The 72,089-nt window shown below is 36.9% G+C and overlaps 1 protein-coding gene across 1 annotated transcript; it reads right to left on the reverse strand.

Moving 5' to 3' along the window:
* Positions 1-15,976: 15,976 nt before the first annotated feature.
* Positions 15,977-42,121, reverse strand: LOC149769612 (uncharacterized). Its single transcript, XM_089949815.1, has 4 exons — positions 41,884-42,121; positions 29,789-30,034; positions 16,412-16,559; positions 15,977-16,067 (listed from the first exon to the last, which is right to left on the reverse strand). The coding sequence occupies exons 1-4, from the start codon at positions 42,119-42,121 to the stop codon at positions 15,977-15,979; spliced, it is 723 nt and encodes a 240-aa protein (XP_089805941.1).
* Between the last annotated feature and the right edge of the window lie 29,968 nt (positions 42,122-72,089).

Here is a 72,089-nt window from a genome sequence, read left to right on the forward strand (position 1 = left end):
GAATGATTCTCACGTTTCACGTACTCACAAGGTTCACTATTCACAAAATACGAAAACAACTGAGCAATAACACTTAGATCAGGTTTCTAGGTCAAGGACGATATTTACAATTTAGTTCTTTAAAGCATGACATTATTAAAATGATCATGATCTCTCCTCAAAGATTCAAGATACCCTCTGATGATGTTGGGATTGTTAGGATGTAGGGTAAAAAAATAACAGTTTGTAATTGCAAATGTGGAAATCATTTTATTCTTAAAATAGCTGAATATGTGAATTATTTACATTAAAGAAATTCTTTAAATTGTATACTCATTATTCCCACTATGAAAACAAAGTCATATGGACAGCGTTCTTTTGCATACCAGGGCCCATCAACGTGGGATGAATTGCCCACTGAACTTGGACACAAAGACACAGTGATCACATTCAAGAGGGCTCTCAAAACTCACTTATTTCAACTGCAAGAACAAACTTAAAGACCAATAATGTTTCCTACCTTAAATATTGTCAGCATGTTTAATGTTTTCTAATCTCATGGTGTTTGTTTTTGTAATCATATCATTATATGTTTTACAAAGTCCTCATTATTATTATTATTATTAAAGGAGATATTTTTAAATGATCAGGAGGGTTTGGCTGGGGTAATTGGTGGGCATTTTTTTAATACATCAGCTGAACTAAAATTGCAGCAAATTAAGTGTGCTGTGTGAGTATGGCTTTTAACTTATGTTGGATCAGTCTCACTTATTCGTAAGGATTACTTGATCAAGTAAAAATAACGATTGTACATGACTTGCTGTGTGAAAACATTCACTAGAGAACCCAGACTGACAGTCAGAGTATTATCCAACCTTTCCATGAAAAGAAAAGCTTAAAGACATGTTTCAGAGGCAGCCATTTTGGATTTCAGTATGATGCTGCTCAAGAATTATTAAGTACTTCTGAAAGAGAAACAGATATAGTACAATGGAGCGACTGTTGGTAAATGTTACTTTGATATACTGTGACTGAAATTTCATCATATGCGGCATTAAGAAAACAATGCGGTGTCTTTACAGACAGCTGACCATTATACCTGCTTCCACGTGTTCAAGAAGTTAATTTTAACTAGTCTAAGCTCACTAACTTATGCAGGTATTAAAAAAGGGAAAATTAGTTGTACCAGACCAGGCAATAAAAGCGTTGGAAATTGCAATAATTTAATTGTAAGTGACCATGCAGAGATAGCAGTGGTTTGAGGATGTACATCTGAAGGCCAAGCTGTGTCTTTCAAGACCAAATTACAAGCATTAATCATGCACCAAAAAAAGTGAACTGAAATTTGCCAGGTATGTAAAGCCTTCTTCTAAGAACAAGGATTACCAATGAGTAAATGCTGCAAATTCTTTTTCTTTACAAATCGAACCAGTGCAACTATGAAACTATAGAGCAGAACCAAATGCAAATGAACCTAACGTGTGACGAATGTTGAACTCAGATCCCAATTATTTTCCGTCTTTGTTATACATGAACGTTCAATATTGTACATTTGTTGATATAACTAATAGATCTTTGTGTCCTTCTGCACATTCTAACATATAGTGCATGAAATGCTGAAAGTGTCATCATGGGTTGACTGGTACCTTTTAATGCATTATTTATATAGTGACACAGCAGAAATAATAAAAAAGTGCTTAATTGCCATGAGACTACTACAGTGGCCTGGTGGTTAGAGCGTCCACCTTGGATGCGGGAGGTCGTGGGTTCGATCCCCAGCTAAGTTATACCAAAGACTTATGAAAATGGTACTAACAGCTGCCTCGCTTGGTGCTCAGTATTAAGAGGTTAGTGTTAGGACTGGTCGGCCTGATGTCAGGATAATGCAAATGGGTGGGACATCATGTGGCATGATGCCCCATTGCTAGACATCACTATAAACTGCCACACTGCGGATATTGTAACGATATGACTGAAAAATTGCTAAAGCTATGTTAAAAATCCAAATCACACACACACACACACACACACAAACTTCATTGCCATGCATTTAGTTTATATAGCACTTTCTTCATGGCAGAACATGCAATTATAAAAACCTATACAGTTTTCTGAAGTATTCTGCGTTATTATCAACAGTTTGTAACATTTAAAAAAAAGTCAGCCATTAAATATCTTCATGACTTTGGTCAACCTGGAGGAGAGTTAGTTGTGGCCTGAGACTGGGTATATAAAATAAAAACGTATTCGGACAACTGGTCAGACTTGTATGTATCTCATGCACATGTGTAACCATTGCTCTGACTGGATGCATGCTTAAATGTTTTTATTCATGATGTCATAATGTTTACCCATACGTCATACATCATACTTTAAATAGAAAGGAATGATAAATAACACGTTTCAAGAACCTTTGAAAAGCAGTCTCTCAGAATTCTTTCAAGTTGTTTTTAACAAATTATTTATGTTTCATAATCACTGACGATTGACTGATCTCGGTGGTCGAGGACGTGATTTTTTGTTCGTTTCTTCCACTGGAGGCATCGAGATTCGCTTTTGGTTCTTTGTGGTGTCCCTGATGGCATTCTCAACATTGGGAGGTCTTTCTGTGACTGGAGTCGACATTTTTACCTTATTCTTTGGTTCATATTGAACATTTCTGTAATAATCAGCTCTTCCAACACCTGACTTTTTAGTCTTACCTTCAGCTCTTTCGTAAGTCTGATCATTGGGAGGACTCTCCTTCTGGTGATACTCAGCCCTTTCGAACGGTTGGTCTTTGGGCGGGTCTGCTTTGCTGTGATACTCAACTCTTTGGACAGCTTCATCTTTGTCTGGACCCTTCCTGCTGTTATACTCAGCTCTTTCGAAAGCCTGGTCTTTGGGCAATCTCTCAGTCTTATGAATCTTAGCTCTTTCTAATGCCTGGTCATTGATCTGGTCATTCCTGTTTTGATACTCAGCTCTTTCTAAAGCCTTGTTTTTGAGCTGACCCTTACCGTTGTTAAGATCAGTTTTATTTAGATCTTGTTCATTGGTCTGACTCTTCCTGCTGCTTATATCAACAGCATGGTCTCTGGGCGGGACGTTTTTCTTGTGATCCTCAGCTCTTTCGAACGACTGGCCTATTGAAGGGTTCTCCCCAATCTGATGCTCAGCTCTTTCAAGAGCTTCTTCGTCGGGTTGGTTTTTGGCATGAATGTGGCTTTCGTCATCACTCTTGAAAGATTGTACATCGATTTTTCTATGCCTTACAATTTGCCACACCATGATCGAGACGAATATAGTCAGTATTAAGGCGGATGCTATTATAAAAATGGCTAGGATACTGGTCTCTCCGAAAATTCCAAATATACCAATAATTGAACATCCCGCCTAAAAATTGAAACGAAAATTGTTAACATATTATATGAAATACATGAAATTACACAAAACGACAACAAACATAAAATACAAAAAGTAATGCAATCTAATTCCATGCATTTGTTATCATTCTTCTCTCCCTCCCCAACCCTCCCGGTGAAAAAGTCATCTGGATTTGATATTAGAGTGTGATCCAAATTCCAAACGCTTTGTACACATCCACATATAACCGTATTTCACCTTTGGACCCAAATGAGCTAGATGATGTTGGAAAAGTTGTGCTATAATGCACACACATGCACCAGTATGCATATACAAGCAGCATGACGTTTCTTTTGCGCAATATAGTAGACCCAATCCCCCCCCCCGATCAATTAATAAATCTTCCCCTTTTTTGCAATAGTAGATACATTTAAAGAGGCCATGCAATTCATGTCTGTAACAAGGTTTACTGAATTTCTTAAGCAAATCTAACTTCCCAAGGGTTTGATTTCCAGATACTGTACAAAGATTCTTTTTCTTAAGGATCATTATGGCAAAAGCAACTGAACATGGAAATATCTGTGTACAATTAGTGTGTATTAACAATGTCAAATAGTAGGTCACAAAGCTAGCGTGTGGACTTGCATATCTTTTGGGTAAGATAATTTCATTTAACTACTTACGCCTGCTTAAGTACATTTATGGGTGGTGTGAGGAGGTTGGGTCTACCTTTTACCTTACTCTGTTATGACAGTGAACATAGCCCGGAAGGGCCAATTGAATTGCCCCGTAGTGGTCACATGGATTTCACTGGCCAATCATTGTGAACTCTGCCACAGGAGGATATGATGATATTTCTTGAATGCCATAATGAGACTTTGTCACAATTTAGAAAAGTGATAACATGATCAGCAGAAGTGACATAATTATTCTTTTTGATCATCACATGAAATAACTTTTTGCGTATACGCATATGCGTAGTTGTTGGACAGAAACATTCCTCTAGAAGATAAGAATTTTGCATTAGATACGAGGTTTTGCCAAGTGTCTGACGCACAATTTTAATCCAAGTAGTGGAATTTTCCTATCCTACACTGAAACATAGTGAAGGATTCTTCTTCTCATATTTCTGAATGCAAAATGAGGGTCGAAGTAAAAATGGTGTATTCTGAATGAAGTGGTGAAACTTTCAAATTGAAAAATATTCTATTAAAATTTGATTACATTGAGATAAAGCATAAGCAGTTATGTGTAAATGATGTTTTAATGCATTTCAGGTTTCGAAGAACAGTGCTTGAAATGGCAATGGTTTAATTGTATTAGACAGTGCCCAAAAGTCACTCGCTCATTTCCATCAGATCATGAAATAACTTTGGAGTGTGTTTGTGAGGTTTGTTTTGTATCTGAAATGTAACTTTAACAGTTTTAGTAATTTCGCTATGATGTATGCAGCTTGACAGTTTATAGTGATGTCTAGCACTGGGGCATCATGCCGCAGACATGTAGCACGAATGACCCACCCAGTCACATTGTCCTGACACCAGGAAGACCAGTCCTAACACTAACCTCTTAATGCTGAGCACCAAGTGAGGCAGCTGAAAGTACCATTTATTATAAGTTTTTGGTATGACTCGGTAGTGGTTCGAACCTGCGATCACCCGCATACAAGGATGACTCTTAGGCCAGTAGCAGGAATACAGGAAAAGTTTTTTTTATGTATTTAGTAACTCGCCTATGTCAAGAAGCAGATTATCTTGTGACAGCAAAAGGCCGAGAGTGTTCTGATTGTGACCTTGTCTCCTTCTGTAGTTCAGAATATAGTTCCTAATGGCAACAATCTTTTTCAATTTGACGGAAAAGGCCAAACACGTTTCGATTGCGTCAGAATTGTGTACTATGATAGCTTGCACAATTATACCAATGTGAACAATTGAAAACTCCATTCATTCAATCATCAACCTTGGAACTGTCCATCCATCTGTTCTATTTTAGTTGATCTTCATGCCAGTCATATTGCACATGCCAGTCATATTGCAATATAACACTCAAGGAGCAAGATTTAAAGCAGAGAGTTGGCAAGTTATGTTACTTAACCTTACCTCTTTGTGTTATATTTTTTTTATCAGGCTCACACATTTGAGAATGATTATAGGCTAGGAAACAAACTCAGAATAACTTTGTCCAGTAGATGAAAAAGCATTAGAATAAAAACCAGAACAACTCTTTTACCTTATCACTTTGCCATGTTGATCTGCATGGCCTTCATGCTTTTTTCCATTAATTACACAAAAGCCCGATAATAATGATAACAATAATAATAATAATGGTGATGATGATGATGATGATGATGATGATGTATAAATAAATAAATAAACTGTACAAAAGTGTTCCTTGCGCATTCATCTCTACACGTTCCAGAACTAATTTGACTATATACATTTTTGGTTTCTTGTCTTTTTCTAGCCTGCGATAAATATAGTAAAGATAATATGCTGTTAGGTCTGTTGGCAAATGTTTGCCTTAGCACGAGGAAAGAGACTGAGCCCACAGCTAAGTACAAACTGTTTTCCGCAGATATGGCAAAAGTTGCCATTCAATAGTGTCATTGTCCTTGCATGCTCAATTCTTGAGTACATAAAGGTTATCAACTGAGACACTGGTTGAAGTTCAATGAGTGCCTGAGCATGCTCATGTTCTATGCCTTGGTGTGCCAGAATCACAGGTGTACAAAACACGTGCTAAGAGGTTTACTCCCAAATCTGCACATCAAGACCATCACTATAATAATATATATAGAATTATTTAAAAAACTGTATCTCCATATAATTTTTATGGATAAGTTTAAATAGAGATTATTTTAAGCAACATTGAGTCACCCAAACCTCATTCAAATGAAAGGAAATAAAGAACGAAAATCCTGAATGAAGCTTTACCCATTGATTTGAATCAAGATCAAATATGAAGATTTGCTCATGCACAACATTTACTGTCAATCGATCAAACAGTTAGCCATGCATTAGGCTACGATGAATTCAAACAGCAACTCAAGGGACCCAATCTGAGTCAATGTTGATAGTGTTGTTGAAGTGGACAATGATGTAATCATTTAAGGTTTTCTGTGAATCTTGTCAAAATCGCAAAAATCAAATTTTGATTAGACTACATGAACTCATTTTTTTTCAAATCCCCACACCTTTCGAAAGAAGCGTAGAGGACACTGTTATCTTCCATTTGTCGATCTGTGTCCTCTACCATATTTTCTAAGATGCTGAGTAGAATTTAATGAAATTGTGCCCTTGGGTGCACGAGAGGGTGTCAAGGTCTGTACTGGGGGTGGTGGGGGTTGAGTTGTAATATGCAGTAAAACGCACGAGGATTAGTGATAGCAAGCCATTTCAGTTGATCTAATATGCTACCAGATATGTAAATTATGCATTTAAGTGTATTGAACCCTCACAAGCAAGTGCAAATTCCTTTTTGATATATTAAATGCAAAGGGTTATATAAAATTGTATTTAGAAGCTGACTTTGTCCAAAATCAAGTTCATATTCTACCTGACCAGAATCAATGAGTTTGGTTTTGTAAACAACATGTTTATCTCAATCTGAGTCAGAACATTTAAATTCTCCGTGAAATGCCGGGTCTGCCTAATGTTTACCACGTTATGTATCATAACTTTAATAACGGAGATTTCCTTATTATCTTGGATTGTTCTAGAAACTTTTGTCCTACATCCTGGCTCTTCTTTCTTAGGTTACATTGTTTATCTATCAACTATTCATTCATGTTATAAGATCTTTACGGAGATTTCCTTATTATCTTGGATTGTTCTAGAAACTTTTGTCCTACATCCTGGCTCTTCTTTCTTAGGTTACATTGTTTATCTATCAACTATTCATTCATGTTATAAGATCTTTGTGTTCAGTGTTTGCTTTGAGCTGAATTTATTTAATTCAAATTATTCTTCTCAGGAAATACAAAAATTACTCTAAAATATTTTTGGAAAGAGAAATAAAGTGGAAATTATGGTGCATTCAAGCAAAGAATCCTTAGATTATATTATTGTGATTCGACAAAAGACCGTTGGCACATCGTTGCGATTCAGGTCATTTGTACATTAGTACATTACAGACTACAGGCACATCAACACCTTCATCACTGGAAATTATTTGGAATACTACTAAAGATTATTCCAAAATGTATTTATTAGGACTTTTATTAGAAATTATATGGTTATTTGGGAAAGAGGTACAACCAGACAGATCATGTTTGTATCAAAAGAGGTACAAATAGATCATGTTGGTAATAATTACAATGCCAGTAGCTGGTACAGGAAAGTAACATTTCCATTGGTCAGAATGTTACCATGTGATCAAAACGAATTGCGTTCATTTCTGTATGAACTGTAAGGAGAACTACTTTTCCACTTCTATAAATAGAGTCACGTGTACAGCATAAGATAAACACCGCCAGTTAAGGCAGACATGAAGTAAGCATTAAAGAAAAACAACATTCTAACAAACAAACAAAAAATAATTGAAAAAATTTGGCTTCCATTGGTTGAAGGACTGGTATTATGATGACCTTACTGCGATCAAGCTGGACATCCCAAGTGTTATAAATAGCTACGTAACAGAAAAACCACAAACATGTATTACTACGCTCAATTAAGATTTCTGTTTTTTAATGATGCAAACAAAATAACATAACAAATAACTAAAATTTCAATTATAAGAGTTTAACGTTGTTTTTTCTGAGTTCATCATGGTATAAACTGTCAGTTGCCGACTAACACAGCTTACATAACGCCCTTCGGGCGTTATTTGCTGTGTGAGTCGGCAACTGACAGTTTATACCACGATGAACTCAGAAAAAAACAACGTTAAACTCTTACTTCAAATAGGTACAAAACAGATAGATCATGTATGAATCCAAAGAGGTACAACCAGACAGATCATGTTTGTATCAAAAGAGGTACAAATATATAGATCATGTTGGTATTCAAACACGGGAAACTACATTCAGAGGCATCCGACAAGGCTAACATACTGAATCGTCAATACCAGTCAGTCTTCACACAAGAGGATAAGAGTGATCTACCACGCCTACATGGAGATCGTTACCCACCAATGCCTGACATCCAGGTTACTGTAGAAGGTGTATACAGCTTGTTGCGGAAAATTAACCCACAGAAAGCTACAGGACTAGACATGATTCCAGCAAGGATCCTGAAAGATCTGGCAGAAGAGTGTGCACCATCCTTGAGTTATATTTACCAGAAGTGCCTCTCAACAGGTTATGTCCCTGATGTCTGGAAAACAGCAAACGTTACAGCTATCTTCAAAAATGGAGAAAGATTCAAGGCCAGCAATTATAGACCGGTCTCCCTTACATGTATCTGCTGCAAAATGCTTGAACACATCATAGTAAGCAACATGATGCAACATCTAGATCACTACAACATTCTAACAGACTGTCAGCATGGTTTCCGTGTAAGACGAAGCTGTGAAACACAGCTCATAACCCTAGTGGATGGGCTCGCCAAATCCTTAGACAGAGGGAAGCAGTATGACCTTGCAATCCTTGACTTCATTAAGACTTTCGATCGTGTCCCCCATGAAAGACTCCTCAGTAAGTTGGACCACTATGGCATCAGGGGTAACACACAGAAATGGATCAGATCGCAGAGAGTTATAGTAGATGGAGCAACATCAGACCCAGCACCAGTTGTTAGTGGGGTACCTCAGAGGAGTGTTTTGGGTCCCATACTCTTCCTGGTGTTCATCAATGATCTACCTGCAAGCGTCAAATCCAACACAAGACTTTTTGCAGATGACTGTATAGTCTACCGGGAAATAAATGTCTCCAAGGACTGTGAGATCCTTCAAGAAGACCTGAACCAACTGGCCCTATGGGAAAGAACTTGGGGTATGTCGTTCCATCCAGAAAAATGCAGCATCCTAAGAGTTTACAGGAAAAAATCACCAATCTTGTCCGAATATACTCTTAAGGGGCACACGTTAGCCAATGAGCAGGCAACAAAATATCTTGGGGTGGAATTGTCTAGAGACCTCTCTTGGAAAAGGCACATAGACAAGATAGTGAAAAAAGGGAACAGTAACCTTGGTTTCCTGCGCCACCACCTCCAAATCAACAATGAAGAAGTAAAAAGTGCGGCATATTTCACTCTGGTTCGACCAGGTCTTGAGTATTGCTCGACTGTGTGGAACCCAGATAGTAAAGATCTAACAAATAAGATAGAGATGGTTCAGAGGAGAGCGACTAGGTTTACCACAAATAAATATCGTAACACTAGCAGTGTCAGTGCAATGCTCAACCATCACCAGTTGGAATCACTCGAATCCAGGCGAACCAAGGCCCAGCTAACCATGATGTACAAGATTGCGAACAACCTAGTGGACATACCAGTGGACAAATACCTGACCCTGGCATATAGCCAAACTAGGGCAAACCACAGGAAAAAGTTCCAATTAAAGTCAGCATCGACAAATTGTTTCAAGTTCAGCTTCTTCCCATGTACAATAGGGACTTGGAACAAATTACCATCAATAATTGCAGAAGCTCCTGACTTGGTATCTCACAAGCAGGAGCTTTGCAAAATCACATTCTAATGAACTAGTCAGCTACAAGTAAGACCTAGTGATTCTCAGGGCTATGCCGGTTGAGGTTCCATATCTCATTGCCGCTACGGTAGCCGGATTGGTCTGAGTATGAAGGGACGAAAACGTACACTGACACACTTTTACTTATTTCTGCCTTTCCTATCATTACTCTTCTGACTGTCCTGTCACTTCCATCTTTACTTTATCTTTGACCACGTACCACCCGTTGCTTAATAGTCAAGTGTGACTGCATCAACGTATTTATAGATAGGTACAAAACAGACAGATCATCTGTGAATCCAAAGAGGTACAACCAGATAGATCATGTTTGTATCAAAAGAGGTACAACCAGACAGATCATGTTTGTATCAAAAGAGGTACAAATAGATAGATCATGCTGGTATTCAAAGAGGTACAAAACAAGACATATCACATACGAATCCAAAGAGGTACAACCAAACAGATCATGATGGTATTAAAAGAGGTACAACCAGACAGATCATGTTTGTATCAAAAAAGTTACCAATAAATAGATGATGTTGTTATCTAAAGACGTACAGTCAGACAGATCATGTTGTTACCCAAAGAAGTACAAAACAGACATTAATCATATACAAATCCTAAGAAGTACAACCAAACAGATCATGTTGGTATTAAAAGAGGTACAGCCAGACAGATAATGTTTATATCCAAAGAGGTACAGTCAGACAGATAATGTTCATATCCAAAGAGGTACAGTCAGACAGATGGTGTAACAATACATATCATGTTCATATGCAAACAGATGGAACTAGACAGATCATGTAAGAATATGGGAGAAGTGGATATCACTTTTCTGGGAAAAATATTGTCCTCCTTCAATGGACGTCAACCTCATCTTTTTTACATTTGGTTCCGTTTCTCTCCAACTGTTGCTTTTGGAGTCGGGAAACTGTAGGTACTATCATCATGAGAGGTACTACTCACTGTTTTCAAAACAGAGGTGACAGTGATCTACTTTACACACTCAAGTGATAGGTAAATTTTATGCATTTTGCCCGTCTTACCACATGTTTGCATGTGAAATCATCAAACTATTTGAGTGAGTACCTTTAAACAACTAATACAAACATCCTTACAACTAATACTCACACGGGGCCCCGAGTGGCCGAGTGGTCTAAAGCACTCTCCGTTACAGATCACTGCCATCTCACCTCTGCGAAGGTTCGAGTCTCGGATTCGGCCAATGTGGGTATGTGAAAAAGCTTGCCAGTAGCTTCTCGAGGGTTGGTGGTTCTTTCCGGGGTTTTCCCAGGTTCTTCCTCCACCATTAATACTGGCTGCCATGTAAAGCCTATCGTGTGCTGAAAAATGGCATTCAACCCTACAACAACAACAACAATACTCAAACCCTTACAATAGAAAAAACATCCTTACAATTAATACAAACATCCTTTAAGTTACCAGTAATACACATACCCTTACAACTAATACTCACACCCTTACAACTAATACTCACAACCTTACAACTAATACAAACATCCTTACAACTAATACTCACACCCTTACAGCTAATACAAACATCCTTACAACTAATACAAACAGCCTTACAACTAATACCCACACCCTTACAGCTAATACAAACATCCTTACAACTAATAATCACACCCTTATGACTAATACAAACATCCTTACAACTACTCACACCCTATAAACTAATACTCACACCCTTACAGCTAATACAAACATCCTTACAACTAATACAAACAGCCTTACAACTAATACCCACACCCTTGCAGCTAATACAAACATCCTTACAACTAATAATCACACCCTTATGACTAATACAAACATCCTTACAACTACTCACAGCCTATAAACTAATACTCACACCCTTACAACTAATACTCACACCCTTACAGCTAATACAAACATCCTTACAACTAATACAAACATCCTTACAACTAATACTCACACCCTTACAACTAATACTCACACCCTTACAGCTAATACAAACATCCTTACAACTAATACAAACATCCTTACAACTAATACTCACACCATTACAGCTAATACAAACATCCTTACAACTAATACAAACATCCTTACAACTAATACTCACACCCTTATGACTAATACAAACATCCTTACAAATACAACCATTCTTATAAGTAATACTCACAACCTTACAACTATTAATCACACCCTTACAACTAATACAAACAACCTTACAATTAATACTCACACCCTTACAGCTAATACAAACATCCTTACAACTAATACAAACATCCTTACAACTAATACTCACAGCCTTATGACTAATACAAACATCCTTACAACTAATACAGACATCCTTACAACTAATACTCACACCCTTATAGCTAATACAAACATCCTTACAACTAATACTCACACCATTACAGCTAATACAAACATCCTTACAACTAATACTCACAAACTTACAACTAATACAAACATCCTTACAACTAATACAGACATCCTTACAAATAATACTCACACCCTTACAGCTAATACAAACATCCTTACAACTAATACAAACATCCTTACAACTAATACTCACACCATTACAGCTAATACAAACATCCTTACATCTAATACAAACATCCTTACAACTAATACTCACACCCTTATGACTAATACAAACATCCTTACAAATACAACCATTCTTATAAGTAATACTCACAACCTTACAACTATTAATCACACCCTTACAACTAATACAAACATCCTTACAATTAATACTCACACCCTTACAGCTAATACAAACATCCTTACAACTAATACAAACATCCTTACAACTAATACTCACAGCCTTATGACTAATACAAACATCCTTACAAGTACTCACACCTTTGCAACTAATACTCACACCCTATAAACTAATACTCACAACCTTACACAAATACAACCATTCTTATAAGTAATACTCACACCCTTACAACTAATACAACCATCTTTACAATTAATACACCATTACAACTAACACTCACACCCTTACAACTACAGTGTAATACAAACATCCTTACACCTAATACACCCTTACAACTAATACAAACATACTGACAGCTTAAGTCACACTTTGCAACTAATACTCACACCCTTACAAATAATACAACCATTCTCATACCTAATACTCACACCCTTACAACTAATATAAACATACTTACAGCTAGTCACACCCTTACAACGAATACTCACACCCTTACAACTAATACACCCTTAAAACTAATACTCATGCAAACATCATTACAGCTAATACAAAACATCCTTACGACTAATACTTACACCCTTATAACTAATACTAACATCCTTACAATTAATACCCACACCTTTACAACTAATACTCACCTTTACAACTAATACACCCTTGCAACTAATACTCACCCCTACAACTAATACATACATACTTACAACTAATACTCACACCCTATCAATTAATACACCATTACAACTAATACAACTGTTGTTGCAACTAATACACACACCCTATCAACTAATACTTACACTTACAACTTATTGAATCATTAATACAACTAATATTCACACCCTTAAAACTAATACAACTGTTGTTACAACTAATACTCACACCCTATCAGCTAATACTCACACCCTTACAACTAATACAACCATTCTTATAACTAATACTCACACCCTTACAACTAATAAAACCATCCTTATAACTAATACTCATACTCTATCAACTAATACTCACACCCTTACAACTAATAAAACACATCCTTACAATTAATATTCATACCCTTACAACTAATACAACCGTCCTTACAACTAATACTCACACCCTATCAACTAATATCAACTAATACATCATTACAACTAATACAACTGTCGTTACAACTAATACTCACACCCTATTAACTAAAACTCACACCCTTTCAACTTATTGAATCATCCTTACAACTAATACTCACACCCTTACAACTAATACAACTGTTGTTACAACTAATACTCACATCCTATCAACTGATACTCGCACTCTATCAACTAATACAAACATCCTTACAACTTATACAAATATCCTTACAACTAATACTCACAACATATCAATTAATATTCACACCCTATGAACTAATGCTCACACCCTTACAACTAATATTCACACCCTTACAACTAATACAACCATCCTTACAATTAATACAACCATCCTTACAATTAATACTCACCCCCTTAAAGATAATACAACCATCCTTACAACTAACAGAAGCATCCTTACAACTGATACAAACACTCTTACAACTAATACTGCACACCCTTATAACTAATACTAACACCCTTACAACTAATACTCAGACCCTTGTAAGGTTATTGTGACCTATTTTCTTGCTCCAAAGTTTAGATTTACATATCAAACCACAATGGATTAAGCAAAAACATGGCTTTTCTATTTACAGATCAGACAGCAATAAATTAAGCAAAAACATGGCTTTGCACATTATTTTTTTCTTCTTACTAAGCAGCTGTTCTGTATTACAATTTCCTAACATAAATTTATTATTCACCTTCACAGGCTTCTTTTTTTTAGTATTCTATGACAGATGCTTACTCACCTTCACATGCTTCTGTATTACTATTCCCTGTCAGCAACTTGGTACTCACCTTCACTGGCTTCTGTTTTACAATTCCCTGTCAGCAACTTGGTACTCACCTTCACAGGCTTCTGTATTACTATTCCCTATCAGCAGCTTGGTAATCACCTTCACGGGCTTCTTTGTTACTATTCCCTGTCAGCAACTTGGTACTCACCTTCATTGGCTTCTTTGTTACTATTCCCTGTCAGCAACTTGGTACCCATCTTCATGGGCTTCTGTATTACTATTCCCTGTCAGCAACTTGGTATTCACCTTCACTGGCTTCTGTATTACTATTCCCTGTCAGCAACTTGGTATTCACTTTCACAGGCTCCTGTATTACCATTCCCTGTCAGCAACTTGGTACTCAACTTCACTGGCTTCTGTATTACTATTCCCTGTCAGCAACTTGGTACTCAACTTCATAGACTTCTTTTTTTTTGTATTCCAAGACAACTACTTAGTACAAAACTTCACTGGCTTCTGTATGACTATTCCCTGTCAGCAACTTTGTACTCACCTGCACAGGCTCTTGTATTACTATTCCCTGTCAGCAACTTGGTACTCACCTTCACAGGCTTCTTTATTACTATTCCCTGTCAGCAACTTGGTACTCACCTTCACTGGCTTCTGTATTGCTTTTCCCTGTCAGCAGCTTGGTACTTACCTTCACAGGCTTTGCTTTTAATATTCCCTGTCAGCTGCTTACTCATTTTCACAAGCTTTTGTATTCACATTCCCTGACAGCAAATTGGTACTCATCTTCATAGGTTTTTGTATTACAATTCCCTGTAAGCAACTTTGTACTCACCTGCACAGGCTCTTGTACTACTATTCCCTGTCAGCAACTTGGTACTCAATTTCACAGGCTTTTGTACTACTATTCCCTGTCAGCAACTTGGTACTAACCTTCACAGGCTTCTGTATTACTATTCCATGTCAGCAACTTGGTACTCACCTTCACTGGCTTCTGTATTGATTTTCCCTGTCAGCAACTTGGTACTTACCTTCACAGGCTTTGCTTTTAATATTCCCTGTCAGCTGCTTACTCATTTTCACAAGCTTGTGTATTCACATTCCCTGACAGCAAGTTGGTACTCATCTTAGCAGGCTTTTGTAATACAATTCCCTGTAAGCAACTTTGTACTCACCTGCACAGGCTCTTGTATTACTATTCCCTGTCAGCAACTTGGTACTCACCTTCACTGGCTTCTGTATTACTATTCCCTGTCAGCAACTTGGTATTCACCTTCACAGGCTCCTGTATTACTATTCCCTGTCAGCAACTTGGTACTCACCTTCGCAGGCTTTGCTTTTAATATTCCCTGTCAGCTGCTTACTCATTTTCACAAGCTTGTGTATTCACATTCCCTGACAGCAAGTTGGTACTCACCTTCACAGGCTTCTGTATTTGGTCCAATGTTGTAAAAAATAGCTGCATTTTAATCTAAATCACTAACCTTAGTTTTGTTTTCATCTGATTGATCCAAACAATGTTTCACGCCATCGCATGTAAGGGTTTTCGAAATGCAACTGGAAAGAAAATGCGTAAATATTACCAATAGAGAGACAGGCAGACAAACAGAGAAGATCCACAAATGTCATTTAGCCTATTAATGGACATCTTTAAGTTTAGTTAAAAAGATACTTGTATTTCTGAGACATCAATATTTTTATGTAAATATATAGTCAGTTATTGACACAGTTTAGTCAGTTATTGACACAGTTTATTGCTGTTTTCTCTCCTTGTTTTAATTTTTTTCTCCTCTTAATGTTTTTCTCTTAACATTATTATCACAAGATAACTACTCGTACTCTACAGCACACACACACACACACACACACACAAACACACACAACACACACACATGATGTACCTGGTTGTGTCACATCGAAACTCGCCATCCAAACATGGTTCTTCATGGAAAGTGCTTACTAGCAGATTAAATCCAATTGTTTCAACAGCTCCATTTGTAACAAATACAATGGTTGTCATGTTTGTTTCTGACACGAAGAATTCACCAGCTGCCAATAATAATAATAATAATAATAATTATAATAATGGAAATAATAATAATAATAATAATCATAATAATAACAACCCAAATGAGTACTCTGGGAACTAAGTAGTATGTGCTTGAGTGCACTATGAAGAGATACAAGCAATCAGAACCACGATATAATCATATATTGCTATACTCACAATACTTTTATTAATTATATTGCTAGACTCTAAACTACTTTTATTAATTATATTGCTATACTTACAATCATTTTACTAATTATATTGCTATACTTACAATCATTTTACTAATTATATTGCTAGACTCTACAATACTTTTATTAATTATATTGCTAGACTCTACAATACTTTTATTAATTATATTGCTAGACTCTACAATACTTTTATTAATTATATTGCTATACTTACAATCATTTTACTAATTATATTGCTAGACTCTACAATACTTTTATTAATTATATTGCTAGACTCTACAATACTTTTATTAATTCCATTGCTAGACTCTACAATACTTTTATTAATTATATTGCTAGACTCTACAATACTTTTATTAATTATATTGCTAGACTCTACAATACTTTTATTAATTATATTGCTATACTTACAATCATTTTACTAATTATATTGCTAGACTCTACAATACTTTTATTAATTATATTGCTAGACTCTACAATACTTTTATTAATTCCATTGCTAGACTCTACAATACTTTTATTAATTATATTGCTAGACTCTACAATACTTTTATTAATTATATTGCTAGACTCTACAATACTTTTACTAATTATATTGCTATACTTACAATACTTTTATTAATTATATTGCTAGACTCTACAATACTTTTATTAATTATATTGCTAGACTCTAAACTACTTTTATTAATTATATTGCTATACTTACAATCATTTTACTAATTATATTGCTATACTTACAATCATTTTACTAATTATATTGCTAGACTCTACAATACTTTTATTAATTATATTGCTAGACTCTACAATACTTTTATTAATTATATTGCTAGACTCTACAATACTTTTATTAATTATATTGCTATACTTACAATCATTTTACTAATTATATTGCTAGACTCTACAATACTTTTATTAATTATATTGCTAGACTCTACAATACTTTTATTAATTATATTGCTAGACTCTACAATACTTTTATTAATTATATTGCTAGACTCTACAATACTTTTATTAATTATATTGCTAGACTCTACAATACTTTTATTAATTATATTGCTATACTTACAATCATTTTACTAATTATATTGCTAGACTCAACACACCTTTTACTAATTATATTGCTAGACTCTACAATACTTTTATTAATTATATTGCTATACTTACAATCATTTTACTAATTATATTGCTAGACTCTACAATACTTTTATTAATTATATTGCTAGACTCTACAATACTTTTATTAATTATATTGCTAGACTCTACAATACTTTTATTAATTATATTGCTATACTTACAATCATTTTACTAATTATATTGCTAGACTCTACAATACTTTTATTAATTATATTGCTAGACTCTACAATACTTTTATTAATTATATTGCTAGACTCTACAATACTTTTACTAATTATATTGCTATACTTACAATACTTTTATTAATTATATTGCTAGACTCTACAATACTTTTATTAATTATATTGCTAGACTCTACAATACTTTTATTAATTATATTGCTATACTTACAATCATTTTACTAATTATATTGCTAGACTCTACAATACTTTTATTAATTATATTGCTAGACTCTACAATACTTTTATTAATTATATTGCTATACTTACAATCATTTTACTAATTATATTGCTAGACTCAACACACCTTTTACTAATTATATTGCTAGACTCTACAATACTTTTATTAATTATATTGCTATACTTACAATCATTTTACTAATTATATTGCTAGACTCTACAATACTTTTATTAATTATATTGCTAGACTCTACAATACTTTTATTAATTATATTGCTATGTTCACAATACTTTTACTAATTATATTGCTAGACTCTACAATACTTTTATTAATTATATTGCTAGACTCTACAATACTTTTATTAATTATATTGCTAGACTCTACAATACTTTTATTAATTATATTGCTATACTTACAATCATTTTACTAATTATATTGCTAGACTCAACACACCTTTTACTAATTATATTGCTAGACTCTACAATACTTTTATTAATTAAATTGCTATATTCACAATACTTTTACTAATTATATTGCTAGAGTCTACAATACTTTTATTAATTATATTGCCATACTTACAATACTTTTGCTAATTATATTGCTAGACTGTACAATACTTTTATTAATTCTATTGCTAGACTCTACAAACCTTTTATTAATTATATTGCTATATTTACAATACTTTTGCTAATTATATTGCTAGACTCTACAATACTTTTATTAATTCCATTGCTAGACTCTACAATACTTTTATTAATTATATTGCTAGACTCTACAATACTTTTATTAATTATATTGCTAGACTCTACAATACTTTTATTAATTCTATTGCTAGACTTTACAATACTTTTATTAATTATATTGCGATACTTACAATACTTTTGCTAATTATATTGCTAGACTGTACAATACTTTTATTAATTCTATTGCTAGACTCTACAAACCTTTTATTAATTATATTGCTATATTTACAATACTTTTGCTAATTATATTGCTAGACTCTACAATACTTTTATTAATTCCATTGCTAGACTCTACAATACTTTTATTAATTATATTGCTAGACTCTACAATACTTTTATTAATTATATTGCTAGAGTCTACAATACTTTTATTAATTCCATTGCTAGACTCTACAATACTTTTATTAATTATATTGCTAGACTCTACAATACTTTTATTAATTATATTGCTAGACTCTACAATACTTTTATTAATTCTATTGCTAGACTTTACAATACTTTTATTAATTATATTGCTATACTTACAATACTTTTACTAATTATATTGCTAGACTCTACAATACTTTTATTAATTCTATTGCTAGACTCTACAATACTTTTATTAATTATATTGCTATGCTCACAATACTTTTATTAATTATGTTGCTAGACTCTACAATACTTTTATTAATTCTATTGCTAGACTCTACAATACTTTTATTAATTATATTGCTTGACTCAGCAAACCTTTTACTAATTATATTGCTATACTTACAAAACTTTTACTTATTATAGTGCTAGACTCTGCAAAAGTTTTACTAATCTCTCGTAACCACTGTAAACATTAATAGTCAAAAGGTAAATATATTCAGACTCAAGTGATCTCAACTATGGATGTTGTTTCACATGACAGGGCATGAAAACAAATTAATAATAAAAACATTCTTTTAAATGGAATCAAAGTATGGATACTGTAATGAGAATTTAGATGCTACATAAGCTTTCATTTTTGTTGCTGTTGTTGTTTCTTTATTTAAATTCATTGATCTTTACATCAGCTTCAGAAGCAATTGTTGGTATTAGCATCCCATATAAGCCAGCTTTTACTGACAGTGAAAATAGAAATAGAAAGCCAGCATGACCATGGCTACAAGCATAGTTCATGCATCAGTAATTACCCTGATTAGAATGAAAGCCAGTATGACCATGGCTACAAGCATAGTTCATGCATCAGTAATTACCCTGATTGAAAGCCAGTATGACCAGGCTACAAGCATAGTTCATGCATCAGTAATTGCCATGATTAGAATGAAAGCCAGTATGACCATGGCTACAAGCATAGTTCATGCATCAGTAATTACCATGATTAACCACTACATCAAAAGACCTCACCTGAAATGCATGCAATCATTCCTTGTAATACCTACATTTATTCACATGTACAAATAACAGTTAACCTGTTGAGGATAAACAATGACATTATACAATGTAGAGTCATTAATATGGAAACATGACCATAACAAAAGCAAATTATTTCTAGTTCTGACTGTATAGGTTAGTACTTCATAGACTCTATGGGTTCAGTGACCTTTAACTTTTGTATGGGTATATTACTGACATAGATGCATTCAATTATAAAATATAGGTCAATAAGAGTATAGTACATAAAAACGTATTACCAAATTTCATAATTCAAGGCATGATAGAAAATATATAACATGCCGAAAACTCATTTGCTAAACTAAAAAACTTGATCAAGGCAAGTGAAAGATGAAATATTTGACATCGAGCTAAAGAGAGAGTATTTTGTTGTAAGGGTATGCATACAAAAAGAGTGTATATTGTTGTGAAGGTGTGCTTAGAAAAGAAGTGTATATCTTTGTAAGGGTGTGCTTACAAAAAGAATCTATGTCATCATAAATATTAACATACTAACATGAACAGTGCAGGAAAAATGAACATGAAATGCAAAACGTAATCCTTCTCAATGAAGCGTAAACAATGGACCATAATGATTGCAGTGAGGTAGTGATTATCAAGCTGCATCCCCATGTCACATTATATAGTGAGGTAGTGATTATCAAGCTGCATCCCCATGTCACATTATATAGTGAGGTAGTGATTATCAAGCTGCATCCCCATGTCACATTATATAGTGAGGTAGTGATTATCAAGCTGCATCCCCATGTCACATTATATAGTGAGGTAGTGATTATCAAGCTGCATCCCCATGTCACATTATATAGTGAGGTAGTGATTATCAAGCTGCATCCTCATGTCACATTATATAGTGAGGTAGTGATTATCAAGCTGCATCCCCATGTCACATTATATGATTAGAGGATAGTACTGTAACATATAGGGGTGAGGTGGGGTAGGGGTATGTGCTAACGTGTAGAATTGTAATATGTAATGCATTCACAAATGCTTCACTTCAAGGCGTCTTTATTATTATTATTATTATTATTATTACTACTACTACTACTACTACTACTTTTGTATTAAGCCACTATCAATAGCAATGAATTTAATTTGACTGAAATGGACTGACTCAGATTATTCTTCTAAAAGTGTAACTTCATCTTCTTTACTGACAATAAAGAAATAATTAAAATTCATTTTCGCCATTTTATAACTATTGTTACGACTCTGTTCTTAAACTAAACAGAAGGAAGCAAAGCCAACAAGTTTAGTAATGTTCAAGAAATAATTTACTTCCCTACAATGCAAAGTGAAAATTTAAGAGGAACTTAGCAGTATTGTGAATTAAATCCCAAATAATTCTAAATGTTAAATCATCATAATTCTAAAAGTATAGAATGTTCCGGGGAAAAAATCCCATTAGTCTTGAATATCTTGATATGTCACAATGATATAATCAAGAATGTTTATGAAATGAGTCCTCAATAATCCCAAAGTAGACTGTTTTGGTCGGAAAAGTCGATGAGTACTTTGTAATTCAAAAGAATAATTTAAAATAAATGATTATTATCAAATTATATCTGACCACAGCTAAAGATGTTTCAACAGACGGATATTAAGATAGGAATGAATAATTGCTGAAGAGCCTTTTATATACAGTCACCTGACCTATAGCACAACAAAATGTGCAGGATATGGGTAATTTCAAATGGAAAATTGGGTTATGCCAAGCAGATACTCTACAACCAGTGACACAAAATGTAGATAATTACCCATTTAATTAGCATTACTTGTCCATTCACGTTTGATATAGTATCCTGTCACAAACATCAACGCTTTTAACCAAGTCATAACCAAGAGTAAACAAGTACCAGTGAATTGTTGACAAGATTGAAAATACATTCACCTGCATACAAATTGAAGAAAACAATATTAAAAGTTCAAAACACACGTTATATAAAGAAAGCCATTATTTACTATGAACAAGTTTAGTTTACTTTTTTTTAAATTTGGAATTGGACTAATTTAGCGTATGGAACTATTTGATCTAGCGTTGGCAATCGTGGCTTTCGACGTATTTTTGTGGCAGATTTAGCGTCGGCAATCATGACTTTTCACCAATTTATAGTGCCAGATGATGAAGTCATCAAGTTCTACTCAAATACTAATTTGGATGGTAAATTAAGTGTGATAAACATATTTCGGAGTGTGAAAAACTCCTGCGAAGTAAAAGTCTGACAATTTTATAGGGGTAGTTAACGATGTGCAAGATCGAACTTGATGACACTTGCAACACACGTAATCAGCCATCACACTCAACACAACATGAGTAAGGTCATATAATTCACTCTTCCAACAATATAAAGTCATTGATATTAACAAATATAATTTACAACATGGGAAAACCACCATCCCAGTCCACTTTTGTAAAGCTTTAGAACCCTAGATATATCACACCAACCCGCCATACCCGCCCACCCCAAGCAAAATGAGTTCCCCTGAATCACAATAAATCAAAATTTTGATAGAGTTTTAAAGACATTATAATACCATTGTCAAAGTCAGATTCGCAATTTTATATTTAAAACAACGTTACATTTGAAATGCTATGCAATAAAATGGTTTATTCTTCTTAAGACTTTGTCACTGGACAGATCTCTTCCAACCATTGTTCCTTCAATCATTGTTAAAAATCATTAATCTGCAGTTGATTTAGCACCTATTATGGCCAGCCGTCGAAGTGTTTAGTAGCAGTAATATCTGTATTTCCTTGAGACCCTTTCACCACCATAGTAAGTTTCAGTAATATTTGTATTTTCTTGAGACCCTTTCATCACTATAGTCAGTTTCAGCTGTTCCAAGAAGGCCAAGCATATTGTAATTATCTAGGAGATAATCTTTCTCTAGTGTTGCGTTTATTCTTGCTCCACTCCTAGCTGCAAGTGCCATTGCGATGTATTCTCAGGACAAGAGCTTCTGGTCAGGAATAATATTGGACCTTCCCTCAGGTGGCCAGTGCATGACAGTGGACTCTTACGTGAAGTTGAAACTCATTTCCTTCTAGATCCGGTAAGCTGGGACCGAATGAGGCATAAATCTGTGTCCAGGATGACAAGAATTCGCTTTTTGCCGTCCAGACTCTTCTCCGTCTCATTATACGCTACGCTGGGTGTCTGGGGTGAGGATGAGCTTCTCCTTATTTATTGGTTCAAGACACACAGAGCTACATCGACTAGCCTGAGTGTTTCTCCCACTATATATTTAGCTGTCATTGGTGTATTTTGCTCCAATGCTTTCAACATTATGATCATGCTGCAAGAAGATTCTTCAACTTCCATAGCATGGGGTGAGGTAAAGAGTAGATAACTTGTTGATACATCTGAATAATTTTTTTCGTTTCTATGACTTTAGCAAACTTCATTTTCAGCTTCCTGTCAGAGGAATGATCGTCTTCTAGAGAGGAGTCATATGTGAAGAGTAAGTCTTTGCATGTATATATATATATATATATATATATATATATATATATATATATATATATATATATATATATATATATATATATATATATATATATTCCTTCGCCAGTAAAATATGAGAAGAATGTACCTCCAACTTTCAACGCTGTCTGGATCTCTGGCGATGTGAGTGAGTAGTACTCAAAACGGCCTTTCTTTGGAATCTGGTTCATATGTCCCCTCTTTATCATCCGTTTGAAATCGGACTCAGACATTATTGTTTCTGTTTTTATTCAAGGCCATACTGATGGTTTAGTGTTGATGGTTGTCCAAGCACGGATTCCATCCTTTCACCTCTCTGACTTTTAAATGGTTCCTAACCATCTTAATACGGCGTTTCTGATTATGATCGCTTCAGCAAAATCTCGTGCAAAGTGGTTGTTGATATGCATGTAGTTTTCGGTAAGCAGGGACAATTAGAACCCGTTGCATTCGCTGAAGCACCGTGGCCTCTGCGTCTTAAGAAGAGAACTATGACGTCTTTCAATATGGCTTTTAAGCTCGGTGATCATCTGATTATTTCTATCTTCTCAGGTACTCTATTGACAAAGTTACCTTCATACAACTATGGGACTAACCATTAGGTGGTTCATCGGATCCCGGTTGCTTCTGTATGTCTCTGGACAAATCCAAGAAACAATTCTGGAGGCAGTTATTATGTAACCAAAAGAAGTATATTGAACGAAGAAAAATGTTCACTTGTCAACAGACATTCATAATAATCAATTTGGCCATGACAGTAAGTTCAGTTATTAGCTATCTTCCATGCAAGTTGGTAGAGCTATCCTTTATAATTACCTGATTTATGATTTTTTAAATCCCTCCTTTTCGTAAAGCGTCTGCTCAACGCAGCAGCTGAATAAGGATAATTGGGCTTAAAACGATATAGCCTCCTTTGGATAACACGTTTTTACAAAAGAGGACCGATCTCTCTTCACAGCATATAATCAAAGGTTAACAACGTCACAGCCTGTACAACTGCTTCATTACAAACGGAAAACATCAATTTATTCGTGTATGCTCCGCTTCCATTATCACGTCTGATAATGGAACCAACTTAATATATCCGTTCAATAAGAGTACGTAGACAATCAGTGTAGAGGTGAGTAGGAGATCAGTCCAGTTTCTAACTCTACATAAAGTTCTCGGTAGAGCTCTACCATCCTACAAACGTGGTATGCTGTGAACACCACTAAATATAATCGGTGCCCATTCTGGACATATATGCATCTGAGGGGTCGTCCATTAATTATGTCAACAAAATAGGGGGGAGAGGGTTTGAAGAAGTTTGACAATTGTTGACATGGGGGAGGGGGGAGTTCAAGATAAATTGACGTCAACAATGTTATTTTTTTACAAAAAATCAGCCACTATGCCCATTATACCGATTGAGGAACATTTGGCTTCCCTATGGGAAGATGATAGAAGCTAGAATATAAACTCTCGATTTTGTTCATGAATTCAAAGTGTTATAGTCATTTTGAAATCTGTTAAACAAGTAAAAAAATGTATTAAAATTTATTTGTAGACCTTTTAATTTCCATAATTCTATTTTTAGCATATTTTTAGCATAAAAGCCAGCCGTATAAAATATTGTTAGTTGGGGGGTGGGTAAAATTTTATTGGGGGGGCACTGAAAGTTTGACAGTTGTTGACAAGGGGGGTGGGTGTTTAAAAAATTGCCTAAAAATTGTTGACATAATTAACGGACGTCCCCTGAAGATAAGTAGACTGCTTACATATCCACACAGCTAATTTCGATTCCATTGTTTTATACTGCTTTGCCCATGCTGGGGTGTTCTTTCATTGATAAGGCGTCCAACGATCATTGTTGTAGACTTTCGACGGCTGTCTCATTCATCTCTTCACACGGTAAGTAACGTCATCAGTTTGTTAACAATAATAAAAAGGCACTTACAAGACGAAGTAAATGTTTTATTTTACAGACTCCAAAATTTTTCCAGTCTATCTGGTGCATGCAAAAAGCCTTTGCTGATTGCAAAGATCTCTTCTTGGCTAGTAAATCTTGGTATTTATTTTGATTTATTTCTTTTGTTTCAGTCATGACCCGATCATTTCATGAAACTTTTCCAGCTTCGCCCCTTAGGTCAAGAACATACTCCTACATAATATAGGCTTTTCTTGTTTTCAATTACTGTTTGTAGTGGTATTACAGCTTTATAGTACATGGTCAGTATCACTACAAGAACGTGATAGAATCTCACTACAGTTCTATTCGCCGTGGGTCTCATGCCTGAAGTTCTTGATTTGTCATTATCAAGATATCAGAGTGGTGTTCCAAATCTGCAAGCAAAGCTGTTCACAAATGCTTCTGCAACATTTACAGCCTCCTGATCTGGTACAGCAATGAACTCTGTCCATTTAATAAGACAATTACAGATAAGTATTTACTTGCTTCCAAATATTGTCTTTGGGAGTAGCACAAGAACAGCAATAGCTGCTCACCAACATACTGTCCTAACGGGTCTCTATTATGGGTACTTGAAGGTTTAGAGCAGAAATTCTCACACATTTTCAATAATATCGTTGCAGACATAATTTCATACCTGGCCAGTATAATCCAATCTTCTTTCTCTCCAAAGTTTTCTTTGCTCCAAGGCTGGCTGCTGTTGGTATGTCCTGAATGTACTTTAAGAATGATTGTTGTTTGGTTTTGGTCACAATGAGCTGGAATTTAATGTTGCCATTGTTAAATTCCCATTTACGATAGGCTCTAATGTGTTTTAATGATGCTGCACTACTTAAGGCATCTTCCCATTACTGCATATATGTTCCTACCTCAAAAGCAGACGTTGTCAATTCGATATTGGGGTCCTTAATTTCAGCTGGTTCCCATACAGCAAGCCACATAAGATTGTTATTTTATCGCTTCAGTTTATACTTTTGCTGATTTCTATTAACGACTCTGGTGACTTCAGCTTCGGGGTTACAGCTGTTCTATGAGACTAACAGCAATTTGGGCAAATCTTACCCTAATCTTACACGTGTGTCTCGATAATGCGTCATAATTTCTGTGTTTGTGACTAGACCTGTGGGTAACCTTCATATCACACGCATATATCTCTTCTGTCTGCGTGAGTTCGAGTCTCAGGCTCGGCTAACGTGGGTACGTGAGAAAGCCTGCCAGTAGCTTCTCGTGGGTCGGTGGTTCTTCCCGGGGTTTTCCAGGGTTCTTCCTCCACCAATTATACTGGCCGCCATGTATAGCCTATCTTGTGCTGAAAAATGGCGTTAAACCATACAACAACAACAACAACAAAGCATATATCTCTTGCAGCCATCTTGCAACGTGTGCTGCTAGATTTGATAAGGTTTCGCATCCAGCTCACTGCAAAAGATGAATTTCAGACCACACAAGTTACGGCTATCACAATTGCTAATAGCTACGACCTAGGGACAGAGAATGAGAATTTGTGCTTGTTGAGGGACTTGCTGATGTAGGAATAACTTTCTCCACGCGATCTTATTTTGCAATAGAAATGCTCCCACAGACTGGTCATTGACATCTGTATATAGTACGTATTCCAGTGCAGTCTTTGGATATGCACAAAAAGAAACTGGAGGCAGGATCAGAACATGTTTTAAATTGGTTAATGTTTGTTCACATTCCTCAGACCAAATGAGCGTCTTGCCCTTTCCGCATATTCGATGAATTTGTTGTGCAATTTCGGTAAATCCCTTGATAAATTTCTTTTAGTGCGATGCTAGTCCAGGAAAAACTTAAGTTATTTGGCATTCTGAGGAGTTTGGCCAATCCTTAATTGCAGTGTTCATGCCTGGATTTTTATGAACTCCATCCTCTGATACAACATGTCTTAGGAAGTTTACACTCTGCTGAAAGAAAGTACCTTTAGATGGCTTGAATATTATGCTTGCCTTTTGCAGATGGATAAATAAATACTCTAACTTGATGAGGCTTTCATCAAAAGTCTACATGGGACCATCATATCATACATGTATAGGAATCATTCTTACCAGTGCAATCATCGCAACAGTCTTCATTCAATACTCAAACAAGGATGGACTCTTTGTTAAATCTACTGACAATAATGTGAACTGGTACAGACCTTGACTAGCAAAGAAAGTAGTCTTCTCCATATGTTCAGGCGTAATTCCAATATAACAAAATCCAGAATTGAGGTCCAAGCAGCTACACTACTTTGAGCCTAAAGGGCATCAATATACTCATCGACGTTGGATACATCACTAAGTCTCCTAAAGTCTATGCCAAAGCACGTGGTGTTACCCAAACTAGTAAATATCTCTATGTTAAAACCCATGCACCATTTGAGGGCTCAAGGACTCCTCGATATAGTATAATTTTTGTTTTCAGTCTTCATTCGTTATTTTTTTTTTACCAATAGGCAATATACTTGGAGGCTGCATTACAGGAATTTGAATGGCTGTGTTGATGTAGTGTTTTGCAAGAACAGTCCTTCTAAGGTCGTCAGGTGACTTCGAGAAGACATTATGATCCTTTATCAGTACAGAGTCTAACCTCCTCATGTCTTCATTGTTAAGGTGCACAGAGCTCCTTTCCAATAAAACTTGCAGAAGTTCTGGCAGTCGAGCAGTTGCTGGATTCCCTTCCTCAGTTGATTCTGTTTTTGCAGTAGGTCAAAATTGAAAACCTACACTGTTTTTATTGGTAGATTTTAAGTTTATCGTTAACGAAATATTATTAGGATCACTTAAAATATCAATACTGAAACATGTACTCGGTCAGAAAATATCTTATGAAAGGCTGTTTTAAGTGCTATTTTCACGTTCCATGCTGTAAAAGAAGTACATTAGAGTTACTGGCACAATATTGTGCGCAAAGTCACGGCATCCTACGAACTTGAGACTGACTATTCAGATTCGACGAGTTTTACTCTTTTGTGTGATAATATATATGTTTTTAAACTATTTTCTCCGTTAGTATATGCACAACCACGAATTATGTTGCAGTTTCATTTGCAAGTAACCGTCCAGCATAATATTCCCCAAATTATTTCCCTTCAGACGTAATTACAGTCGATGATCAGAAGTAAGGGAAAACCATTCACAAAATATTGCCTTGTACGCTAACGCAAGCGTGACTATGATTAAAAACCCCTTGCGAAATTAAAGAGCCTGATCAGAAATGCTCTATTGAAACCGATGCATTACTAACAGACAAAGTTTTTTTTTTTTTTTGTAAGCCTTGGGTAAATTAGGTAATAAAACATGTTATAGCAATATAGAACTGACGAAACTATTTCCCCTTGTTATTGTGGACTAGCAGATCTTTAATCGCACTGCGCGTATTGTCTCAGGCAGTACGACACCAGGTTGTTCACAGCACCACGAGGTAAATAGCTTGGTCTGTTGCCTGCATATCCATGAAATAACAGTACAGCATCAACCTCTTCGAAAGTCAGTATAGTTGGATATTAGTATCACCCATGATAAGTTCTCTAGTCCTTATTTCCTGACAAAAAATTAGACAATGCATTTACCATCGACTGTAGGATGCCATACTTGACTACGGGGAAAAGCGATCTATTCTTAAGACAACGCATTTACCCTTGTTTACGGGATGCAATACATGACTACGGGAATTAGAAACATTTCCACTGTACTATTGCCACTCGCATAAGTTATATGATGCCAAGTGACGTGATGTGATTACTACATCTATTATTTCACCAATTATTTACGCTGCATTGGCAATTTACAATCGTTTCATACATATGCGCGGAGCAAACCAAACAGTTTGTCTGACACTGTACCGGACAAAGCAACACTATAAGATAACAATTCCCTCGGGAAAAGACAATAATAAAATAACAGTACATACTTCTTGTTCCACACAATGTTGGTATGTTTGTCCGATTCTGTTGGAGTTCCGTTGTGTTAACTTCAGTTCCGTTTTCCAACAAGGTGCTGTTGCATGCAACGCCCGCGTTTATGGAGTTTTGCAAGGTACCATTTACACACAGAGTGGAATTATCCGCCGTGTCAGACAGAGTAACGTAGTCATTACATACACCATTTACTGCCTCTTCCAATTCAAATTTCACGAACTTCACTAGCATTTTGTAACCTGCAATTATGTTAAAAGACTACTCAATTTATTTTTATCCAAAAATAGTAATGTGAAGACCAGTGTAGTAGGTGTATCAATATGAAAAATTAAAAGATCAAGGCGTGCTGCGATAGGGGTGGGGGTGTTACTGTGATAGGACTCTCAAATGGATTACATTAGCAAGTGTGTTAGAACTGGTGTTATCTATTTCTTACATTCGTAAATTTTAGATACTTTATTATTAAGGTGTTTTTTTTAATGATAATTGCTTTTGAAAACGAGATATGTTTATTTCTCACTTAATTTGATATGAACGATAGCAACTTTTGATGGCAGGACATGACAATAATGATTGAGTGTATATACGTAGGCAATGACAAACTTCTATATGGTTTATTCTCTTTGCAATGAACACGTGACCAGTGACCTAGTAAGTTGTTTTATTTTGAACATTATTCAGTTTGTTAAATAAATATCAATCCAACATTAATTCGTTGTTTGCCAGAAACTTCACTGATTCAATAAGAATGAATAATTTTGTATGTCAGACGAAAGCATTTGAAAATATATCTAGATACTGACGAATCTAATTTAAAAAATATAGGCTAATTTCTCTGTATATATTTATGCAGAATGCTACAAATGACTTCTCAAGACCTGCATGTTGAATTTGTTAGTTGACGTAATTATTTGCAATTCATTTGATGGTGGATTCGGTAAATAACTGTTCTTGCAATTCTTCAGCGTCTTCTGCTTCTGTAACGATAATTCTACTTGAATGTAAGACAGTAATATAACCGTTATAGTCTCTGTTGCCGTCCATTGTAGATTAGACTTAGATCACCTGGACGTTTGTCAGCAGAAGGACTTTGTGAGAGATGATTAAATAATTTATCTGCAAGAAAGTAAGGTCGGATGTTTAGACTGGTTTTAAAGCATATACTCTTGAGATTGTTAAAACCCTGAATTGTCCGTACACTGGTCTTTAAATCTGACAATTCAGTGGTGATTTAAAAGAAAACTTTTGTTTAAAAGTGAATTAGTGCTAAGGATAAATATATTCATTACAGCTACAATTAGTACATGCGAAATACTCCCACGAGCATTCCAATCACATACCTAAATGCCTGTCAAAGGTAAGTTTCCGCCGTTGTTTTCTCTTTCGAACTTTAATTTTGTAGAAAAGTTGTAGTCACGGAACACCACACGCTGATAAAGTCAATTACTTGTGATAAGTACGTTTCCATTTGAATACTTACTTCAAACAGGGAAACTAAGGTGGCTTTCCTGGTGAAGTGTCGGAGGCTCGATATCCTCCCAGGCCAGCTTAGGTCGGTTACCTCGGTTTGTCCGTAGATAACGTTCTTAGCTTCCATTTTGTCGGCATGATATAGCCAACAATGTGTTAAAAGTTCCGTTCAAATCAAAATAATCAAAACAAACATCTGATTCAGTGTTCTAAGGTATGCAAGAATTTCACTAGAATTCTTTATTGTATCAGACCTTTCCCATGATATACAAGTGTATCAATAACTGACAATACAAAGTATTTAAAAGCTCATCATGCTAGAAAATAGTATTTTGATACTTTCTTCGAAGCTTTGCTGCCGTAGACGATCAAAAGCTGGTTTAAAACATTTCACCGAAAAGGCTCATCAAATGTAACGGTAAGAGAGATAAAATCCAACTGTTGCGGTCGGGATTCGGACACACATACTACCAGACCAAAAGATCTTTACCAACAAGGCTGGTTAATAGGTAGCCTCGTACACGTTGACCGCTACACTACTCCCCACTTACCTTGACATTCATAAATGAATTTCATTCAGATTGACCTTAAAAAGCGGTTGAAGCCCATTGTCAACCAGGCCACCAGCTATTTTTTATGATGAGTTCCTGAACGTAACGAGAGGGCAGACAACGTCTAAATGTCTGGAATAAATTCCAGTTACTTTGTCTGACAGTCGGACGCACATACCACTAGACTAAAGGGTTCAGATCAACCAGTCCAGTTAGGAAATGGCATCATCTACGTAGACCGCAATACAACGGAAGGGTGACGGGGAGGAAGATAACAATTCCCTCGGGAAAAGACAATAATAAAATAACAGTACATACTTCTTGTTCCACACAATGTTGGTATGTTTGTCCGATTCTGTTGGAGTTCCGTTGTGTTAACTTCAGTTCCGTTTTCCAACAAGGTGCTGTTGCATGCAACGCCCGCGTTTATGGAGTTTTGCAAGGTACCATTTACACACAGAGTGGAATTATCCGCCGTGTCAGACAGAGTAACGTAGTCATTACATACACCATTTACTGCCTCTTCCAGTTAGGAAATGGCATCATCTACGTAGACCGCAATACAACGGAAAGGTGACGGGGAGGAGACAGTTTAAATTTTCTATTAAAGATTTTACGCTTATTCAGACGGGGTGGGGGTGGGGTGGGGAACACACACACACACACACACACACACACACACCGTTGAGACTTGGTACAGCTAAGAAGCAACCAGGCAAACAGGCTACATATTACTCTATATAAAATTATAATTGTTATGTATGAACCTCAAAATATATGCAAGACTGGAAATGAGCACACGGTTAAAGCGAGTTTAAAACATTTATCCAAGACTGATTTTTCCGTTACGTGGCACAGCGAAGAAACAATAAGACCAAAAGATTGAAAATAACTTGATTGAAAGTTCATATTTGTATGAATGAACGTGAAAATATGTACAGGATAAGAAAGTAGAAAGTTAAAGTAGAGTTTAATACACAGTAAGCTAAATCAAATTTTTCTATTGAACGAAGTCAATATTAAACAAGTAATGTTTGATTGAAGACTTCGATGTGTGCGTGCGTGCGTGCGTGCGTGTGTGTCTGTATGCTTGTATGTATGTATGTATGTATAGGATTTAACGGCACGGCAGCACTAACTGGGCTAAGTTATATCTATTAAAAGTTCGATATTAAAAGTGTAAAGAGAAAACAAAGGCAAAAATTAATTTGGGATATAAACCCTTCTAAAATAGCATAAATATATAGTCCTACAAAATAACATAAACATATAACCCTACAAAATAACATAAACATATAGTCCTACAAAATAACAAGTAAAGGAAAAAGATGCTAAAAATCTGTTCAAGATGTATAATATATAAAAATAAAAGATAAAGTGAAATGAATACCAAGTCATTAAAATGTAAGCACATAATTGGTTGTTACATAAACCGTATTCTTTTTGAATGTCTAAGACTTCCTCTAATCGTACATCAACGAACATTTTCTTACTTTATTTTACATCGGAAAACCCACATCTCATGCGGTGGAAGTCGGTACTCTCGACTATGGTGTCTCTCAATTTCAGTGGATACTGTCGAGACATGCACACTGGTCGATGTTCGTCACATGTCAGGTATGCATGGGTTAGTTATGTGCATCTCATATGCTCGTGATCTTGATCATGTAATTTGAGTTTCATTCCATATATTGTACAAAGTACAATGAAAGTGTCAATATATGTATATATAATATTTCAAATAAGTATATAGAATCTTCCATTCAACAAATGGGTAGCTTTGGCTGCTTTATCTGCTTTTTCATTACCATTAATCGGAATCGGGAGGTCGCGAGTTCGAATCTCGGCCGAACCAGATATAAAAATGGTACTAGCAACTTCTCGCTTTGCGCTCAGCATTAAGAGGTTAGTATTAGGACTGGTCGGTCTGGTGTCATGTTAATGTGACTGGGTGGGACATGATGCCACATGTCTGCGGCATGATACCCCAGTGCTAGCCATCACTATAAACTACCACACGTTGTTGCGATATACTCAAATTGTTAAAGCTACGTTAAAAATCCAAACACACACACACACACACACACACACACACTACCATTAATACCAATGCGACAATTTCCACACAGAAGCAGGTGACTAAGAGCGCCTATGGCTGATTTATCTTCTCTTGCACTGTCATTGATACCATTGTGACAAGGCAGCCAACGCGATTAAAAGTTTTAGCAAGATTTTGGATATTAAATTGTTATCGAAGTTTAGGTTATGTAGGGCTTTCAGTTTAAAATCCAAAATGATAATTCAATTTTGTTGATGTTTATAGAATTTTCAATTTAGTTCAAACGATCTGAGTATGTCTGTAATTTCTGAGGTAACCGGCATGAGATGGTACCGAAAAGTGTTGCAACGATAGCTCCAATCTTGTCTCCATCCTTCGAACCTTTTGTAGACAGGGATGTATTGCTACGATAGGTGGATCTGATTTCATGAATGTACTCTGAGAAGCAATATGTTTGTAATTGGGTTTTAATAATCAAGATGGTAATTGGCGAATAGAGAATTCTGTAATGTTGGCAAGATTGAATTTTGCTGCATGAAGACGAATTTTGTATACCAATGTGGATTGAAACTTCGTTTCTGGGCCTGCAAGATTTGATTGTATGGGCTTAAGGACTATATGATATATGGAATAACATGGATTAGATGATAGTTTAGTAGAAAAAACTGAATAACCAATTATGTTTGTACGAGATAAAGTGGTAGTTCATTTGCCTCAATATAAAGGCTTTTTAAAGTGGATGTTTTGATTGCTTCTCATAGTTCAACGTCCCTTATTGCTTGGAGTCGCGGCGGCTCAGTGGTTACATTGCCAGAGTCACGACCGGAGGGTCAGCGACCGTGGTGTATATAAGTATGGGCAAGGCACTTTATTCCAGCTGCATCAGAACTAATTAACCTACTTCTGTTGCTGTGCCTTAAAGTACCAAATCAAGCCTTTATTGTGTATCAAATCAATCATCTGCAATTACGATTTGACGTCTGATCAGTGCATAACTGAACCACAATCAAATAGATCTAAGCTATGTACGAATTTGATGTCTTATCCGTACACAATTTAACCACTGGCACCTGCCACCAGCAGACTGGCGGAGGAGACTAACTGCTGCAATTTTTCATTGCCGTCCGTGATTTTACAAATACATCTTTTCACTGAAATGCACCGGTAATGATTCCTCTCTGGTACGTAATCATACTTTCGATGTCAAACTTACAAATTATCCTTTGGAAGTCAATTGCCTCCACCATTTGCGGCCAGTGTACTTTGCATCTCATTTACACGCTGCTGGTTAGTTGGCATTGCATACCAAGGGAGGCAACTAATTAAATCCAATAGATGTCGCTAGGAAAAAGCTCTGAAATATCTGATCAATCCGCCAAGGTGCGGTTAGGGTTAACATATCAGATCCTTGGCTAGCGAAGATGCTGGAATATAAATGTTACTCATATATTGAGAGTGATTTACAGAAAAGAGACATTGGTCCTTGACTACATAATGCAGGCGTCGACAAATAAACATCAGCATCCTCTAGCCTTTAGTAGTATCTCTTCCCAAAGAATGACAGCAACGACATGGAGAGAAAGGATATGAATACAAGGAACAATAAGAGAGAGAGAGAGAGAGAGAGAGAGATGCCGACGACCGAGAATTATAGAGACAGATGGAATGGAAACATTAGTTATTATGAAGAAACTAAGTTCAGATTAATCTGATCTTCACAACGAAATGTTAACCACTTTTCTAATGTAATTTTACATTTTTCATAGTTTCATATTAATAACATTTATTTTTTTAATTTAATATTTGAAATTATAAAAGGCACCACATAGCCAGTATTGTGCATACATATTGTTAACCCTTCCTAGCTCCCCACCTGTCCAGAAATACCTACCTACTCATGCGCCCACGTACTTACTTATACACCTATTGTAACAGGGCATAAAGGACATAAAACAATTTGGAACATTCGTTTCTTTGATATCAACGTAGAGCTACTGTAATAACTTGAAAGAAAACACAGATAAATGTTATTTTGTATTATTTATAAAAATCATTGTCCTTAAGAACTGCTTCATAAAATATTATCAATTTATTTTAATCTAGGCCGTGAATCACTGCATTTTCTGAGAGAAATAATCTTCATAATTCACTGGACTGCAATACAATAATTACTTTTCACTGCATGTCAATATACATTGATAACATTATAAATATGTTCATATTCCAGTAGCCTCGACGCCATGGGTGGTAAAAGATATTACATCTACTGTGTAGAAGTGAGCTAATAATCCCTTAAACACAGTTTATGTGTTTATGCCAAAGAAACAATCTTGTATAGGATAAGTACAATACAGCTTTACGCGACGAAACCATGGCCGAAAGCCTGGTTCTATATCTAGGTGACACACAGGTTTACATGACAGATCAATTAATTTTCGGGAAGACGTTAAGGGAGCTGGAACGTCACCCCTACTCTCAAAAACATTAATTGATTGGTCCCTTATCTTCCAGAAGCATTTGTTTCACCGAACCATGGAAGTCATTGGTCGTGCATATCGTGCGCGCACTTCACTGGCTGGTCATCACTTTCCTTCGTTGCGGCGTATTTGTGCCGTGCACAACAGTATCTAACACAAGTGATTGACTTTTGGGGTAGCTACAGTGTTCTGTGACTACAAAGTTTCTAAAAATTCTAAACAAGAAAATAATTAAAACCTACCTTTGACGAGCATCCATCCATGTGTTTGAAAGCGTGTCCCGAACGTAATTTGGGGGTACTGGTAGTCGTTGTATCCCCCGTGATCAGAAATCATGATAGGCAATCTTTCATCAAAGGTTGGCCATGTTTATTCTTTACTGACTTGACTTTGTTTAGAGACCTACAATAGCTGCAGATTTTTGCATGTGGGCAGAAACTATAGCTGTATCAGAAAACCTGCCATGACCTTCATCAGCACATAAAACTATAGAGAAAGAAGGCAGATAGGTTTTCAGGATTTCTAGGATATAACACACTGTATTGCCCTTGTTAGGGAGGCGATATGAAGATTTGGTCGCCCAAGGCAAGTCTTTTCCCACAAGAGCGATATGGGTGAAGAAATCTTCATATCTCTCCTAAACAAGGGCAATAACTCGTTTTTTCTTTACAGCCTGTCAAGTAAGACAGAAACGATTGCGTGCGGAAGACGCCTTAAAGTGAACGAGGCACGATGTTTTGTTTCCCGAGACGGGACATTCTATCCGCCAATCGTTAAAACTGTTACATTCATGTGGTATAAAAATATTATTTCAATGGTTACAAACAAAACAATATTAGCTAGAACGGATTTTAGGGGAGGCTTCTTTCTTCGAGTCCTACAAAGAAAAATGTCCACCATGATATTCTTATGTGGGATGCGACGTCTCACTTCTAGCACTAACGATGTTGTGGGGGTCCCGGGTGGAACCGACTGGTCTAAGGTGCTCCCTTTTACCAGATCACTGACATGTCAGGTGTGTCCGCGTGATTCGATTTTCGGGTTCGGCCAAAGCGGATATGTAAGAAAGCTTGCCAGTTGCTTCCCGCTGCTCGGTGGTTCTTCCTGGGGTTTTCCAAGGATCTTTCTCCACCATATATATATATATATATATATATATATATATATATATATATATATATATATATATATATATATATATATATATATATATAATAATGAGGACTTTGTATAGCGCCTATTCTTTAGAAGCTCTAAGCGCTTTCCAACATTAGACAACACCTATAAGATGAAAAAACATATAATAATATTATTACAAAAACAAACACAATGAAACTAGAAAAACATTAAAAAATAAAAAACATGCTGAGAATATTTCAGGTAGGAAACATAATCAGGTCTTTAAGTTTGTTCTTGCAGTCGAAATAAGTGAGCTCTGAGAGCCCTCTTGAATGTGATCACTGTGTCTTTGTGTTTAAGTTCAGTGGGCAATTCATTCCACGTTGCTGGGGCTTGGTATGCAAAAGAACGCTGTCCATATGACTTTGTTTTCATAGTGGGAATAATGAGTATACGATTGTCAGAAGAGGAGCGTAAGTATCTTGCTGGTGTGTACACATGGGAAAGATCGGATAGGTACGTTGGACTAGAGTCCGACAGTGAAACATAGCACAGAGAACAAATTTTGTGTTTGATTCTGGATCGAACGGATAGCCAGTGTAGGGTACAGAGCAGCGGGGAGGTGTGCTCTGATCGTGGTACTCTAAGTATGATCCCAGCAGCTGTGTTTTGAACTTTTTGAAGTTTCTGGAACAGATATTGAGATGAACCAGAAAGAACTGAGTTACAATAGTCCAGTCTTGAAAGTACTAATGAATACACAAGTGTTTTAGTGGCATCAACTGAAAGATATCTGCGAATTGAGCTGATGCGTCTCAGCTCAAGATATGCAACATTGCATATGTTCATGACATGTTGGTGCAATGGGAGAGTACTGTCCAGAGTAACACCTAGGTTTCGTACTGATTGTGTGAATTTAATGTTGGCGTTGCTGATATTTATTGTTTGAGGTAAAGGATGTGAATGAAAAAGTTTTTTTGTTGTGATCAGAATGGCCTCAGTTTTACCATCATTCATCTGCAGCTTATTCCATGTCATCCATGATTTCACATCAGAAATGCACCTCTCTACACCTTGGATGGTAGCATCAACTTCAGTTGGGTGGCTAGATTTGTATATTTGGGTGTCATCAGCGTACAATTGGTGAGAAACTGGATGATAATCTATGACACTTGAGAGCGGCTGAGTGTACAGAATGAAGAGAACAGGTCCAAGAAAAGACCCCTGTGGAACACCACAACATAGATCAACTGGGTTCGAGTGTATTCCATTTGCAGATACAATTTGTGTCCTATTGACCAAGTAGGACTTGAACCACAGTAAGGCTGTATCATGAATGCAAAATACATGCTGGAGACGGTGAAGTAATATATCATGGTCTATTGTGTCAAATGCTGCAGACAAATCAAGGAGGGTGAGGACTGTAATCTTTCCGCTATCCAACGCAGAGAGAATGTCATTAACTACTTTTAGAAGAGTAGTTTCAGTACTGTGGCAAGGGCGATATGCAGATTGTATATTGCTAAAAAGACTGTTTGAATTTAGATGAGATACAAGCTGGGATAGAACAACCGTTTCTAAGATTTTTTTTATATGAATGGGATATTAGAAACTGGGCGGTAGTTCTTTAAATCGTAATGGTCTAGTGTTGGTTTCTTCAGCAGAGGCTTTACAATGGCAGTTTTGAAAAATGATGGGAATTCCCCAGATGAGAGAGAGGTATTAATAACATCAGTAAGTGAAGGCAATACTGGATCAAAGCACTCAAGCAGCAGTGATGTTGGAATTGGAACAAGTTCACATGACTTTGGTGCACTCTTCATCACGATTGTACGTACGAAATCCATAGAGACTGGTTCAAATGCTACTAATGGTTGCCGCTCAAATTCTGTATCCCAACTGTATGATGACGACGAGTCAATTGAAATTGTGGTGTCAAGCTTATCTCTAATGGTTTGTACTTTGTCACGGAAGAAATTTGCAAACATGTCCAGAAGGATGACTGGAGAGAATGTAGTTGAAAGTGGTGTCGATTTGTTCCTTGACATTAGTAATCTCGAAGAGCTCTTTGCAGCTGGAACTTTCCATGATCTTAGTAGTGTAGTGGGCTGATTTCGTTGCATGGACTATATTTGTGACATTCTTCTTAGCGACTTCATAGATTTGCTTATGAATAGTGAGTCTGGTGGAAAGCCAGAGCCTCTCAGCTTTACGGTGGTCTCTTTTAGCAGTGCGAAGCTGGTCCCTAACACTGCTATACCATGGAGAACACTTTTGAATTGATACTCTGCACTTGGTAGCTGGGGCATGTTTGTCAAGCAATGAACGCAGACAGTTATCGAGTTGTTCTGGGTTGGAGGTAAGCAAGTTGTTAGGTTAGCTTGGATGTCGTGCATTGGTTTGGTTCTATTTATCATACGGAGGTTTCTCTTAGTAGCAGATAAAGGTGGAGGGTTAGGGACTGATACGTCCAGATGGCATATAATGCAGAGGTGATCTGATGCAAGGTCATGGGATACCAGGGAGGACCGTAGAATGTTATCATCAGGTCTATGAAGAATCCAGTCTAAAATGTGACCATGTTTATGGGTGGGTTGGTTAACTGACTGTTTGAGGTTGAAAACATTAATGGAATCTATGAGTTTTGATGTATTTGAGTTTCCGGGACAGTCAAAGTGAAAGTTGAAATCTCCAAGAATAATCAGGTTTCCACCTATCGAATTTCCATAGTCCAGGAGATTCGGAAACTGCTCCAAAAAGAGAGAGTCAGCCAGCTTGTTTTATCTACTAGGAGGAGGGTGGTATAGGCAGAAAAAATGGACTGACCTTTGCTCCAGTGTGAGTGTGGTTTGGACTAGTTCAAACGATGTGTGGTCGAAATTGAATGTTGTGGTGTAGTTAAGACGTTTTATCGTGGAGTTCCTTGAGACGACAGCAATTCCACCACCTCCGCGAGAATTAAGGGGGAACGACTTGATGGAGTAACCAGTGGGTGTTAGATCCGCACACTTGGGTTCATCGCTTGATGTTTTTAGCCATGTTTCTGTCAGGAAAAATGTCAACATTTTCTTCGTTGATAAAATTAACTTTTTCTGTGCGATTTTCCGTTGGTCCTACTGACTGGGCATTGAATAATGCAATGCATAGAGGTATTTCTTGGATAGTTGACACAAAGGTTGACGAATTAATAGGGACTTGAATTAGGTTATCTAAATTAAAGGTCGAATTTTTTTAAATTGTTGAGTCGAAATAAGGGAGGTAACTGGGATTCTTCTTCCTGTTTTACGCCGGCCAGCTTTGAAACAACGTTTCTTCTTTCGCTTCTGTTTATATTTAGGTAATGATGAATGTAGTCTCAGTTCGTTAAGTCTAGAGCACAATGTAGAGTGGAGAGCCAAGGAGTGATCATTTAAAGCAGTTAATGAGGGTCCATCGTAGCATAAACGGGTTGACTGGCGAGTATCACGTGATGGCGGTTTGTTGAAAAACAGTGGGGCAAGACAGCTGAGAAAAAGTCTAATTGTTCTCGTTTCGTTTCCAAAACAAGGAGATGAAGAAACACATACGAATTTAACAGCCAATGCATAATGAACACAATAACGAAGATGAAAACAGGCAAAAAGCTCAAATATCATGACAACGGCACTAAAAAACGGAATAGCTGCTTCAAGCCTGTTAAGCCATAGCGGCCATCTTATAGATCTCATACATATCAGTATGGGCGTCTTACATTTTAGGACTATCCACACATCATACATATCAATATGGACGTCTTACATTTTAGGACTATCCACACATCATACATATCAGTATGGACGTCTTACAGTTTAGGACTATCAAAATATCATACATATCAGTATGGACGGCTTACAGTTTAGGACTATCCACACATCATACATATCAGTATGGACGTCTTAGATTTTAGGACTTATCTTCCTTCACAAGCGACATTTTCATCGGATGTATGGGGAGAATGCTATTTAAAAATTACACTAAAATAAACTTATTACTCTTAAAAGCAAAAACATAACCAACAGATGAACGTTAACGATAAAATACGGTTGTTCCCGAGGATGCTGACATATTTGTTATTGGCGGCCATCGCGTTTTAAAAATTTATATTTTATACAAGAATATGTATTTTAAATAAATGTCTTAACATTAACATGTATATACTAAAATAGCAATTCCACAAATCGACAATTGTTTGATTTTTGAAAAGTTAGGTATTGTTTGCTATATATTTCACATTTCATATCCAGATATTAGATATATTGAAGAAAACGGCCGCTGGTTGTGTTCCCCCACTCCTTTCCCTCCATTGAATTATTCGGTATACTTTGTCAGCCCAGAAACGAATATAATTTGGTACAGTATGAAAAAAAGCACCAAAAGGAATATATAAAAATTACCAGTCAAGGTTCTGAAATGAATAGTGCAATCTTCGTTGATTCCATAGTTCATAAATCCGAATCCAAAATGTGATTTCACAAATACGCTATCTTTGGGAATAACTGTTTCACCGCAGTGACCAAGGATTCCCGTTTGCATGTACACGTCTGATACAATATTCAGACTTCTTACTCCAACATTAATTTTCATAAAATATAAGATGAAAATAAAAATGACATGTTCTACAATCTTCGCCATCGTCGCTATGACTATAATGACGTAAAAATTACAAAAGCTTTATTGAATGCGATGACGTCACGATGACGTAATATTTACACCATCTGATCACTTGTGTTCGTATATTTCGAAAACAATAGACAACGATCGACAGCTGAATGCCTAATATTCACAAAACGCAAACTTAATTTGTTATTTAGTAGCTGTATTACTTTTCTAGTATATTGATGAAAAATTAGATTTACGTTTTAAAGGGCACATGTTACAATATTTTACGAAGTAAATTACTGTTAAATTAGCATAGTTTATATTGTTGATGCTTGTTATGTTGACAACAAACAATGATGAAAATAAGGATAACACGCCACAAGCTCCGCTGGTCACTTGTTTAAGAAAATGTTACCTCCCCCTCCCAACCCAAATCTGTCTGGACGGAAGATTATAAAACCATTCTCATGTTAGAACTCAGACATAACTGAAACTCTGATGTCTCCTTGGACTGTCGTCTAATAAATGATCAGTCCACAACTAAAGTTTGATTCTCGTCTGAGTTTGTGCATGATACTGCTTTATTTTTATGTTGGTTCATTATTAGTTCGGGTACAGGCTTTAGATTTTCATCTAAATTGATATTTGCTGTTTTAGTAACTTAATGGTAAAAAAGTTCAACTGCACATTGCACAGATCCATACCTGTCGAATCATAATGCACCTTCAGATCTAGGTCTGTGCATTTAAAAATGTGATTAGTAGAACAAACAGCATAAACCTTGATCTGCCTGCGTAAAATGCAACAGAAGATCCGGGTCTATGTTGTTTGCAGTTGGACTCGACTTATAAGCAAATGTATATGGTATACACTAGTTGTACTTCTTTATGACAGGGTATGAGTTTCGCTACAAGTTTTACAATTTGTCTCAAATTTAATTTAAACATTTATCATTTTAATATCTGGCATTAAGATCAAAGATTATTCTACATACTACACTCTTTACATCAATTGGGGGAGGGGGTAGGGTTGGTGGGTGACCGAGTGGTCTAAAGCACTCGCCTTTACAGATCAAGGACATCGCACCTCTGTCCGTGTGTGTTCGAGTCTCATGCTCGGACAACGTGGGTATGAGAGAATGCTTGTCAATAGGCCGCAACATATCAAACACAAAGATTATCATGTGCTGAAATATGGCGCTAATCTCACATCAGCAGCAACAATGGGAATATACTCCGATGTAGAGAGAAATAGATTAAAGGATAGATATCTGTGCTTCTAATTCAGGTACTGGACGCAGCACGTACTTGTATGTCTGGAAGAAATGGTAGAAGATTCCTCTGTTTGCATATATTATTAAATATTTTTACGCAGACAAATAGAACACGACATATCTTTCCATGTCTCATATAAAGTTAAAGTCTTTATTTACTCACTTTCTTAGGTGGACTATGGCACTATAGTGTTGCAATGATACAAACAATTTTTTACCTATTTTTGTTTGCACTTGTGCCGATTGTAAATATTAGTGCTTGCATGGTTTCACAGGTCGTAGACACCAAAAAAAAAAAACACGAGAAAAACAAACCCCCTCCACCCACCCCCACCTCCCAATATAACAACACGTATATTCTTGAAATAAACGATATTTGTGTTTATCTGTAATCAGAAGCAATATCAAAAGAGTAATTTCGATGGATATTCAAACACGTGTAAAGCGCATTGGTATGATACGAACTTCCCTAACGATAATGCAGGTAACTTGCAAACGGGAGCGCTTGTCATTTTCGCCTGAAGTGCGAGTAGGAAACATTTTGGAGGTTGCTTCTGAATGCATCCAAATAAATCTGCATCCAAGAGATTTCTGTTTAGCCTTATACCTAGTTGTGTTAGAAACGTCGTGGTCGGTTGACTACGGCATGATATTGTCAATAATGTGTTAAAATTACCCTAAAAGGCAACAAAAAAGTAAACAAATCTGTGCAAAATTCTTTCTTTCTTAAAAAATACTGAAAAAGCCCCTTTCAAGATCGAAATTGCCGTGTAATTGGGAACACACATTTGCGTAGGCTAAGTCATATCACGGGAAGTTGCTCTTAGTAGGGATCTGATTGACTGGTTGATCTTGGAAACAACCTAACACTGCTACCGACAGATGAACCTTGACACCTGACTCGCCACGTGACTGATCAATGTCAATTGGCTATCTTAGTCTAAAACTCCGTGTATTTTGAGATACACAAAAACTTGTGGGAGAGGGGAAATATCTAAGCTGCCTGACTAATCACAATTAATGTGTAATTTTTTCTGGATCCCTCTTCCACACTGTAGCGGCTGCTACTGGTGGTGTGGTATTATGAGGTTACACCTTCTTACAAGGTGCCTGCTTTATTTGGCGATCATTATCTAGAGTGTGATCGCCCTCGGTATAGTTGTTGCCTGGATCGAGTAAATATTAAAATAAAGTGTGATGTGAAATTATAGATGGAATAAATAAGAGATCTGAAGAGGTATACAGAACAGAATGGCACGAGCCCCCGTACATGGAAAAACAAATTTTTTTATAAATTACATAAATAACTGGGATAATACATTACATTAGGAAGATACACTTCTTTTTTGGAATAAATCTTTCAACGAATATCAAACACAAATATATTTATATAAATAGCCGATCTGTTTTAAATGATAGAATTAGTTCGTCATATAAGAGGGTGAACGATCGAAGTCATTGCCTTCATAAACTGCTTATTCTGGTCCACTCCAACTTCACTATGGTGGTTTCTCTACGCCCTTTCGCTTTATTACTTTTCCGACCTCCCTACTGTCTCGCCTCTTTTCGGCCCTCAGACTTTGTGTGGGAAGGTGGATACGTAAGTAGATACTTCAGTGGATACGTCCGTGGATATGTTCGTGGATATTTCAGCGGATACGTCAGTGGAGCTATTTCCCCTTTCGAAATAAACAGAGAAACAACCTAAATATTCTGTCCGTTGTCCTATAGGGAACAGATCATTACTCTCCGCTCGTTATGTCAGATATCGTTCTATCGGAATTCTAACAGACCAAAGGCTGTCTGGTCAAGCTAAACATGGCAGACCACAAACAAACTTGGTTTCACAAGATTAATGTACTTCCTAATGGATATTTCATTACTAATTCCCATTAACATTACACGAGACATAATGGTTCCGATTTCGTCTCAAGTACACAAATAAATAAATGAAATTCATTAAATGGTTTAACCACGTTATTTTCAGCGATCACACACATTCAAGTATTTAGCATACATGAAATCATCTAAGATCGGTGGATTCAACGGATTCTCGTAACTCATATCAACTAAAGTAATGCATAAAATTCTTAGATTACTATAACAATCAAGACGTCAAATTCAAACAATTCGTCATACTTATATAAAGAAGATCATTGTACGAATTCAGATATCTGAACTCAACACAGTTATATGCATATGAAGAATATCGATCTACGAATTTAAATAAATAAATTCATGCAAATATAAACAATTAAATTCAAATAAATAATTACATTGGTATCAACGCTCTACATGAAATTGGAGCAAATACCTTGTGCTTTCAAGTTTTGCTCGCTTCTACCGCCATAATTGTGTCCGTTGACTTTCCAGACATCCGGTCCCTTTGACTAATGTTTTACGAGAGAATTCAGTCTCGGAGTCCCTTATATTTTCACTCTTGCAGAAAAATTGCAGACTGATTAGATATTTCGATGGAGACAATTTAAAACCCAGAAATTTGTGTGGGAACCACACACCTTATTTAGCGTAACCAATAAGGATTAAATATATTTACCGTCTTTTATAACTAGGCGCAAAAATTGGGGTCAGCATGACATAGAATTCCAAACAACAGATCTGGAAAATTTCAAATCTGACAGTTCAGATGTAAATTCAAAGATAACTTGTCTCTAACAGTCTGTGTGGCTGCTAAATAAACAAAGGCTAATTAACAATCACTTCCTCTCCTGACACTGACATTATAAATCATTGCAGTATAGCGATTTAACAAGCACCTGTCCCCATAAATATAATCAATTGTTCTCTGGCCTCAAGACAATGTGCCCTTCATAGATCGACATAATTCTGCATCCTTACGCACACCAACCGAACAATTTGCAAACTTGAACTTTAGCTCAGAGAGAGAGATAGAGAGTATATTACAAAGAATACAGTCAATAGTATACAAATTACGTCAAAAAACAAAAGTAACAATAACTAAAGGAGACAAATACAATACACTGACTAATGAAAATACAAAAGTAAATGCGTATATAATAATGTTTTCCATGAAAACTAAGGAACAACAACTTGATATATCGTAAGTCATAATTCGTTTTCAACAATTATTCTATAAATTATAACAGTGGGAGCACCATATAAGTGAGCACAACTTGCACGGATACAAAGTGGCTTGAAGATTTTCTGTTAAAGCGAAATGGAGAAAAAAAATTAAGAAATTAAATTAAATAATGAACATTACTAAACAATAAATGATTAGTAACGCACAGAGATATAACATCAGACCTCGTTAGCATTCGATGTAAACACAATGTACTTGTTACAAAATTCTTTATCAAATGAAGTCATTGCTTCTTCCTATAAATGTATTGGGATGACTATCCATTGCGATGACGTAGATACTAACAAAGAGGAATCATATGTATCATATGACTTAACTAAGGGTTACTCTCAATTTATTAACTCAGAAAAACTTAATTATCAGCATCCGTACAGTAAAAATTGTATAACTTCTCCACGTGGAAGTAACAGTTAAGATGATATGACGTGGAAATACAGAAGCTGTTCAATTGCTTGAAGGAATTAACATATCACGGGTCATCATTCCCAAGAGGGCATTCACAAAATCGATATTGGACATTGAATCTAGCAACATCTAAACAGGTACCCCAAATTTATCAATAATATCACCCAAATTTATCAATAATATCACCCAAAACTGTTCATGGTTTTGTCCAAGAAAGCTACACACGAAAGAAAATTGATCTTGGACTAAAGTGCAGAGTGTTTGAGAACGAGTACACACACAGCTTCTTCCATAAATGAAAACTGTTTAGTTACAATATTGGCAACGAGCCGACATGACTAATGAGACCTGGAAATGTGTTTTCTACTTCCAATATCACAGCGGGAATAATACTGCTATCGAACAATAACTTCTGAAATCCACTTAGAGAAATATCTCCATAAAGTCTACATTTTCATATTAGAAATGGAATTGGGCTTTAACAATATTTTTCCTTATAGATTTCTTAACCGGGAATCGACGTGGAGAATTTGCGATTCTACAAAAACTTAGAGATTAAATGGCTCCGACAGTTTTTAAATGTTTGGAATATAGCCAGTTTGAGTTACATACAATCTTGATATCTGATAGATAAAAATACGGAATAAAAAAAAACCATAGACCGCCTGCTCATTTACTGAAACTATAGTTTTTAAAATATATATATATTTTAATGTGCTCTTCAATTGGTAAAATACCTAATAGGCTTAACGCTACGTCTGTTCGTTGTATGTCTAGAGATACTTTGTAGATGCACAAGATCTATGCCATATCTCTAGTATATATTGAGGGTTTGGATTAAATCAAATATCTTAACCATACAAAACTCGCGGTAATGCAATAGTTTCATATCAAACCTTAAATGTGAGCGGATTAAATCCATTCTTATTTATTCTTATTTATTCCCATATCAATAACACTGAATAAGGTACTTACAAGTGTATCTTTAGCCTTCTTAAGGCTTGGTATCTATTCTGCTATACTTTGACACATTGACATGTAAATGTCTACATGACTGTTTTAAAGTCAGATAAAAGTCGTTAAATACTACAACGTTACTTTTCTTGAAATTATATCCAAATCCCCACATTATGAGAACTCGCTACATTCAATCAGTAACGGATCCGTGACTTCGAAAAACTTAAAAGAAACCTAGCCTTTTCTACAGTAGGACACGGGAAAGGGCTATAACAATATACAGTATACAAAAACATGCTTACACGTTGGCGAAACAACAACAAGTTCATTTAAAAACACAATGTGAAACCAAAAGGATAATATACCACCTTGACCGTGACCGTTTTAAAACAGGAAATCTAGAAATTGTTTTACAAAGAATAACTGTGCTATGCTTATTTGACTAATATCTGACAACCACTTTCCATATTCTGGAACTGGTACCAAGAGAACACAATTTAAAAACAAACAAAAAATATTTTAAAAAAACACCATGCAATACCTTGTCAAAATCCTTTTATACGGCAAGAGAAGCTGCATACAGCATGCTATGGGACGGGAACCGTTACAACCTGCCTCAAATCTGGGACACTGTTAACATAGCTCACCATAATTCAGTAGAGATTTAATCGTCTGCTGATGAAGTCCTTAGTACGAGGAGTAAAGCTTCAGTTTAACTTTCTCTATATTGTGTGTGTATGTGATTGAACAGTTTAAAACATTATCAAATATGAATAATAATAATACTACATAGATGAGTTTTCACCAAAGATTGCACCAAAACATGATATGTTTTTCATTAGCATAACAAGCTAGTTCAGGGACTTAAAGGTAGATTATGTTGGAATCTATGGCCTTCAGAAAGCCCCCCACCCTCACCCCCACCCGCGAGGGTTAATACAAAACTCAGAAGATTTAAGATAATTATGTATTCAGTTTATCAGATATTGTCAAAATCGTTACAACTAAATTGCATTATAAATATGCAAATCACGTGTTTCATTCCCTCCTTTAGAAAGCGTTACATTAAGGCACTCTTTAAGTTGACCAGGAACATGAACAAGTATCAATAGTGAGATGAAAAGAGCATCCAAGCCTGACCTAAGTGTAATTTTACCGTACTTAATACGTTTATAATTTATATTATTTACTCCACCTGCATTTCCAGGTTCAGCACCAGTATGTACGGATGTAAAGCTCATTATGTATGATATAATCAACTCTCCACTATAAGACGATTCTTTTAAATTTCCGATGATTTCATCACATTCCTTGTGGGAAGCCTTATACTCATTTATCTAGAATACCATGTTTAGAAATGTAATGCCCACTGACCTACGATATGCCCACTGACCTACGATATGCCCACTGACCTACGATATGCCCACTGACCTACGATATGCCTACGGACCTACGATATGCGCAAGAGCTCTATAAACAATATCGCTATAATGCATTTCAAAGGATGTTTTGATTTCTGTTTCGTAAATTTATTGGTCTCCGAAACTGGTTTAGATGTACCTCTCCAAACTTATCAGTGTCATCATTTTTGTTGTGTAAAAGAAACCTCAAACGTTTTTTGTGCAGTTTTCGAAACTCTGTTTTCGCATTTTTGTAATGGCGAAAAACTAAATATTTTCGCTTTTTCATTTTGAATCCATCTTTGCCTTCATCTTGATCATGGTTTTATTCAATACCTTCACATGGTTATTGCAGTGGGGCTTTAAGAAGAGTTTGAAATGGGGAGATTATTTTTTCTCGTAAGAGCAATATCATGAACTATCTTGCTACGCATTAACGCATTTTGCTTCTTGTTTATTAAAATAAATGTTTTATAGCAGTCGAACAATCGGTCCAATTCTTGCTTTTATTCATATAGTTGGCTAATATAAACTTTATTTCAATTGTACTTCCAATGATATAATTTTGAATCGCACATCTTGTAACACTGAAATTCAAAAATCTCAATTCATGTCTGTGATTTGAAAAATTAAAAGTATCATCATAAATTACATTGCCTTTTTGACCATAATTACCTCTGATGTGTCAAGATGATGTAATCAATTATGGACTTATTTACGCCAGAAACATATGAGCGGCAGGGACCTTTAAAAATACCAACACAGCATAAAGAAAATAAACTGTTGCAAACGAAAAGGGACCGCAGCATTTTCGATCTCATGCCCTTTATGGACGAACATAGATTGAATTTAAAATCTCCCATAAATATGACAATACTGTACTCTGAATACAGACCGTGGACTATTTCTATATAATCAGTGTAGATAACTCTGAATACGGAGCGTGCAGTATTTCTATATATCACAGTAGATTACTCTTAATACAGACCGTGCAAAAATACAAAATTATTATAAACCAATCTTAATCCGATGGCAACTATTTGACCATCGTCTCTCTGTAAATGATTAATATCTTTATTTTATTTCATATACCGCAAGATGGGCACCGAACCCACCCACCCTTTTCATGGATTCTGCGTCAAGTCCAAACTGTAGCCTGTTAACAGTGGCAGTGGACAAATTGTTAGCATGAATAGGGTGTCAGATCTTAAGTTGTTCCTGAAAAAAACGAAACAATGGTCGGAAATGACACATGCATCAATATGTTAGGGTGGTAGTAGTGCTAGTACCTGGGTAAGATCTGTAAAAAATAAAATTGACATAATGCCCATGGGATTCCACAAAAGTATAATTAGATTAAACTAAATCATACTTACGCTGGAAAAAGACAATGGAGGAGTCGATAACACGGATAGGCACGAGTGCTTATTCATCAGATTCCTTCTGTTAAGATGTAATTTTTAGAAATTTTTAGAAAGTATGATTCTTGGAGTTGTAAATTGAATTCATATAATTTTAATAAATGAATGATTTTTGGAATTGAAAATATCCATGGTTTTGATTTATAAAATTTTGCTCTTGAGCATTTTTGCACCATTGGCAATTTATTTAGCTTTTAATTCTGAAATACGAAAATTATAGAATTATGTAAAGCTGGATAGCGGTAATTAAATGAAACAGTTTTATTATATATGTAAACGAATTGTGTGTAATTTGTCTCATATATTTAGTGTAGTTTGTTTCATTTTAATATAGGAACTGCTGCAGTACGCTTACACCTTGACTTCCTGTTTTCAAGTTCGATTGTAGTACCTCTTAGCACATATTAGCCATGTAACACCTATAAAGCTAGAGTGACACCGCTGCTTAAGGAAGTCAGAATGACACCTTTCTCCTTTTGGATCTGAGAGTCGTTCGATCTAATGAGTATCAGCATGGCTTAAGACAGCGAAACACACTTCAAACAGATTAATTCTTGGTCACTTCGCTTACAAGAATACGATTTCGATACCGTCTACACTCCAGGGTATAAAAACACAAAGCTGACGCATTCTCACGCCGATACTACCAACAATCTGATAGCAACCCCAACTTATCAGAACAATCTCCTGATTACACTGACACTGAGCTTAGAGGCTTGGATCCTACTCCGAATTTCGCAGCCACAGAACTCAAAGAGGCAACCTTAGGGTATACTAATGAAAATATTCCTTCCCTGTCTGCAGTACAGACTGATGGTAGCACTCAGAATGGTGGTACTTCAGATTTATCAACTATCGTCCAATATCAACATGAGTGTCCCGACTTCAAGGACATGTATTTTTATTTAGATCAATCAATCTTGCCAGAAAATATTCGTCGCGCAAATTCTATTCCGTACGAAGCAAGTCAGTATGACCTCATCAGTAGTGTCTTACATACTTTTTTCCACCTCGCACAAAACAGAATTTCATCAAGTCAACTTATAAAGCAAGTTGCTTTACCAACAAAATTGAGACACGATGTTCTTCTGTCTTATCACCGTTTAAAAGCAGGCGGTTGTCATTTAGGTGTTCAACGAACATATGAAGCTATCAAACAAAAATACTATTGGCCCAAAATGTATCAAAATGTGTATAACTAGATTACATCATGCTCTCAATGCAAACTTATTAAACGAGACACAAAGGCTCGAAGCCCCATTTACACCCATTGCCTCCGGACGATGCATTTTCTCGGTGGCACATGGAAATTTTGTGTATGCCAAAAAGTAAGGAAGGTTGCCAGTATATATTACTGGTGACAGATAGTTAGTCTCATTGGTATGAAGTATTCCCCTTGCGTTCCCAGACAGCAACGGAAACCGCCAGTGATTTGTACAAGGAAATATTCACAAGTTATGGTGCACCGCGAACACTCGTCAGTGATCACGGACAAAACTTTATGTCTCAGATTGTCCTTGCATTCTGTGAATTATTTCAAGTAACACGTCACCATACCAGTTCATATTACATTCAAACTAAAGCTGCGTGCGAACGTCTCAATAGTACAATAAAATAACAATTACGAGCATACAGTAGCAGACACCAAGATTATTGGCCGTCGATAATGCCCATCATAAAATGCTATTCACCTTTTTACATAGTCTTTGGGAAAGAAATGACCTTACCCTTAGATGTGTCTCACACCGCGCGAAAACATCAAGCAACAAACACAGCACTACGTTGATCAGTTGATTTAAAAGTTGCAAATAATTCAAGAAATAGCTAAGGAAAATACGCAAGAAGCGCACAACACAAGCAAACAAAGGTTTGACCAGAAAGCGAAGGAACCGTCTTTTCGCGTTGGAGATTATGTCTACCCATAAATCTCACACATACCTTCAGGGCTCTCAGAAAAGCTTTATCCGCGATGGGAGGTCCCGTTATACATTACTCATCTAGGTCCGAATAACACTTACAAATTGCGCCGATGTTTAGACAATAAAGAAATGAAGCCATTTGTACATGCTAATAGGCTTAAGCATTACAAAGATCTTCGAGATTATCGGCCTCCAGCACCGGACGCAACCGATATAGCCCCTCAGCCAAACGTGACACCACACAATCAAACGAGCACTACTAATGCACCGACTGATGATAGTACAAATTGGTACTCAGTGGATAAACTCTTGCAATCTAAATCACTTTCGGGGAAGAAACATTACTTGGTAAAGTAGACCGATAGATCCACGTCCTCATGGCAGCCAGTAGAGAATATCACTCCGGCATTAAATTTAGCATTTCATAGAACACGCACACAGTCAAACATAAATCGTAAACGGAAAGGTCGAATATTTTGTCATTGAATTCAGTTCGAAATTCTGAAGGAAATTCCTCTGTATTTGGGAGAGATAATTATTGTCCTATTTGTCCTTCCATCTTTTACTCATACCTTCTATTTCCTTTATTTTTCTCGGCCATTGCAAATCTCTTAGACCTCTTCCTTTTTTAAGGCATGGGTAGAATGCGGATTTGGATCGTAGGACTGCTTCTCTTAACTCTGAATCCAGAGTCTGTAGTGGATGAGCAAAGACTGAACTATAGAGGTATGTTTCAATCTCTCCAACCAGCGTATTGTTCAGCCGATAAGTGGATTCAAACGTTTCAAATCCAGCTTCCAGAGAACAATTAAGTTGAACCTATTGAATATTGTCAGAAAGATTTAACATGTAGCTACACAAATTCCATTCTTCAACACTTAAATGGAGTACGTCGCACGCTGAATTTACATTTTATTACAACAATCGCACTAATTAATGAGTTAATTCCTGAAGGTGTTTTTCAGACGTCAGATGTCTCGAAAAGGGCAAGTTTGCCCTTCATTGGTGAAATAGGTAAAACCCTACTTGGTTTGGCTACAACGGTAGACGTTGCTAAATTAGAAAGTCACAGAAATATACTGACGAAACAGAATAATACAATTCTAGATGTTCTTGCTCTTGCTATATCCCACAGGTCGATAATCGATTTAATAATATAGTAACGGCTACTGTCCGAAATTCGCGAACGCTTCTTCTCTTAGAACAAGGGATGGTTCAGACCGCCGAAAATATACGTCAGCAATATCAGAAACGGAAGAAGTCATTGCCGACCGAATGGTTCAGTATAAGCAAATTAGTCATGAATTAGAGAAATTACAGATAACAACATTTGAATTGACAGCAGGCAAATTACCTGCTATACAGATTCTACCTCATGTTTTAACAGAATGAATCAATCAAATAGAAACGACTATATATACCGATTATCCGGGTTATTCAATAACGCCTAAGGTTCCTGATTACTATGATCAGTTTGGGTCAATTATTGCAACACGTAAAGGTTGTGATCTATATATTGCGCTACAAATCCCAAATTCGTCTCGAGAGCGATCCTGAGAGACGTATCGAACTCAATCATTTCCGGTTCAAATTAGCTCATCATCAACACAGGTCACACAATTACTTGATCTGCCCGTATCGGATGACGGTCAATTTTATACAACACTAGCATCATCAACCTTCAATCAGTGTACTGGTAAAGACATTTTATACTGTAATATCCGTCTTACACGGATAATACCCATCAGACTTGTAATTTTCGTTTTATGACGAATCGCGTTGTCCCTTTTATTTTAGATATTTCCTCACTGGGAGACAGTTACTAATTAATTTTTAAATGAAAAGAATCAGCTAAGGCTAACGGGCGAAGGATGGAAGGGTAAATTACGTTAACTTTCGGTACAAACAAGAATATTGTTCCTCGAAAACAGTGGTTGAACTTTCACCAGTTACAGGCGTTTGAGAGCTGGTGGGGAATCTTTTCTTCTTAAGGATAAATTCGATATCAATGTAGCTAGACATTTATTTGTATCCATCGACAAAGACACGACATTATATAATAACCCAAATTCTTTATTTCTAGCTGTCAGTATCTCAGCTTACCTATTATTTACTAAATAAACATTAGCACAATTACTCACGGGTAATGTGCCATCTTCCGCTTTGATCCCGAGTTTCTTGGCTTTTTTCATTAACATTTAATCCATGCCTACTCTGGACTGGCCGAAGTGTATATTCGTGCTGCTTGTTAACCTCTTTCCCTGTTACAAAACCCCGTAATTCTCTATCACAAATTCAAAACGTTATGCCGAAATCCCCATCATCTCGAGGAATATTTGGCCAAACGAGTGGGACCAAGTTGTGTGTGTCTCCGGTGCACTCAGTACCGTACAGAACGCTGTCAACCATGTCTTAATACGATACGACCCAACTTGTTTACCCAGGAAGAATACGTATCTTTCCCAAAAGTCTGCTTTAACCTCATATTTAGCAGTCACGGATACTCAAACCACTCCTGCACGCAACACAAACACACAGTAAGACAATAAAAATGGTAGTGTTTCTTTACAGCCATTAAATTGCGTACAGAAAATTATCTTTGATCTGTAGGTTGTCTACGAAGATAATCGTCTAGCACCCTTCTGTTAGAACGACACTCGTCTAACAGGCTTGTACTTATGTTATTTTGTCATGTTAAATTTTGCTATCTCAATGTATTTTTCTTATCGAGCCTCGATGACTCGTTTCAAGTATCCAGGAGAACATGTTTACTATGTAATTTTTTGGAATTTTTAGAAAGTATGAGTTTTGGAGTTTTATTGTAATCATTTTAATAAAAGTATGAGTTTTGGAGTTTTATTGTAATCATTTTAATAAAAGTATGATTTTCGGAATTGCAATTTAAATTTACACAATAATGAAAATGATTATTAAAATTTTTCTATTAACTGATTTTACAACAATGCCATAAGTACTACAGCTATATATTGTAAAACAGGTAGATGCTATTATCCACTGTATAATGTGGGTCTACGACAGCTTCATTAAAAGCAACAGATGTATCTAATAAAACTATATTCAGTAGAGGCTTTGATTTATGAATTCCCAAACATTGACGTAAACAAAACCTAGTCAGAGTCTGAGTGCACATAGAGCGGTTTCTGAACAAACCAGGTATCATTGTAGCATGAGGGTCATGCGTGATCCAAGGGTAAAGTGAAGCTGGAGATTGTAAGGCATGCCCTATTATGATAAAGCCGACGTCTCGCACAGTATAAATCACTATATATATATTACATCTTCACGGCTTCGTCAGGAATTGTTGCCGTACACTTGACTTTCTGTTGTCCACGTAAGAGTAATTTAATTAGATATAATTAGAGATTTTTCTGTGTAACAAATTTTTCTTTTACACTGGAAAGTGTTTCTGTGTGACGAGTTTTGAATTGAAATTGTGTTTTATGGAATTATTAATTCTTTTGCCTGGAAATATTTGAGTGCTCATACAGAATTCTTGGACAAAGACATTTCTTGAAATTTTATTCGAAAATTCAAACACAGGAATATTGTTTGTGAATCAACAAATAACTGTAGACACATCTGTAATATAAGGGCTACAGTATACAAAACCGCCTTCTATTTTGAATTTTTCGTCGGGACTTGAACTCGTTAGAACATTTCATTCCTAGGATTTAAAAAAATTTAATTCGTGGATTATTCTAAGATTATTTTTGGATTTGATTCTTAAAACTGTAAGTTCTTATTTTTTTTCTTCCATTTTAGCATTGTTTTTCCAGGGAAATAAATTTTTTGTTAAATTTTACAAACCTTGCTGTTTTCACTCTTTCTTTGTTACTGTTTATTAGAACCTAAACACGTAATGTTAGAAATTAGGTGCTCCTCTTTGGATATTTGAATTTAGGCTAAATATTTCAGAAAACTTTTTTTTAAATTTCAATTCCCCATGTTTTTGAAATTTGTTAAAAATCCGAATATTCTTTTACAATTTTGAAATCTTTAGTGAAATCGTCAAGCTTTTTCTAAAATGTCATCAAAAGTGGAAATTTTATTTAAAGTCCTACCCAGGGCCTATTGGAACTTTTGAAAAAGATGAATTAATTCAACTTGCCAAAAATATGATCTTTCTGAGGCTAAAGCTTTTTTAACGAAGCAGGAAGTAAGAAATAGTTTGGTCCAGTATTTGGTAGAAAAGAATCTTTTGGATAAAAGTGTTTTGGTTTCGATCAGTAAGTCTGTATCAGACTCTGAAATAAAAGTGAAGGAATTAGACTTAAAATACAAGGTGTAACTGGAGTTAAGGAAGCTTGAACTTCACAAAGATAAAGAAGACAAAACAAATGCAAATGCAGTTGCAGTTGGAGAAAGAGAGAGAGAGAGAACAAATGAAATTAGAGAAAGAAAAAATGTTATCACAAAAAGAACAAATGCAGTTACAATTTGAGAAAGAGGAGAGAGAGAGACACGAAAAAGAGAAGAAAAAAAAACAGATGAGAATGCAGTTAGATAAGGAAGAAAGAGAGAAAGAAAGACAAATGCAGTTACGAAAAGAACAAATACAGTTACATAAAGAGCAAATGCATTTACAGTTGGAGAAAGAGAAGCAAGAGAGGGAATTTCAATGTAGAAAAAAAGGACACGGAGCTGGCAAGTGAATAGCACATTCCCACTTCAAATCCAAATTTAAGTTTTGATGTTGTAAAGAATGTTAGGTTAGTACCCATTTCAGAGAAGGAGAAGTAGACAAATATGTTACTCGTTTTGAAAAAGTTACTGAAGATTGGAAATGGCCAAGGGAGCACTGGACTCAATTATTACAATGTGTACTCACTGGTAAAGCTAGTGATATTTACCGTTCACTGTCAGTTAAACAGAGTGGTGGCTATGATACAGTTAAAGAATGCATTTTAAGGGGTTATGAGTTAGTCCCAGAAGCTTATCGGCAAAAATTCAGAAACTATGAAAAAGAAGCTGGACAAACCCATATCGAATTTGCTAGAGAAAAAGAGCAATTATTTGATAGATGGTGCTTAGCCAAGAAAGTTGAACAAGATTATGAAAGTCTCAAACAACTTGTATTACTTGAAGAGTTCGAGAACTGTGTTCATCGTGGCATTAGGACTTATGTTGACGAGCATAATATTGAAACCTTGGAAAATGCTGCTCGTGCTGCTGATGAGTATTCTTTAACTCATAAAATTCCTTTTGTAAATAAGACTACTACTCAACAGTCTTCTGGCAGGAAAGTATTTCAGCCTCTTACAAGTCCTTCTAAATCTCAAACTAGCACAACTTCTAAAAATCAAGCTTCAGATAATCTTGATCAAAGATCCTTGTCTCTTCCTACGTGTACCTATTGCAAGAAGAAAGGACACGTTATTTCTGATTGCTATAAAATTGAAAAATGGACATGAGAATCGAGGAAGGAGCTGATCTAAGGTAAACTTCAAAGTGTTGTAATGCCAATATCAAAGCCAAACATTCCTTCTCGATTGTTGAATAATTCCTTTGGTGCTTATTTAATTTCTTGGGGAAAATAGCACACTGGATGATCAATATCGCTTTCATCTTCTGGAATCAAAACTGCTCCAACGCCACCATCACTTGCATCAACAAACAGTTTAAAAGATTGGCTGAAATTTGGAGTCTAAGAACTGGCGCGCTTTTAAGTATGCTTTTCAAATTGTCAAAAGCCTCCTGACATTATTCAGTCCAAAGGAACTTATTTTTCTTACTCAATAACTTTGTCAGGGGCTCAGCAAAGTTAGAAACATTGAATCAAAATGTTCGATAGTATCCGGCCATACCCAAAAATCGTATCAGTTTCTTTTTATTAACAGGCACGTGAAATTCAGAGATAACCTTGACCTTAGCATCTAAAGGTTTAACTTGTCCATGTCCCACAATATGTCCTAGGAAAGTTACACTAGCACGTCAGAACTCACTTTTAGATAAATTAATTGTCAAGCATGCATTTGTGAGTCTGTCAAAGAATGTCCGAATTGTTGCTAAATGTTATTTCCAGGTGTCGTTGTAGATGATCACATCATCGATGTAAGCATCACAATTGTCTAGACCAGAGGCAATACTATTCATGAGATGTTAAAATGTACTTGGCGACCCTTTCATCCCAAAGGGCATTACTTTATATTGGTAAAGTCCATCTGGATTCACGAATGCGGAAATTTTATTTGCTCTTTCCGTTAGTGGAATCTGCTAAAATACTTTCAGAAGGTCAAATTTGGCGACATACCTGGCATTCCCGATCTTATCAATACAGTCATCGATTCTTGGAAATGGGAATGAATCTCTGTTTTTGTCACACTTTTCACCTTCCTATAATCAGTACACATACGGTAAGTTTTATCTGGCTTTGGAACAAATAAGGATGGTGAACTCCAGTCACTTTTACTGGGCTCTATAAAATCATTCTTCAGCAAATATTGAATTTCCTTTTTGAAGTATTCCTGTTTGAAAGGGTTCATCCTGTACTGACGTTGTTTGACAGGTTTGGAATTTACAATTTCAACGTCATGGAAAATTTTGTTCGTCCTTGTAGAAACATCTGGAAATAAGTGCTCATGTTCAAATAATAACTGTTTAAGTTCATTTCTTTCTAGCTCTTGCAAATGTGAAAGTTTCTGGTCTATATCTTTCATAATTTCTGAATTCCGAAGATTTGTTACACCAGTGTCAGTAGAATCCGATGATATTCCTTCACGTAAATCATACTAAATTAATTGCATGTTTAACTTGGCTATCTTGTTCAATATAATGGTACTCCTATAACTCATTTAGATCCCATGAGCACTAATATTATAATTTAACTCATTCATTTTCTTCTTAACTTTGTAAGAGCCGTAATATCTAATCTGAAGAAAAATTAGAAGAATGAGCAAGAGAGACAGAACTCCGTTATTACCAAACTCAAAGGTTCTCTCCATTTTAGTTCTGTCAAACCATAAATGCACTTCTGACTTGAATTGCTGAATGCCAAATTCAAGCAATATAGGCTGGAAAGTTCCAGACCTAAAATTTGACCCTTGACCAGATTGGATGGAGTTAGAAAGGCCAAATTGAGTAAAAGACCTTATCAAAGCTTCTACTATTATTTTAGATTTTCATTCCTCAAGGAAATTGCCTCTGGAAACGTTGTTGACGTACACATAATGGTCAGCGGGTATTGGTTACCTGACTTGGTCTTAGGTAAGGGACCAACACAGCCTACCATAATTCTACTAAATGGATGGTCAAATGTAGGAATAGGTTGTAGATGAGCCTTAGGTATCTTTAGATTGGGTTTTCCTACAATTTGACAAGTATGACAAGATCTACAGTATTTATCAACATCACTTTTGATTTTCGGCCAACAAAAGTGAGTCAATATCTTGTTTGAAGTGGGGTTTGTTCAATCTCTAAATGACCAGCCAAAGGTGTTTCATGGGCCAGACTAAGTATTTCCTGTCAGTAAAGTTTCGAAACTACAATTTGATAGTTCACTGACCACTCGTTATCACCAGGTAACTCGGGAGGTCTCCATTTTCTCATAAGAATTCCTTTTTTAATGAAATAACAGACAGGTACTTCAGTAGCTTCAGTTTCACTGATGGTTCTTTGAAACCAACAGATCTCAGGATCTTTTCCCTGTTCGACGAAAAGTGATTGTCGTTTGTAACCCTGATTAGGAGAAAAAGAATGAGTCGTTAAAGAGGATCATTGCGATCAATAACTTCTGATTGATCCAAGCAAAGAGTGAAAGTGACCTAATCAAGAGCATGATCAATACAAGTATCAACTAAAGTAATACTTTCTTTATCAACATCATTCTCAAAAGCTTTCTTTGCCATAGCTCTGGTAACTGCACACGCTGGTAATAAATCAGGGAATTCATTTTCAAATGGATTGACTTTCTGATCCAATCAAGGCTTGTCAGTTACAAGTGGATTAACCACAACCTTGTCTCCTGCAAGTGACTGCAGTTCACCAGGCATATTTGTTCCAAAACCAGATAAAACTTTCCGTGTGTGCACTGTTATAAGAAGGTGAATAGTGTGACAAAAACAGATTCATTTCCATTACCAAGAATCGATGACTGTATTGATAAGATTGAAAATGTCACCAAATTTGACCCTCTGAAAGGATTTGGGCAAATTCCACAAGCGGAAAAAGCAAAGACAATTTCGGCTTTCGTGATTCCAGATTGGATTTTATCAAGATAAAGTGATGCCGTTTGGGATGAAAGGGTCGCCAAGTATAAAGGCTACAGTATACGTCATCGCCTTCCATTTGGGATTTTTCGTCGGGACTCAAACTTGAATTCATTAGAACATTTCAATACTAGGACTTCTAAAATTTAATTCGTGAATTATTCTTAGATTATTTTGGATTTGATTCTTAAAACTAAGTTCTTATGTTTTCATTTATACAAAGTCTTCCAGGGAAATAAATTATTTGTTAAATTTTGCCAAGCTTGTTGTTTTCACTCTTTCTTTGTTACTGTTTTATTAGAGCCTAAACACGTAACAGAAGAATTTCTGCACTAAAAATTCGCCCATCGTCGGAATCGGATTTTGTATCCGAATTTTAGACTTTTTGGCGTCAGTTCTAAGGCAGACAGGTCTGAACAGCACACAGAGCGGCAAACCTTTGCAAAAAGTAGGATAAGTTGGGGATTTCAAGTACAAAGTGGACAGGACACGAAAATAATGGGTCCAGAAAGAAACAAAATCCAACTTTTACCATTTTTCACATACGAGAGCGAAATAGCCAATGAAAAACGATGTTTCTAACACAACTAGGTACCAAAACAAGCGGAAATCATTTAGACGCAGACTTTTAGGGTTGTATTTAGAAGCAGCCCCCAAAATGTGTTTCCTACTCGTATTTCAGGCGAAAATGACAAAAATCTCCAATACTTTGTGAGTTAACAAGCGTCAAAGTTCAACATCGATTAATATTTATCAGAAACCTATGCCTAATTTGCCTACTTGCTGTTAGTAACGGCATGTTGCAATGAAAATGGTTTGTTTCATTTTTTGTTTATTTATTTTTTTCTTATTTTGACACAGGTACCCGATGTAAGCTTGATACTAAAATGGCTAAATATAATAAGCATATTAGACTGCAGTTTTACACTTGGCCCACGATTTCTTAATGGCGTGGTTGCACTCAGAGTGACAGGTTTTAGTAATGTGGGCGTTGTTTTGCTGTCACACATTTTAGGGATTCAGAACTCTGACACGTTAAGAGACAGAGAGTTTCAAAATGTTTTCATTTGGTCAGGCAACAGTACTATTACTGCCCCAGACCAACAGTATTTTCAAAACTGAAGTTTTATTGATCCATTAACATGCCAAAGGGCATGTTAACATTCCAGCAGATGTTTATGTGAGAATATAATTACTTTTTACAAGAGAAAGTTTCCCAATTTAAATTCAAAATGAGTATTTTATGATTCTCGGCCGATTCCCACCAACTTTCGCACAGTGAAATCTGTGTAAATCTATTTATAAAGCTTCGACTGCCGAGACAACGGCCGATGGGTCGAAATTTAGTTCAGGTATGACCTAAAAATATTCCGGGTTATTTTTGGTCAATCAGTAATTTTTGTTTTCATTGCGGCCGTCTGTAGCTCTCTATACTGGAGGCTTGACCAAAATGGGTCATTTAGGATGAAAGTTTGTGGAAATTGTGATTGTTGAAATTCTTGTTTTAGATGAACGTCACTAACCTTTTTCTTTTCAAATGCAAATATATTCTTTGAAAGAAAAAAAATTTCTCCCGGTGTCTTTACTTTGGCGTCACTGTGTATTGATGAACTTGCACACTCTTCCAAAATACGAGTAATCTGAGGAAAGCGAAATAAAGTCTGACTAGATGACAATCATAAAATGTTAACATTATTATCTCTTTAGTTCTTTCTATCTAACTCTTAGAGATGTCTGAAAAGGAAAATTCTGACACTAGATTACTGAAACATGTCACTTCGAACGTAAATAACTTTCAATTCAATTTATTGTAAACTTGAATACCATTCAGTTCAATAGTTTATTGTCAACGTGAATACCACTCGATCCAATAGTTTATTGTAAAAGTGAACACCATTCAATTCAATAATTTATTGTAAACGTGAATACCACCCAGATCAATAGTGAATTGTAAACGCGAAAACCGGTCAATTTAATAGTTTATTGTGAACGTGAATATCACTCAGTTCAGTAGTTTATTGTAAATGCGAATATCACTCGATCCAATAGTTTATTGTAAATGCGAATACCACTAGATCCAACAGTTTATTGTAAATCGATCCAATAGTTTATTGTAAATGCGAATACCACTCGATCCAATAGTTTATCATCATCAGAATTTACATCTTACAGAACATATGTTTCAATTATTATACATGCTGCGTGGTTATCAAATGTTTTAAGTACAATTTTCAACAGAAACTCAGAACGGTAATCGTCGTTATACATTACTGTCGCTACCACTCGTTCTCTATCAGGGTGATAAATTTGGCTACAACGGCACGATATTCGCCCCTTTTCGGCATTCCAGACGGTGAGCACGGTCTATTTTTATATACAGCTCATTAGGATTTGCCAGCTTGTTTTCGATTAAATCATGAACCGTGGCCATCATCTGAGTGGGGTCCTCTTATGTTTATATAACAGACTGTGTGACTGGTACTCTTTAAATCGGTTCTGCCCTCAAACATCCAAATAGTTCTGTTAAGCTCTGCAATCAGTGGCACGCATTTACACTTTCAAGATTGATTCTGTAAAGAAGAAAGTATGTTTATGTCCCAATTCGGGCAGTTGTCATCAAAACTGACCGTGTTGACTTGTATCTCCAATTCAGGCAATTGTCATCAACGTAGACCGTGTTGGTTTGTGTCTCCATTTCAGGCATTTGTCATTACAGTAGACTGTTGGTGTGTGTCTCCAATTCAAGCATTTGTCATCAACGAAGACCGTGTTGGTTTTTGTCTCCAATTCAGACATTCGTCATCAACGTGAACCATTTTCATTTGTATCGCCAATTCAGACATTTGTCATCAACGTAGACCGTGTTGGTTTGTGTCACTAATTCAGACATTTGTCATCAACGTAGACCGTATTGGTGTTACAAGGGTTACATAGAGTCATGTTTTGACTTAGACTAAACAGATGAGATTGACGCACAATGCTTTTCATCGAAGCAACTGAAAATAGAACTCTTTACTGTCCAAACGTGATAGAAGACCGTGAATATCTTTAACGACGTTCGCCGCTACTGATTCACCACTTTGAGTATAAGCGTCACATTAGCTCCGCATTATTCCCCCAGCAGAAAATCATTTATTCCCTTCAATATTTCAAAACATTATCTGTGTTACTCAATTATGACTTCGTCTGAATTAAAATTTATGAGAATTATATTTGTGAATTCTTCTCTGGACAGTTGTTTGCAGACCTCAGCATATAGGTCCTCTGTATCAAAGTATGCAGGACAGGTACCGTTCGTTTCATCTGTCAGTCTGACTCTTACCGTTAGTCTCATCTATCAACCTGTTACCGTTCGTTTCATCTGATTGACTATCAGTCTGACTCTTACTGTTCATCTCTCCTGATTTTAAATATCACTGATTCTTACCGTTCGCCTCACCTATCAGTATGACTCTTATCGTTTATCTCATTGACTATCAGTCTGACTCTTACCGTTCGTCTCGTCTGATTGACCATCACTCTGACTCTTACCGTTCCTCTCATCTATCCGTATGACTCTTATCGTTTATCTCATTTGACTATCAGTCTGACTCTTATCGTTCGTCTCATCTATCAGTCTGACTCTTTACCGTTCGTCTCATCTGATTGATCATCACTCTGATTCTTACCGTTCGCCTCATCTATCAGTATGACTCTTATCGTTTATCTCATCTATCAGTCTGACTCTTACCGTTCGTCTCATCCGATTGATCATCACTCTGATTCTTACCGTTCGCCTCATCTATCAGTATGACTCTTATCGTTTATCTCATCTGACTATCAGTCTGACTCTTACCGTTAGTAGTTAAGTGGGGCACATTAGGGACAATGGGACTTAGCATTAAAAAGACCCCTGGGTCAGATTAGGGACAATGGAAATTTAACATGGAGAGAAATCGTGGGTCACTTTAGGGACAATGGGAATTTAACATAGAGTTTGGGTCTGTCTAGGGACAAGGGAAATTAACATGGGAAATAGAGTTTGGGCTTTTGGGATTTTTTTTTTTTAAATTTAAATTTAAATTTAAATTTAAATTTTAAAAAAAGGGGTAGGCAATGGAAAGGCTATCTCTTTTCGAGAAATATGGCTGGCCCTGAAAAGGGCCTTTGGGTTTATGTTAATGTATTCATTAACATAAATGGTACCGCATTGGTCTTCTTCTTGTCCTTAGGCTACGTCTCACTGTTGGTCCGTAAATCAGCACTCTTTTCAGGCATCCTTGTCTTTCTACGTAGATCCTACGTATCCACAGGCTGGTGTTTGTCCTGTGGACAACGGTCCACTTGGATCGGACATACATGGGTTTGTCCGTCCGGAACATCATGGAAGACACAAGCGTAGAAGATTGCACATCGGTCCACATCTTGAAGCAACGAGAACAAGTGAATCAATGCACTGAACTGCGCTTAGTTATAGGTAGAGGCAGGATTGAAACGGATTGAGTTCATTCACCAATCCAAACACGCGTTACAAAATTCAGTCAGCCCGCATCCAATCCGAAGAGAGTAGTCTGTGACGTCAGTTGGTCTATATAGATTCGCTAGCGCTTGTGTGCAGTCAATCTATGCGACAGTGATTCAACATGACGGAAACTCAGAAAACGATCCATTGGGGTGCACCAGCAGGGGAGACTGCCCAAGGGAACCCGGACTTACTTTCAGAAGAGGTACATTGGGATTTTGTGGATTTTCTTACCTCGCAAGAATTTGTTCCGGAACCTTCGTTACCTTCTTCATTACCGCAAGTGGAGAATTTTAGACAGAGACAGAAAGAAGAATTGGAGAAATTTATGCAACGACAAAAGGAAGCGGAACAAGCTTTTCTCTTACAGCAACAGCAACAGCAACAAGAAGAGGTAAGAAAAAAACAACAGCAACAACAGCAAGAAGAAGTAGCAGCAAAGAAACAAGAGGGTGAAAATCAAACGGCTACGGTACTGTTGGACATTTTAGCGGAGTTAAGAAGTCTGAAACAAATGTATCAGACTTCTTTATCACGACCGAAGAGAATACGACCTTCCCGAGCTAAACACGCCAACCCTGTGACTAAGCCTGTCGTACCACCCTTAGTGATTTCAACCCAATCATCAGAAGTAGGCCTTGGCCGTGGCAAAGGCTTAAGGCAGTTAAAGTTGATTGGTTAAACTCACCCCTACACCAAAATAAAAAGGCCCTTTTCAGGGCCACCCACATTTCTCGAAAAGAAATACAATTTCAATTTGCCAATAACTCAAAAATAAACCCCACCCATTTTACCCTTATAGTACGTGTCTGTGTATGAGTGCGTGAGTGTAGCTTCTTATTTTAAAATCAAAACTCAAAGGCACTTACCTTATATCATTCATGTATTCTTTTATCCATTTTTTACAATCCAATTCACAATTCACCACAGAACACTTTAATTAAAAGTTCATTGACTTCTTCTTTCTCCTTGTTTAGTCTCTCTGTTTTTTGAATTTCTTCACCGTTTTTTCCTCATTTTCTTCCCTTCTTCTTTTCTTCTCCTGTTTCTTTGCTTCTTTTAAATAGAATTGTCTTCTTTCTTCCTCTTCTTCCTCTGAAGAATCCCTCTCTTCTTTCGAAGAATCCCTCTCTTCTTCCGAAGAATCCCTCTCTTCTTCTGAAGAATCCTTCTTTTCTTCTGACTCCTCTTGTTTCTTTTTTTGGCAATCTGGAGACCAATGTCCTTTTTCTTTACAATAATAACAGGTATCTTGACTTTTGTCTTTTTTAGCCCCTGTTTTTTTTCTTTTTTGACGGTCTGGACACTCTGAAGACCAATGCCCTTTCTTCTGACAGATATAGCAAGTATCCTGACTCTTATCTCGAAAGGAAGGAGAGTAGTCCGTCGGCTGGTCTGAAGAGAATTTTTTAATGACCCCTCGCAAAGCTCTGACGAAACGTTCCATCTGGGTAGTCTCTTCCATCGTTCTCCTCGGTTTGAGAGTGAAATGAATAGTGAAAGGACAAGACACAAACTTTTTATATACGCTGGTTTGCCATGACTATAAATTAGTCTGTGGTGTTTGAACTTGAGTCATTTGACGTTTTGCACTCAAGATGAAACGATCCCATTCATTCGAGAAGAAAGAAGAAGAAGAAAGTAAGAGGCAGAAACGTGATCTATCGCCTCGTACCAGGGCCGAAATCTTGGCACAAATTCATGCCAGTGATTTTGAAGAGGACATGAGTGAACCAGAATCCGAACCCTCTAAACCAAGTTCACCACCCTTAGTCAACCCTGAAAAGTACTATTCCATTCGAGAGACGGAAAAGCGCTCCACTAGAAAATTTAGAACCACGGCTTACACCTACACGGTGAAGTTTAAAGATTTCAAGGCCGACGTACCCTTAGAGAAAGCAGAAGTGTTTATCACCGAGATGTGGGATTCTTTGCTCACCGCACTCAAGCGACAATGTCAACCCAAAGAAGACGATCGCTTGACACTATCCATAGATCACGACGGTTTGAAATCCCCTGTTTGGATCGAGTTTAGCAGACCCGCAGAACTAACCCCTTCCAAAGTCATGGACAAGATTCAACACGTACAACAATCTAATGACCAGTTTGACATCACCGATGGTAAAGCCACACTGAAAATGGCTCACGTCTCTCTTCCTCAAGGGACAGGACGCAAAAAGGTCCTACTGGTGAACGACCTTCGCAACACCAAAAAGAGTCTCGTCCGAATTAACAACCCTCAAGACCAGATGTGCTTAGCCCGTGCCATCGTGGTGGGACGAACCTATGCCAACAAGAACGACACGGTAGAATGGAAAAGAACCTGGGAGAACATTCGAAAATCGAACCGAACCAAACAACGAAACGAAGCAGAACTCCTGTTGCAACAAGCTGGCCTGTCCAAAGACACACCCTGTGGCATTCCTGAGATGCAAAAATTGCAAGATGCCCTAGCTCCACGCTACACCTTGAAAGTGCACCCTCAAGAAATGCGCGGGTCACTGTTGTTTCGAGGCCAGGATTTTAAGGACGGAAAATACATTCACCTTTATTATCACGATGACCATTTCGATACCATTACCAGTATCACCGGATTCCTGGGATACAGTTATTATTGTGAGAAATGTGATTATGGTTATAACAATCGAGAGCTACACAAGAATTGTGGATTGAAATGCCCAGGATGTTTGGCCTCTCCACCCTGTCTGAGCGAAGAACCAGTGCCTTGTTCGACTTGTCTGCGCACGTTTGTAAGCCCTGCCTGTTACCAGCAACATTTGAAAACACAAGGTTCACAGAAGAAATGTGCTTGTCAACTCCTGAGATTGTGCCCTACGTGTGGACAAGGCATACTTACCAACAATGCCAAGGCACACGTATGTCGAGGAAAGAAAAAATGTCACATTTGTCACCACATCGTGGACTTGGAACACCAATGTTACGTGCAAAAATACCAACCCCTACCAGAGAAAGAGGACGGTCACAAGAAGAAAGGCAATTTCATCTTTTTCGATTTCGAATGCATGCAAGAGACTGGCATTCACATTCCTAATTTCTGCGTGGCTCATCGAGCGTGCGAGAAGTGCATTCAAGAACCTATCTTCAGTCATTGCCCTCACTGCAGCAAGATTCCTGGAGGGCGTGAAAAAATCTTTCGGGGACCGAACACGTTAGCCGATTTTGCCCAATGGGTCTTAAACCCCATCGACAAGACGTGGAGCCAAGAGGACATCGAACGTTACGGAGATTGTCATCGTCATGCCACGGTGATGGCTCACAATTTCTCCGGATACGATGGACAGTTTCTTTTGAGGTACTATACGGAACATGGCACCGAACGTCCTAAAGTGATTTTGAACGGAGCCAAAATCATTTTCATGCAAGTGGGACAAGTGCAGTTTAAAGATTCGATGAGTTACTTGGCCATGCCTTTGAGTCGAATGCCTAAAACGTTTGGAATGACAGAAATGGCTAAAGGGTATTTTCCACACTTTTTCAATACGGAAGCCACTCAACACGCCGTTCTACCCCATTTGCCTGAGGCTCACTATTACGACCCCGACAACATGCGTACCGAACAACGAGAAGCTTTCTACGCTTGGTACCAGGCTCATGCCTCTGACCCCTTCGACTTTCAGGAAGAAATGTTAAAGTATTGTCGTTCCGACGTGGACATTTTACGACGTTGCTGTGGAAAATTTCGAGAACTGTTCATGGAACACGGAGGGGTCGATCCTTTGAAAGAAGCTTGCACCATTGCCAAAGCGTGTTCCTTAGTGTACCGCCAACGATTCATGCCTGAAAACACCGTGGCTGTCATCAGTCCTCAAACGACCCACTATGTCAAGCGTCAATACTCGGTCAAAGCCCTACGTTGGTTACATTACTTGTGCGACAAGGAAGACAAATGGATTCAGCATGCCCGCAACGGAGGAGGCGAAAAGACCATCGGAACGTATTCGGTAGATGGCTGGGACTTAGAAAACCCCAAGATCGTGTACGAGTTTAACGGTTGCTTATTTCACGGATGTCCCGTCTGTTACCCTGACCGTGACACTAAAAATCAGTTTTTGCAACGAACCATGGAAGACTTGTACCAGGACACTTGTCAGCGACGCCTAAAGTTAGAACAGCAAGGATACCAAGTGGTGGAAATGTGGGAACACGAGTACGATCACCGTTTGAAAACCGATCCCGAGTTTAAACGCCTCGTGGAAAGTTACCAGTTTATGGACCCGCTGAACCCGAGGGATAGTTTGTACGGAGGAAGGACCAATGCCACCTGTTTGCTGTACCAAGCCGACGAAGAGAAAGGAGAAGAAATGAAATACTTGGACGTGTGTTCGCTGTATCCCTACGTGTGCAAATATTGTCGCTTTCCTGTAGGGCACCCGCAATTGTTCACGGAACACATCGACCTGAAAAACATTCGACAATACGAAGGCTTGATCAAGTGTAAAGTTTTGCCTCCCACGAACCTATACCATCCCGTCTTACCTCACCATTGTCAAGGCAAACTGATGTTTCCCTTGTGCCGTACTTGTGCCGAAACGTGCAACCAGGACCAACCTTGCCATCACAGCCAGGAAGAACGTGCCTTGACGGGAACCTGGGTCAGCGTGGAATTGTTCAAAGCTCTGGACATGGGATACCAACTGTTAGAAGTGTACGAAATTTGCCACTTTCCCAAGACACAACAGTACCACAAGGGTGACCCTACTCAGAAAGGCATTTTCGCCGACTACGTGGATGCCTTTTTGAAACTGAAACAAGAAGCCAGCGGCTATCCTTCTTGGTGTCACACTCCCGAAGACCAAATACAATTCAAAGAGAAATACTACGCACAAGAAGGCATCTCTTTAGACCACATCGAAAAAAACGAAGGTAGGCGATCGTTTGCCAAAGTGATGTTAAATTGCTTGTGGGGTTAAATGGCACAACGACCGTGTTTACCCAAGACGGAATATTTGACAGAACCTTCCCGCTACTTCCAGATGATTCACGACAAAACCAAATACATGAAACACGTGGACGTCGTTCGAGAGGATTTGATCTTGGTCAATTACGAAGAAGATCTGGACTTTGTACAAGACGACCCTTTTGGAAATGTCATCATTGCGGCTTACGTGACAGCTCATGCTCGCTTAAAATTGTACGAAGCTTTAGAACTGTTAGAAGAACGCGTCCTGTACTTTGACACGGACAGTTGCATTTACATCCATCACCCGATTCAACAGCACCCTGATATCGAAGGAGACCGTTTAGGAGCCTGGACAGACGAGCATCCCGACGACAAGATTCTAAGTTTCGTCAGTGGTGGTCCCAAAAATTACGGCTACGAATACCGGGACAAACAAGGAGAAGTGCACACGACGTGCAAAGTGAAAGGACTGACTCTGAATCATCGTACCAGTCGAGTGGTCAACTTTGGGGTATTGAAAGAAGCCTTGCAATCGGGAGAGGATGGAAACTTTAAAGTGACCACCTATCAACCGAACAAGATTGTACGTTTACCCACTCACCACATCGTCAGTCGACCCTTGGAAAAAGTCTATCAAATTTTATACCAGAAGCGAGTGCGACTTCCCAATCACTTCACCTTACCGTACGGTCACGTCGGTATTGGTCTGTATATGAAAAGGAACCCTAGGCAAGATCGATAGTTCATTGTTCATTGAAGTAACTTACCATGTCGTTGACGAAGAAGAAACCAGATTGGTTAGGAGTCAAATGTTGGACATCACCGAGACCAGGGTTTTGAGGCTTGGACACAAGAGGTGGCCCAGTATGCACGAGAGTTATTCAAGGAAAAAAGTTACTTTTCAACCTGTGTTAGTGACGGTACCAGAAGAACCCGTCACCCAGGACAGGACTGTCGTGGACAGGCCTGAAAGACCCTTTCGGGAGGACACTTGTGTGACCTTACCCCTACTATAGAACTGGTTAGAACTTTACCCAAAACATGTTGTACAGACACTTGTGTTTATTCCACGTTCATGGTTATCATGTGCCTTTTATTCTTGTACTTAAGCCTTTGGCTTTTATGCATTTTTGTCTTTCGTATTCATGTTTGAAACATTCAATAAACGTGTTCTGAAAAAGTATATAAACTCTTGTCTTGTTTGTTTTTCGTGTCACAAGTGACATTTCTCACACCATGGCTACCTCTGCTGTCTCTGCTGCCTCTTCCTCTACTGTCAAAGTCATCGACGAACACTTAGATCGTGCCAGTTGGGAGGCTTTGTATCTTCGCCATCCCTTTAACATGCTCATTGCTGGACCTAGCGGTTCAGGCAAAACTGAATTCGTCAAACGTTTGATCGAACATAAACATCATTTGATCGATCGACCCCCTCAACGAATCGTGTGGTGTTACAAAGAGTGGCAATCGGCGTACAGCCTCTTGCGAGAAAGTCAAGGCGATTCCATCGTGTTTGTGGAAGGCATTCCTAAAGAAGACGACGGCATCGTCTCTGACTCCCGTCTAACCCATTTGGTCATTTTCGACGACATGTTAGGAGAAGACGAAGAAGAAATTAAACTGTGGTTCACGCGCAAAGGGCATCACCGTAATGCCAGTGTCGTTTACATCACCCAAAATTTGTTTCAACAAAGTAAAGCCCATCGCACCATCAGTCTCAATGCGCATTACGTGGTCTTGTTTAAAAGCCCTCGAGATAAATCGCAAGTGCAAGTCTTAGCCAAACAGTTAGGAACGCCTTGGCTGACTCAGGCGTACGACGATGCCACTCAAACTCCACACGCCTATTTACTCG

This window comes from Sinohyriopsis cumingii, unplaced genomic scaffold (genome assembly GCF_028554795.1).
Source record: "Sinohyriopsis cumingii isolate HCF-2022 unplaced genomic scaffold, ASM2855479v2 utg003493l, whole genome shotgun sequence".
Lineage (NCBI taxonomy): Eukaryota > Metazoa > Mollusca > Bivalvia > Unionida > Unionidae > Sinohyriopsis > Sinohyriopsis cumingii.

What these genes read in the sequence shown, in the direction of transcription:
- LOC149769612 (XM_089949815.1), bottom strand. Translation starts at nt 42,121, where the DNA reads ATGGCGAAGATTGTAGAACATGTCATTTTTATTTTCATCTTATATTTT. An exon ending in AACATTGTGTGGAACAAGAA is followed by an intron (nt 16,560 to 29,788) that starts GTATGTACTGTT and finishes TATTATTGGCAG; the next exon opens with CTGGTGAATTCTTCGTGTCA. An exon ending in TTTCGATGTGACACAACCAG is followed by an intron (nt 16,068 to 16,411) that starts GTACATCATGTG and finishes TTTTCTTTCCAG; the next exon opens with TTGCATTTCGAAAACCCTTA.